General features: G+C 46.5%; 3 protein-coding genes and 1 pseudogene across 3 annotated transcripts; all 4 read right to left on the bottom strand.

Moving 5' to 3' along the window:
- Positions 1-19,021: 19,021 nt before the first annotated feature.
- LOC147982458 (uncharacterized) lies at positions 19,022-21,038 on the bottom strand (annotated as a pseudogene).
- A 2,134-nt stretch (positions 21,039-23,172) lies between these two features.
- Positions 23,173-27,748, bottom strand: LOC125546337 (uncharacterized). Its single transcript, XM_087516309.1, has 7 exons — positions 27,529-27,748; positions 26,132-26,271; positions 25,711-25,965; positions 25,018-25,118; positions 24,456-24,560; positions 23,562-23,687; positions 23,173-23,457 (listed from the first exon to the last, which is right to left on the bottom strand). Exons 1-7 carry the CDS (start codon positions 27,746-27,748, stop codon positions 23,352-23,354), a joined length of 1,053 nt encoding a protein of 350 aa, XP_087372435.1. The 3' UTR covers positions 23,173-23,351.
- Positions 27,749-45,699: 17,951 nt separating this feature from the next.
- On the bottom strand, positions 45,700-60,718 carry LOC147982457 (uncharacterized). The gene is made up of 2 exons (XM_087516308.1): positions 59,765-60,718; positions 45,700-45,858 (listed from the first exon to the last, which is right to left on the bottom strand). The coding sequence occupies exons 1-2, from the start codon at positions 60,716-60,718 to the stop codon at positions 45,700-45,702; spliced, it is 1,113 nt and encodes a 370-aa protein (XP_087372434.1).
- A 202-nt stretch (positions 60,719-60,920) lies between these two features.
- LOC125547380 (uncharacterized) lies at positions 60,921-62,165 on the bottom strand. Its single transcript, XM_087516307.1, has one exon. The coding sequence runs from the start codon at positions 62,163-62,165 to the stop codon at positions 60,921-60,923; it is 1,245 nt and encodes a 414-aa protein (XP_087372433.1).
- Positions 62,166-72,089: the final 9,924 nt, after the last annotated feature.

The following is a 72,089-nucleotide window of genomic DNA, read 5'->3' as shown; positions in this document are numbered from 1 at the left end:
ATTATTCTTGGTAGACCTTTCCTTAGAACGGTTGGTGCAATTATTGATATGAAGGAAGGGAATATTAGATTTCAATTTCCATTAAAAAAGGGCATGGAACGCTTTCCAAGAAAGAAAATAAAATTACCATATGAAACTATCATGAGAGCCACTTATGGATTGCCTATCAAATATGGCAATACCTAGATCTATCCTCGCTTTTATGCCTAGCTAGGGGCGTTAAACGATAGCGCTTGTTGGGAGGCAACCAAATTTTATTTTTATTCCTTGGTTTTTGCTCCTGCTTAGTAATAAATAAATTATTTAGCCTCTGTATTGGTTGTGTTTTTTGTGTTTAATTAGTGTTTGTGCCAAGTAGAACCGTTGGGAAGACTTGGGGAAAGTCTTGTTGAACTTGCTGTAAACAAACAGAAACTTTAGCGCTCACAAGAATTGCTGTCATTTTTATTTGAAGAGTTCTATTTAGTTAATTCTTTTTGCATATTATTAATAGATAAATTCCTCTCGTCCAGCAATTTATTTTAGAATTTTTGGGGTTCCAGATCTTGCGCTAGCTACAGATTACTACAGACTGTTTTGTTTTTGACAGATTATTTTTTTCGTGTGTTGTTTGCTTATTTTGATGAATCTATGGCTAGTAAAATAGTTTATAATCCATAGAGAAGTTGGAATACAGTAGGTTTAACACCAACATAAATAAAGAATGAGTTCATTACAGTACCTTGAAGTGGTCTTTTGTTTTCTTTCGCTAACGGAGCTCACGAGTTTTCTATTTTGAGTTTTGTGTTGTGAAGTTTTCAAGTTTTGGGTGAATTCTTTTGATGGATCATGGAACAAGGAGTGGCAAGAGCCTAAGCTTGGGGATTCCCATGGCACCCCCAAGATAATCCAAGGAAACCAAAAAGTCAAAGCTTGGGGATGCCCCGGAAGGCATCCCCTCTTTCGTCTACTTCCATCGGTAATTTACTTGGAGCTATATTTTTATTCACCAACATGATATGTGTTTTGCTTGGAGCGTCTTGTAATATTTGTGTCTTTTTGTCTTAGTATGCCACAATCATCCTTGCTGTACACAACTTTTGAGAGAGCCATACATGAATTAAAATTTGATAGAACACTCTATGTGCTTCACTTATATCTTTTGAGCTAAGTAGTTTTGCTCTATGTGCTTCACTTATATCTTCTGAGCTAAGTAGTTTTGCTCTATGTGCTTCACTTATATCTTTTGATTGTAGTAATTTTTCTCTATGTGCTTCACTTAGATCTTTTAGAGCACGGTGGTGGATTCGTTTTAAAGAAACTATTGATCTCTCATGCTTCACTTAAATTATTTTGAGAGTCTCTTAATAGCATGGTAATTTTCTTAATAATAATATGCTTGGTATTCAAGATTTGTGAAACTTTCTTTTGAGTGCGTTGAATACTAAGAAAAGATTGAAGCATGATAATTGTTTTGAGATATGGAGGTGATAATATTAAAGTCATGCTAGTTGAGTAGTTGTGAATTTAAAGAATACTTGTGTTAAAGTTTATGATTCCCGTAGCATGCACGTATGGTGAACCTTATGTAACAAAGTCGGAGCATGATTTGTTTATTGATTGTCTTCCTTATGAGTGGCGGTCGGGGACGAGCGATGGTCTTTTCCTACCTATCTATCCCCCTAGGAGCATGCGCGTAATACTTTGTTTTGATAACTTCTAGATTTTTGCAGTAAGTATATGAGTTCTTTATGAATAATGTTGAGTCCATGGATTATACGCACTCTCACCCTTCCACCTTTGCTAGCCTCTCTAATACCGCGCACTTTTCGCCGGTATCATACACCTACCATATACCTTCCTCAAAACAGCCACCATACCTACCTATTATGGCATTTCCATAGTCATTCCGAGATATATTGCCATGCAACTTTCCACCATCTAGTTCATCATGACACATTCATCATTGTCATATTGCTTAGCATGATCATGTAGTTGACATAGTATTTGTGGCAAAGCCACCGTTCATAATTTCTTCATACTTGTCACTCTTGATTCATTGCATATCCCAGTACACCGCCGGAGGCATCCATATAGAGTCATACTTTGTTTTAGAATCGAGTTGTAATCATTGAGTTGTAAATAAACAGAAGTGTGATGATCATCATTCAATAGAGCATTGTCCCAATAAAAAAATAAAAAAAGAGAGAAAGGCCAAAGAAAAAAAAGGCCCAAAAAAAGAAAATAAATAAAAAGGGCAATGCTACTATCCTTTTTCCACACATGTGCTTCAAAGTAGCACCATGATATAGCAAGTCTCATATATTGTGCTTCAAAGTAGCACCATGTTCTTCATATAGATAGTCTCATATGTTGTCACTTTCATATACTAGTGGGAATTTTACATTATAGAACTTGGCTTGTATATTCCAATGATGGGCTTCCTCAAAATTGCCCTAGGTCTTCGTGAGCAAGCAAGTTGGATGCACACCCACTAGTTTCTTTCGTTGAGCTTTCATACATTTATAGCTCTAGTGCATCCGTTGCATGACAATCCCTACTCACTCACATTGATATCTATTGATGGGCATCTCCATAGCCCGTTGATACGCCTAGTTGATGTGAGACCATCTTCCCCTCCTTTTTGTCTTCTCCACAACCACCATTCTATTCCACCTATAGTGCTATTTCCATGACTCACGCTCATGTATTGTGTGAAGATTGAAAAAGTTTTGAAAAAGTTAGAGTATGAAACTATTGCTTGGCTTGTCATCGGGGTTGTGCATGATTTAAATACTTTGTGTGGTGAAGATGGAGCATAGCCAGACTATATGATTTTGTAGGGATAACTTTCTTTGGCCATGTTATTTTGAGAAGACATAATTGCTTTGTTAGTATGCTTGAAGTATTATTATTTTTATGTCAATATAAACTTTTGTCTTGAATCTTTCTAATCTGAATATTTATACCACAATTAAGAAGATTTGCATTGAAATTATGCCAAGTAGCACTCCGCATCAAAAAATCTCTTTTTATCATTTATCTACTCGAGGACGAGCAGAAATTAAGCTTGGGGATGCCTGATACATCTCCAACGTATCTATAATTTTTGGGTAGGTACATCATATATAGACTTAAGGGGACTTTGATGGTAGGGAGTGATATGGAAATGGTTGTAGACCAGTCTATCCCGCTCGAAGGTAGTATTGCCAAGGCTGAATGGTCGGCGGGTCAGTTTTTTGATGCTACTATATGCATCACGTCAAGTTCTTACTACTACTACTACTACTAGTCTACACGCTTCACATCAGGTAAGAGGACATGCATGTTTGTTGTACTTTTAATGTTTATAGTTTTTCGTTTAGTAAGACTGTTGCTGGATTCAATTGCATTGTCATGTACCGGGTGTGTCCAACTGTTGAATTGTGCATGTTCATCTTTGATTAATTTTGGTAATACGAAACAATTGATGGATGCCATTTTTCTTCAAGATTGCAGATTTGGGTGGATGCATCCTAGAAGTGAGCTTGGTAAAGATGATGCGGCAGCCAGGACAACATGTGTTTCTGTCGGATGGAAGCAGTATGGTCTTGGCCATCGTATAAATCTTGGGTTGATGCTATTACTAATTTGTTTAGTGGTGTTGTGGATGATTGTTTAACTATATGAATTGTACTCTTAGAACACACTGTCGGGAACGACTGTACGAGAGTACCCAAAGCCTCAACTTCGCCTTCCTTTGAGATATCCCTTATGTCTCACCCTCCATGTCCCCTGGATCTTATCACAGACGACAAGGAAAACAATTTCTCATTGTTTGAGCCATCTGTTATGACGGTTTATTTAGTAGTCCTTCCGATCCATAATAATTAAGTGTCGCTGTTTTGAATTGAGGTTGAACTAATCTTTAGTTCAAAACTGCAGCACTTATTTTGGATCAGAGGGAGTAGTAGTCAGGAAAGACCATGTTATAAGTTTTGGGCTAGGAGTTTGAGTTGAATTTGAGCACTTTTGGGGGAAAAGTCAAACTTTTACTACAAATGGAAATTAGATTCAATTTTTTTTCTGATAAGGAAGGATAAACATCTCGGACCCTACATCTTCAGATGCACGGAATCATATTTTATGGAAGTTGATGCAAAGCAACGAGGCCAAAGTCATGATGACGCAGAGTACATCCCGGGCCCTACATCTTCATATGCAAGGAACCATATTTTACAATATACTAGCAAAAATGCCCGTGCGTTGCAACGGAAGAATTTTTTTACATAGCCTAACCCAATAAACATAACTCAAGAACCCCCTCACCCCCATTAGTGTCTTATTTCAACACAACACCTCATACATGTCGTTGCTTATGTCTCTTCCCACCCTCGCCAATGGTGGCCGCACTGTGAACGCCCGTGCGTCACTATGGACCAAACACCAGCTGCTACCCCTAGCAAGGTAGAAAAAAATAATACATGATCATTTTCATATATGTCTATGTATATATTGTACATTAAGAAATTAAACAACAACAAAATTAGGAGGGAAAGAAATATAAGCAATCATTGCCTACATGATACATACATATGTTTTTCAACATCAGACATTGCCGAATCAATAATGAATGGTAGGTAGAGAGAGAATTCTGCCACACAAAAGTTGCATCCATCACTCAGTGGTCCATCCATCATCCAAGGCAGATCCTCCAGATACTTGGCTTTACAATTGAGACGGTTCGTCACTTTTGTCTCACAGGACATGTGCATCCACGGATCAATCATTGTTAATGTTCCACGACTGGAAAAAATTCAGAGTAAATACACATGGATGCATGCATGGATCGATGAGAGAAGATCATCAATTGTCATATTATCCTTGTAGCATAGCTAATCCTTCTGCCCCTGTATTAAGCCTGTAATCTGAATATTTTATACGTTTGACAGCTTAGCATGTACCATCTTCTTTGATTTCTTCTAGTAATATTAATAAAGTTCATAATTGTTTCCTAATCGGAATTAAGACAAGTTCCTGCCCAAAATATTTAAGTCTATATATGATGTACTTGAGTTGTACAAGAACGGAATTGCATTATTTCTCCTCTTTTAAACCCTTTTCTCCCAAACAAAATAAATTGCATCTGCAATCAGAAAATCGCTCTGTACTTTCTCCTCACACATAGGAGTAAAGGGAAACCATAAAGCTGGCTCAAGTGTTGTGCCTCGTGAGCTACACTGCAGTCTGAATGTGAACATGGATAACAGCAAGTTTCCCTGCACTTCCGACCTCGTCGTAGTCCTAGAGCATGTCACCATGCCGATTCTGTGAGACCTTGGCATGTCGAGTGTCGCCACGCCGGCCAACAGGGAGCCGGGGCTGTCCTAGGCGCACGTTGCCCAGGCCGACTTCCTCTCCTCTCACCACCGCCGTCTACTGGTTTACCGACGTAGTAGCTATCGCACTGAATGTTGGAGCAAGCAATTTGTAGAGCAAGTCAAGCAGGTTCATGTGAAACAACCTCTCTCCGCTAGTCGCTGGGGCGACGAGTTGGGCCAGCCGACGGGGCAGAGGCTGCATGACTGATGAATTGGGCACGCATGCCTCCGTATCATGCATCTGCAGGGCACCGATCGTTGTCTTCCATGCACCACCGCCCCTGCCCCCTGGCACCCGGTGTTGCGTCACCGGAGGCCCTCCGCACGGTGCCACACAAGGACCTGAGCCTCCGTCCGACGTGGGCCATCCCCTTGCCCAGCTCAGCCGCTTATCTTCTTCCTCATGCACGGGAAGGGGCGACAGGCCTCCCTGAGGATTCCATCATGTATAAGCTGTGTGGGTGGGTCGATTGATGCCAACTCGGTCTCGTGTGAATTCGAGTTGTGCTTGCTCCCGTAATTCCATTGTGGCTGTCCTGTTCGTGTCTGTGCGGGGAGGCCGATCTTGCCGATGCCCTTGGAGGGGGCTCGAGGGCGTACTGGCAGCATCGTCCCAAAATCACGATCCCCAAACAAAAAATCAGATTGATATGCATGGAGCACTCCTTCTGTCGCTGCTCAGTACCACTCCAGCCTCTCCATTGCCGGCACCACAGTCGTCTCCTCATCACCCGACCCCCCCGGTGCCGCCATCTCAGCCTCCACCGTGTTGCCTTGGCCGTTGCCATCGAGCACACCACGGCCGGAGTGCCGGATGCAGTCGCTGGCGGTATCTGCCAGGTGCGGAAGCACATTGCCATACAACATTGTGACCTGGTCCGAAGGACGGCCTCCTGTTTGAGCACCACCAGGGCAGCGGCCGATGACGTTCATGGAGGACCGGGTCGCCGGCACGTCTCGATGGCGTTCCGGCTGCTGGTGAGGCGGAGATTGAGCATGAAAATCCTGTACATCCCTGTTCAACACGAAGCCGTTGGGTTTTTCCCCTTCCAGGTCGCGACCTCCTTCTCCTTGTTACCCTGACCCGCTGCCGCCTCCACAAGATATACCCTTCCAGGTCCCTGGCGTGATGACGTGCCAGAGGCTTTTCTCCATGGTGACCAGTATCTTGTTGTGGTGATACACGGCACAGAACTCGCCATACTCCGTGGATTCAAAGTTCCTCTCGACGAGTGTCCATCGCGTGTCGCCGGGACGTAGGAGTGCGCCCTGAACCGATCCATGTGGAGATTATTGCGGGGGTGGGACTTGATGTTGGAGGCACTGTACAGGAGGGTTGTGCCGTCGCTATACGTAATGCCAGTTGGGCTCTGCTTCCAAATCCAATTGAAGCGAGGCAGGTCGGTGACGCCTCCGGTGAGAGCGTCGTGGAGGCCAGGGCGAGGGAGATTTGTATAGTAGCAGACGGAGATGCCCTCGGCGCTGGCAACCCAGTCCTCGACGTCTGATAATGGCAGCGGCGGCGGCGGCGGCGCCCGGTAATTGCACTTGGAGAAAATGCATCTTAGGTTGAGGGAGTAGTGTTCGTGGCCCTTTTTGCTCGGCACTTCCAGGAGGCACAGCACGAAGGACTGTTTCTTCGTCGTCCTCGTGTCGTGTGAGTCACGCCATGGCTTGCACACGGCATGAAAGCGGGCGAAGTCCACGGCGTGGGGCAATCTGCCAGAGATTTCCCGGAGCAGGTCCGGTTGTTACATGGCGGCGGCGCCGCGGCCGCGATCGAGATGGAGCCCGAATGCGCTGGGTGTTGATGTCTATTTTTTTTCCTTTTGATGAGATGTGTTTGATATCTCTGAGATAGCGTTTAGCCAGATCACGTCTCGTACCTAGTACTCTAGGATGTGTTTTCTCTTTATTTCTCTTTTCTCATGAAATTTCTTTTCTCAAATCCCATGGTACAATCTCTCCATACAATTTTTTTTTGGAAAATATCCTATTTATTATCTTCACTCATAGTAGTACAACGAACATCAGAAATAATAAAAACTACGTCCAGATCTGTACACCACCAAGCGACGACTACAAGCACTTCAATGAGCTGAAGGCGCGCCGTCATCATCGCCCCTTCCTCATAGGAGCCGTATGTTGCAAAGAACAGCAGTACGGATTGGTACGTATTGCTCACATATATGCCAGTGAAAATAGCCAACAAAAGTCATGTAAAAGAAGTGGACCCTCGTGAGAAGTTTTTGTATTTTTTGACCTCAAAATAACCTCTTTATTCCTTAGAAAATAATGTTACATCATTCAGCATAAGAGGTACTACTCTGTCTCATAATGTAAGACGTTTTTGCAATTCAATTGAACTGCAAAAACGTGGGACGGAGGGAGTACAATAGAAGGGGGAAGATTACAAAGGCAGACACTATAGACTTGGAACTTTACTAACTGGGCCAGTTCATGAGCTAGAGAATTTTTCCTAAATAGCATGGTCGTATTTAACCATAAAAAATTCATACTCTATGGAAAAACAATCATGGAAGATCGCTGCAGAAATACCCGTAGGTGGCCTCTCATTCTTCATAGCTTCTATTTATTCTAGATTGTCAGGGCTCCCAACAACTCTATTACAACCTATTGATTCCGCTAAGAACAAACCATTCTTGAGAGCCAAAGCTTTAGCAGAAAGAACATCTTGAACCAGATCCGATAGTACATTACTCGCAGCGATATACTTCCCTTGTTTATCTTGAATGATAGTGCCAGTAGTTCCCCACAAATAATCTGGATCGAATGAAGCATCCACGTTTATCCCAAGTAGCACCTCCAAGATGGAATGCGACGCCAACGCCGCTGCTGCCCAGACATGTCCTATGGTTTCCGCCGGCATACCAAGCAGATTTTGTTTTCTCTTGTATAGAGCTCCTCAAATGGCATTTCATTATTGAAACTACAGATTTTTTGGGATTAGTTTGATATTTTTTTCAGCTTCATTATTCGGAGGGGTGCAGTACACCACAAAGTCCTAGAAAAGCCAGTCTTGTCCCCACCAACATGAAAATGAATAACACAATTTTTATATTGTTGGATTATATGTTATTGTTTTATTTGAAGTAGTTTTTTGGATCCTTTATGATATGAAATTGAAAAGGTTCTTGCTAAAGGGAGAGATCTATGGTTCCAAAGAATAGTAAAATAGGTAGACTCTTGATCATCATGAATTTGATGGAATGTGGAAATGAAAAATATAAGATTTATGTTCCTAGCGATATGACGCAGTATAATATCACAATACACCGGCGTCTAAATAGGATTATTTAAATGCATATTCTAGACCAAATGAATGTACTACAACTAACCTTTTCTTCTCTTTTTGTTTGGTCACAATGAAATCAATCTGCTACGGCCAAGAAGGTCGAGCTACTTATGTCCAAGCTGATGCCGTTGTTGCCGTATTTTTTGGGGGGGCGAAAAATCTTCCGATCTATTCAGTTTCAGCCATGGCAGTACAACGAATTCCAAAAATAATAAAAATTCCAGATCTGTAGACCACCTAGCGACGACTACAAGCATTGAAGCGAGCCGAAGGCGCGCCGCCATCATTGCCCCTCTATCGTCGGAATCAGGCACAACTTGTTGTAGTAGACAGTCGTAAAGTCGTCGTGCTAAGGCCCTATAGGACCAACGCACCAGAACAACAACCGCCGCAGATGAAGAATAACGTAGATCGGAAGGATCCAATCCGAAGACACACAAACGTAGACGAACACCAACGAGATCCGAGCAAATCCACCAAAGAGAGATCCACCGGAGACACACCTCCACACGCCCACCAACGATGCTAGACGCACCACTGGAACGGGGGCTAGGGGGGGAGACCTTTATTACATCTTCAGGAAGTCGCCGCAGTTTTGCCTTCCTGAGCAGAACACAAATCCTAACAAAACTGAAAGGAACGACTAAAAACGAAGCCCTCCCGCTGGCCCTTGGCAGGATCCACCGCGCCTCCATGGCCCTAGGGCCACCGGAGACGGGGCGGACCTACGTCGGAGCCGGCGAGAGGCAGAAACCCTAGCTGCTTTTTGTTTAGGAGGACAAAGAGGCGGCGGCTCCATTGTTGTCGTATTTGATATCACTTCTCTTTGAACAAACTGATCTTGAGGCGGCACACATTGAAAAGAAACTCGTACTTGATTGCACAGTTTCTATAAGCATAATGCACACTATGCCACACAATTGATAGTCTTCAAGGTGTACCACTAATTCGTACTAGCATATGTATGAAATCAAGAAAATTTTAGCATTCTAGGAATACTTTGTGCGAGAAATATACATATTCTATTCAATTTTGCAATCTAAATAAATATTCAGAATCATATTCCTAGTCAAAGTTTTAAATGTTTGACTGAAGTCATGTAAAAAAAAGCACTACGGACCTAGTTGGGTAAAGACCTGGCTAAACCTGGTGAGAAGTACACCATCATGAACAGTACATTTGAACAAAATACTACAAACAAATCAGAAAATCTGGACATTTTCAGCATCAAAGATGGTCATATGTTTTAGGTGCTTACAAAATTTCCTCCATAATTGATATCCTAGGTTTTCTTTTTCGTTCTTCCTGTGGAAGAAAGAGGACCCTTTGGCTAGGGTTTCTCATGTCTCCCGCCGGTTCCGCCGCCGGTCTACCATGTATTATGTGCTTTTAGGGCCATGGTGGCGTGGCGGATCCTGGCCTTTACCGGCGGGAGGGCTCAGTTTTTCATGCTTTTATGAGTTTTTTTAGGATTTGTGTCCTGCTAAGAGAGGTGAGGTAGTGGTGGCTCTCTGAAGATGGAATAAGATTCTCCTGGCCTAGTCGCCGACCCGCTGGTGTTTTTAGCATCGTCGGAGGGCGTGTGGAGGTTTGTATCTGGTGGATGTCACGAAATTCGTTCGGCGTTTATCTTTGGTGGATCCACACGGATCCTGATCTTCATTCATCTGTGTTCGTATGTCTACAGGGCGGATCCTTCCAATCTATGTTTTTTTTCATCGGCGGCGCTTGCTGCTCTGGTGCATTGGTCCTATGAGGCCTTAACACAATAACTTCCCGACTGTCTACTACAACAAGGTTTTCCCGGCTCCGATAGGGGAGGGGGCCAAAGATAGCGGCGCGCCTTTGGCTCACTCCATTGCTTGTAGTCGTCACTAGGTGGTCTACGGAGTTGAATATATTTTTAGTTTTGGTGTCTTTTTTACTATCTTCACAATTCATGTATAGATTGAAATTGTTTCCTCGTGAATTTTTTTTTTGAAATCCTAGGAGCTCCACATAAGAGAAACAAAATTAATGCTCCAAAACATTGAGTAATGATTTTGTTTTCTCTTGTGTACAGCTCCTCCAATGGCATTTCACCATTAAAATTACAGATTTTTGGGGAATTTATTTATATTTTTTTCAAATTTATTGTTTGGAGGGGTGCAGTAAACCCAGTCCTAGAAAAGCCAGTCTCGTCCTGACCAACATGGACAATGAATAACACAATGTTTATACCGTTGGCTTTATATGTCACGATTGTATTTGAAACAGTTTTCTGAATCCTTGATGATACGAAATTGAAAAGATTCTTACTAGAGGGTTAGATCTATGCAAGTTTGTGGGAATACACACCTACCAAGCCCTGCCCGGCCACACGATTGCCTCGCAATACACAAAGTAGTTGAATCCCACATGATGCCATGGTATGCTTTATAATTTTAATTGTTGAAACTTACAATTTTATATTAAGTTTCAAGAGTTGAAACTTAATATATATTTTCAAAATTCGTCAAAACGTATTCAAAATGAATCTTACTTTGAAAGCCATCGCACGACAAACACGAATATGAAAACATAACTTGATTTGGACTTTTTATTCAAAATATATGATAGTTCAAAAATTGAAAGCCCAAACAAAAAGCATGTGCGAGAGACTCGGTGCACCGCATCTGCGTGCCACGAATCCTCGAGAGAGAGATCTATGTTTGCAAAGACTAGTAAAATCGGTAGATTCTTGAACATCAACGAGTTGATGATATATGGTTATGGAAAATATGAGATTTATGATCCTTGCGATATGAGGCAATATAACGTGAAAATACATCAGCTTCTAACTACGTGTAGTTAATTGCATAGTCTAGACCACATGAATGTACTGCAAATTCCCTTTTCTTCCCTTTTGCTTTGGTCTCTATGAAATCAGTCTGCTACAGCCAAGAAGATCAAGCTACTTATATCCAAGCTGACGCCGTCTTCGTCGTATCCGATATCGCTTCTCCTTGACTACACTAACCTTGAGACGAGAGCCATCGAAGAGAAGACCATCAAGAGCAGCGAGAGCATCGTCTTGATGGCCATGCCCCGTCACCATAGTGACAAGGCCCATACCTTGCGACCTCTTGGTCTCTTTGTAGAAGATCACCTCGGCGCTGGAAACTTTGCCGTGCTCACTGAAGAAGAGTCCCAACTGAGTACTATCCATTGTTAGTGGCAGCTTGCGCACCACCAACCTCAAACTAGGCTCGTGCTCCCTCACCATGTGAATGAGGTGTGTTGGACAAACGGGAGTAACGATGGACCGGGGGACAAACCATGTGCATGTCTGGTCATCCCAACTTGGAGGCAGCCGCTCGACAAATTCAGCCTTGCCGGCAACGAGGTTATACCGGAACATCGCATTCTGGTCACGGGGTGAGGCCCCACTCTCGTGGTAGATGAAATAGACACACCCACCTTGGCCGCCCCCCACAAGTGAGGCGTCCATAGCGAAGCAGCTTGGTGACCCAAGGAACAGTACACGGTCGGACAAACTACGACTGTCTTTGCTTACCCACTGCATCTTCTTCGACGTCCGCGCCTGCTCTAGCTTGTGCACCGACACCGACATTACGTGGAGGAGGTCGCGTCCGTCAACCACTTCCTCACAATTGTAATTTCTCCGGACGACCTGTACCGACACCCATAGAAGCTCGCCACGAGACTCGAGGACATAGCTGGACTGGTATGTGTAGGCTTCGTCCCTCCTTGAAGTCCACTAGAGGCTGGATGAAGCTCAAAATAGGGTAAAGCTCTGACAGGCGGCAGTGGCAGTCGCGGATGATCTATCTAAATCCGGTGAATGACGGCTTCTCAAAATAAAACAGACATTGCTGATGGCTCGACGACGCACTCCATGACAAGCTTGGCAAGGAAGAGGTTGTCAACAAGGAGGCGCTCCCTAAGCCCTTGAAACTGCAGTAAACCAGTGGAGCATCGACGAGCAAGCCTCCATCTTAAGTATCTGAAAAAAACATGAGCGGAAGCCAAATGAGTCCACACTATTTGATGGTTTACAAATGTTAGCAAAAACCAAAAGAAAAATTGGCCCACAACTTAACTATACATCTACAAAGAAGCATTTCATCCGCATCTGAAACTTAAGAAAGATCTACTGACCAACGACCAATAGTTTCTGATCCTTTCATTAACAAAAATAATAGGCGTTTTTATACAATATATAAGTGCTGGTTGCTGCTAAGTAATATGCATCTTTTTTAAGATGCACACTCCAACATGTTGGACTATACTTAATGGTTACCGAGATAGAACAATGCAGGCTGATCATGAACAAACAAAAGATAGGTAACTAAGAAGATGCCAAGGTCGTGAGCTAGTTGTGTGTACATATGATAGAGAGAGATGGTACATTCATGAGCAAGCTGAGCGACCTTTGCCTCTCCTGAGGACGGAGCCGAGCTTCTCTACTGCCCGCGCACACTAATCCATCTAGGTAATACACAAAGCCAGGTTTGGGAGCGGCATGCCTTGCGTCCTTCGGTGGTGCACCTCTTGAGTGTTTATACGTGTGCACCTATCTTGCTTATGAACATTCATGTATAGGGAACATAAACAAGAGCCATACATTGGTAAATTTAAACCTTCTGCTCCATAGAGATACAAAGGAAGATAAAAAGAGCTCCCTACACGAGGTTGGTGGCAGCGGATCTCGACTGGAGGAGGTGTTGGGCGACAAGCGACCTTGTCGTGCTCCGATCTAGGTAGAGTGGTCGCCAGGCACGCCAGCTGACATTTCTTCGTCCGCCGAACGTAACATAACAAATGACAATAAACTGAAACTAAGGAGCTGTTCGGGATCTCTCTGCTCTGCAACTCCGCTGCGGAGCGGAGCGGCATGCAGTTATATTTCGGTGAGCTGCTAATAGGGTGCTCCGTGAGCTCCGCTCCCTAGCGAAGGAGTAGAGGGTTGCCGAACACAGCTTGAAACATAGAATTGTAACTAAGTAGCTTAAATAGAGTGAACAACAGATGGGAAATCAAATGCATAAAATGATTGCACACGGAGAGAATTGGTTGATTTAAATATGTCATCAGTATATTAGTTGGTTGTCAATCTTCTGAGGGAAAAGATGTTGGCAGAGGTTGGTCTTGCTTTCATTCGTCATCAAGATTTTTCTCAAGGAAAATTTTGAGACCCCCCACATTCTAGTTGTTTAAGCTGAACTACTTGCACTTGTTTTGTATTTAATTGCCTAATGCTATCTCTACTGCAGCAACTTCGCTTAAAAATTGATTCTCAACATAAATTACATGTTATAATGCTAGCCACTACATCACTAAACAAAGTACGCTTGTGCAGGGTTTAATTTTTGCATGTACCTTGTAGTTACGAAGGAAGTAGCTGAAGCAGATAATGTTGAGTATCTTCATCGGCTCGTTCACATGGCTTGGGTGGTAGATGTACACGGGAAGCTTGATGATCCTGAAATGAACTTGAGCCAGCCGTGGAAAGATGAGTTTGTCATATGTATACATATGGGCACTATCTCTGATTCAGAATAAAGATCAAAGATAGCAGACGTCAACATGGATATGCATGCATTTCCAAAGGAGCAGACGAGTAAAGGCACCTCATCTGATCTACCACTATCTGCTACACTAATTTGTAGTACCGTGTAAACCCAGCGATTCAGGCAACTAAGACCGTGAGAGACTGAGAACCGCGACAAATGAAGCCACGCTGTTTTGTCAAGTTAGCACAACCATGTCCAATGTAATCCGAAGTATCAAATAAATTCCGGGATGCCACTTTCACAACCGATCTAGGGAAAGTAATTAAGCTTCAGTATATTGAAAAACAATTCAGGCAACCACAACATGCGGCCCATTGCTTGCCTCTGATCTCCATGTTCTGGAGAGCCCACCTGGGGCTACTGCTCTGCCCATCCGGTCGGTGCCACAAGGGGATAAGGTCGAGCTCTTCCTCAACAATTGCTCATCCCCGATCACTCCCCCTCTGATACCCAGCCCCCTCGCCATGGCTCCGGCGGCAAAGGTTTCAGCCACGGGCGGCCGCCCAAAAGCTGATGGCGGGGCTGCACCAAGGTGCAGCGGCAGGCTGGCGGCAAAGCCTTCCAGTCAGCTCTCCAGCTTGGACAAGGCGCTGTTCGTCCTGATGAAGAAAGAAGCGGCGACCCCTGATCTGGCGGCTGCTATGCCTGAAGGGATCGAGCGCATCAAGAACATTTGCCAAAAGCCGCTCCCCTCGGCGTTTGTGGCTGCAATCTCCTCCCTCATGGCCGCCTCCAGCCCTGCTAAGAAGGCCAAGGCCCAAGCTATGGCGCCAGGGCTCGCGGCATCCTAGTTTGGTTCTGCTATGTTGGGTGTGTCATGGTTTCCAAATGTTAGTCCCCCTTTTTTTCTTAGAGGCTGGATGTCCCAGTCGATGTATCCCCATGTGGTGGTTGGTTTGATGAGTTCTGTTGTTCTACCGTTAGTGAGCCAGATTCAGATGGCTCGACTCTGCTTGGGTCGGTCTGTTTGTCAGTTAACGCTGCCCGCTACTGTTTTGTTGTCGCCCCAAGCTGCTGTTTTCCTGATTTCCCTATGGATTACAAAATTCTGAACTGGAATATCAGGGGTTTAAACAACCCAGCTAGGAGAAGAGCAACGCTAATTTTTGTGGCTCAAATTGGTTGCAACATAGTCTGTCTGCAAGAAGTAAAACTAGCAGCGATTACCCCTGCTATCGTGACTGAAATTTTGGGCGCTCGGTTTCGAGAAAATTTCATCTTTAAGCCAGCTGTGGGCACAAGAGGAGGAATTCTTATCGCTTGCTCAACCGATTTTGAGATCACCCATGAGCCGCTTGCTGATGGGTCAAATTCAATCATTGGGACTGTGAGAGACAGAACTAATAATGATGCTTGGACCCTTTCAGCAGTCTACGGACCTCAAGAAGTCTCCGACAAGATCTCGTTCATTGAAGAAATCAAGAACATTAAGCAGTTTGCCTTGGACCGCTGGATGGTGACTGGTGATTTCAACCTAATCAAGAAGGCTGATGAAAAGAGCAATGGTAATATCAATTTGCAAATGATGGGCCGATTCAGATCTGCTTTGGATCAACTTGAGCTGCTGGAATTCCCCTTGCTCGGGAGAAAGTTCACTTGGTCAAACGAAAGGGAAAACGTCACTTTAACCAAGATTGATAGAGTGCTGGTTACTGAAGCCCGGGAACTGAAATTTCCAAATTATCAGCTCACTCCAGCCTCGACATCCATCTCTGACCACTGCCCGCTGGTTCTCAAGCCAATGGATCTGCGACACTTCAAAGGTTTCCGCTTTGAATCCTTTTGGCTTGCAAAGCCTGATTTCCTTGAGGTGGTGACCAAGGCTTGGGAGAAACCTGTTCAATCTGCAGACCCTTGCAGAAAGCTCCACACCAAACTATCCAGAACTGCCAAAGCACTAACCAAATGGAATAGAAAGGCTTCCAAAAGATCTCGGTTGATGTACAACATTGCAACTGAATTGATCTTCCACTTTGATCTTGCCCAAGAAGAAAGAGCACTAACCAAAGAAGAAAGGAATTTAAGAGATCTGCTGAAAAAGAAACTGTTGGGTTTTGCAGCTATTGAGAGGATCAAGGTTCGGCAAAGGTCTAGGCTAACTTGGATTAAAGTTGGAGATGCCAATTCAAAACTCTTCTAGCTCAAAGCGAACGGGCGCAGATGCAAGAATCACATCCCTTCTCTGATTGGGCCGGAAGGCGCTGTAGTTGATAAGGTGCAGAAGGCCCGGATCCTGTGGGACCACTTCAACAACCTGCTGGGAACTGTTGGACATCGCAAATTTAAGCTGAATTGGGAGTATCTGCAGCTTCCTTCATTCAACCTTGAGCACCTGGATGCCATTTTCACCATAGAGGAATTAAAGAAGGCGGTTTTCGACTTACATGCTGAGAAATCCCCTGGCCCTGATGGTTTCATTGGGGGCTCTTTCAAAAAATGTTGGGGACTCATCAAGAACGATCTTCTGGAGGCCATCAACCAGTTTTTTCATCTGAGAGGCAATACATGGAAGCTACTAAACAATGCCTTTATAGTGCTGCTGCCAAAGAAAGGGAATGTCGATCGAGCATCTGATTTTCGGCCAATTAGCCTCATGCACGGTGTGGCAAAAATTCTTTGCAAAATCATGGCCAATAGGCTGGCTCGGGAGTTGCAACACATGATTTCTGCTAGCCAAAGTGCTTTCCTCAAGGGGCGTAGCATCCAAGATAACTTCCTCTTTGTCCAGAATGTCATTAGGAGGGCCTTCACAAGAAACTCACCGCTCATTTTTCTTAAGCTGGATATTGCCAAAGCGTTTGACTCCGTGCATTGGAGCTACATGTTGGAAGTTTCGAAAGGTTTTGGCTTCGGGCAGAGGTGGACTGACATGATCGCGTTGCTGCTCTCCACGTCCTCTTCCAGGGTCCTTCTCAATGGATGTCCGGGCATGCCGTTTCTGCACCGAAGAGGGTTGCGGCAGGGTGACCCCCTTTCACCCATGTTGTTCATTCTTGCAATGGAGCCGCTGCAAAAGCTTGCAAAAGCTGATAGCCTTGGCAACGGTGGAAGGGCTGCTCACCCCTATAAGCTAGCAGCCGGCATCATTGAGAACCAGCCTGTATGCCGATGACGTAGCTCTGTTTGTTAACCCCATCAGAGATGAGATTGCTGCTATTCAAAAAATTCTGATCCGTTTTGGAGAGATTTCCGGCTTGATGATCAACTTTGGAAAGTGCACAACATACAAGATTCGGTGCAATGTCGAGGAACATGGTGAAGTTCTGCAAGATTTTGGAGGAAAAGAGGACTCGCTCCCTTGCAAATACCTGGGCCTTCCTTTGCACATGAGGAAGCCAAAACGTGCTGAATTGCAACCACTCGTAGACATGGCTGCTGGGAGAGTGAAACCGTGGAAAGGAAAGCTTCTAAACAGAACGGGGCGCCTAACTCTAATTAACTCGGTCCTCACGGCAATCACAACTTTCTTCCTCACTTGTTTTGCAGTGGATAAGTGGGCCATCAAAAAGCTAGACAAATATAGAAGAAACTTTCTTTGGGCTGGGGATGAGGAGGCAAGCGGAAGTAAATGCTTGGTAAATTGGAAACAATGTTGCTCCCTGAAAAGTCTCGGTGGCCTCGGAATCAAAGAGCTAACCTATTATAGCAGAGCTTTGAGACTCAGATGGTGTTGGTTCGAATGGGATGACACTGACAGACCTTGGAGAGGTTCCCAAATTCCGTGCGATGCAATAGACAGAGACCTTTTCTCCGCCTGCACCAAGATCATTTTGGGGAACGGACAAAAGGCAAATTTCTGGAAAGACAAGTGGCTGCATGGGGTTGCACCCATTGAAGTGGCTCCAGAGGTTGCAAAGCTGGCCTGGAGGAAAAATCTCAAGGTGGCAGATGCTTTGACCGAAAACAAATGGATGAAGGGTCTCCAAAGGATGAGCAACGAAGAACAAGTTCTGCAATTTGTCAACTTGTGGGAGCTGATCCAGGAAGTGCAGCTGTCTCAGGACAGGGATAGCCTTGTCTGGGTTTTTAACTCCAAAGGAATTTACACGGCCCATGATGCTTATGATGCCCAATTCATAGGGCGAATCAAACAACCACTTCTGGAGCAAGCTTGAAAGGTCAAAGCTGACAACAAGATAAAATTCTATCTTTGGTTGATCCAGAACCGAAACTGGGCGGCGGACAGATTATCCACCAGAGGATGGCCACGCAACCCGACATGCGCCTTCTGTGATCAGGCCCCGGAGACTGCGAGGCACATCCTCCTCGGCTGCCCCTACTCTAAAGAAGTCTGGACAGAGGCTGGCTCCATTCATCCTCAGCTGTTGGACGCGGCCTTCTCCTCCAATTCAGTAAAAGGTTGGTGGCGTAAGCTGCATTTGATCAACCCCAAGAACATCAGGAAGGAGCAGATCATTTTTGCTGCATATGTTGCCTGGCATTTATGGAATGAAAGAAACAGGAGGGTGTTCCAACACAAGCTGTTGTTGCCTCATCAAATTTACATGCTGGTGATTGATGACATTAGTCTATTCAGGGAGGCTTTCAGAGTGTAATCTGCCGCTGTTTTTTCTTGCCTACTGTCTCTCGTTGTTAGTGGGTTACCTTCTGCTCCCCTTGTAAGCTCTAAAATGTACAGTTTTTCCCTCTCCTTTAATGCAATGACAGAGCTCCTGTCGGTTCGGGTCAAAGAAACAACATCTCATATAAGAACAATAAAATTAATTGGTCAGCAGACCTTAATGAATACATCTTGTGTAATATCTAGCAGGCACGTAACAAGTAGCGCTTGCCCAATCTCTCTGCAAAAGAATAATTATCTGGGAAGGTATTTTTTAAAATAGTCTTTGAAGGAAAGTATCTTTGATGGCTAATATAATCTGGGCATTGTTTGTTGCGCTACATTACAATTTTTCTTAGACAATATGAAGATGTTCAACAATATCCGATGAACTATATATAGATCTGTTACGGCGCTGCTAGAAGGAGGGCGCAAGAAGGCCGGCCGGGGGCCTTTTGCCCACGGTCGGGCAAGATGGAAGGATTTCCTTCTTAATTCTTGCTTGATCAGATTGATACATCTCCTCTCTTTATATAGAGAGGTTTACTTGACTCCCAAGCAAGGCTTACTTGACCCCTAAGAAAGCGACTCTTATCTCTAATTAACCCTAAGACTAACGGGCCCATTAGGCCCATTACGTACTCTAACACTACACCCCACCTGGACATGCAGCTTGTCCTCAAGCTGCAGCCTAACCAACTTATAACCATGACTCGACGCAACCCAAACCTAACACCTAAAAACAAGCCTTTTACATCTCGGCTTGTTTTATTATTCTCAACCTGAAATGGACTGGGACGATTTATTTTGGACCTCTTAACAAAAAGTGGATACCATCCGCACGTCGGGCGTGCACGTGTACAGCCACCTGGATCCCATGGACACCATCTGGACAAAAGGAGTGCATGTGTATGGCCACCTGGAAGTGGTCGCAAGAGTGACCAGCAGAGGCGCCCTTGCGGCGCCCGGTGACGGAATGCAGTGGTGCTACGTGGAGCGTTGTTGTCGGTGACACCATGCCTTCTTCCTGCCGGACGGCTGTTGGTCTGCACCGCACAGGGAAGAGTGGGGGGCTTGCGATGGAGAATGACGAGGAGGGGTGTGCCCCCCCAACCGCCAATGTCGCAGACTTGGAGGTCGCTGCCCGTGGGGAAAACAGCATGCCCGCTGCCCGTGGGGGAAACCGCATGCCCAAGATCCCCGGCGCAGCGGATGAGATCGAGGTCCTTTGCGCAGCGAAGGGCAACTTGGAGGAGCGGCAGCTGCAGACCACGCATCTCCCGCACACGCCGACGCGCTAGGAGGCCGCGCGCAGTAGCCTGCAGCCTCACCGCCGCCGACACGTGGCGGGTAGCGATCCAAGACGGAAGCGGTGACGACGACGGCGGGGACTGGACTTGGTGGAGCGGGACTCCCGCCGGCGCGGTCGATGCGGGGCCGGAGCTAACCGGCGGTGGCTGCGGCAGCGGCTGCGGCGGCAGAGCGCCGGGCGCGGCGGAGGCCGGCAGGAGCGGCGGCTGCCAGTGCAGGCAGGGCTGGGCGGTGGTGGCGATGGATGGCAGCTGCAGTGGCCCGGCGAGCGCGGCGAAGGCCACTTGGTGCGGCGGCTGCCACGACAGCCAGGATGGGGCGATGGATGGCAGCTGCAGCGGCTGCTGCAGCAGCCCGGCGAGCGCGGCGGGGGCCGCTTGGTGCGGCGGCTGCCACGGCGGCGCAGTGGCGGTGATGGGCGGCGCAGCCGGGTGCGGCCCATAGGACCCGGCCAAGAACAGGTGGATCTCCTGGACCGCCTATGTTAGGTCCCGCAGCGCCCCGGACACCTCCGGGGTGAGGACGACGGGGGCGGGCGCGACGGAGGATCCCGGCGCGGGCAGGAGCGGGGCGACGGTCGTGACCGGCAGCGGAAGAGACGGGTTGCGCGGCGGTGAAGACATGATCGAACCGAAGCTAGCTGATACCAAATTGTTACGGCGCTGCTAGAAGGAGGGCGCAAGAAGGCCGGCCGGGGGCCTTTTGCCCACGGCCGGGCAAGATGGAAGGATTTCCTTCTTAATTCTTGCTTGATTAGATTGATACATCTCCTCTCTTTATATAGAGAGGTTTACTTGACTCCCAAGCAAGGCTTACTTGACCCCTAAGAAAGCGACTCTTATCTCTAATTAACCCTAAGACTAACGGGCCCATTAGGCCCATTACGTACTCTAACAAGATCATTTTGTTAAGTCAACCTTTCGATACAACAACAGCAAGGGCCTAAGCGGGGAAGTATTCACCTGGGCTTGCAACACCGGTGGAGCAGAGCGTGCCAAGGCATCCAGGACGCTAGTCCCTGGTCCAAGTCTGACCAGGACTGCTAGCAAACTCCCAAAGACCTGGAGATTATTGATGAGGATCAAAAGTAAGAAATATATCCATCAGTAAAAGGCCCAAACAACTTCCTCCTATGCAGTATTGCACCATTATTATTATCTGCAGGGAAAGAGCTAGAGTTATTGTAAATATCACATGTCTTATGTTCTCATGTAAATGGAGACCTCACAGATCACAATTGACACCTCACAGATCACAATTGCATACATACACATCTTGATTAAACAGTGAGCCAATGCGATGACCTGTTTGATTGGTAGGGTAAGTTCTTTGATTAATAGGATATGATTAGGTAGAAGTCAACATATGGTCTAATTTTTGTAGTTACCAGTAACTTGGAAGATATCTCAGAAGCACCTAATCTGTTGGCATTAATTTAGAAGCAATAAAGACATAATTACATAGACATGGGCGAGCACCTAAAGAACGGCGTCACAGATGTTCCCCTTCACAACCTCCTCGAGGTTCATGTTGTCCAGCTAATCATGGACGAGGAGCCCATTGACGACGGGCGCCAGGTGCTTGAGCGTGTGCAGCGCGAGGTTGACGTATGCCGCCTGCGCGAGCTCGTAGCAGCTCTCCACGCCCATCGCCTCATCGTCCAGGACCTTAATCTTAGACATGGCTGCTTCTCCCTCCTTTACTCCATGTATGATGATCTGAATGGGAAGTAACAATCAAAATGGCATCTAATATTTATGTATTCAGGAGGTAAATGCAGAGTTAAAGACAAAGTCCATCCATGATGATCTGAATGTTCTTTCAAAAAAATGATGATCTGAATGGGAAGTAACAATTAAAATGGCATCTAATATTTATGTATTAAGGAGGTGAATGTAGAGTTAAAGACAAAGTCCATCCATGATGATCTGATCAAAATGGCATCTAATTTATGTATTCAGGAGCTAAATGCAGAATTAAAGACAAAGTCCATCCATGATGATCTGAATGGGAAGTAACAATCAAAATGGCATCTAATATTTATGTATTCAGGAGGTAATGCACAATTAAAGCCAGTCGTAGCATGGATACTTACTTTCACCTGATCCTGTATGGCATCTCTCTCAACCACTATATCTTCCATTTTAGCTTGCTTAGCAGCATTGGAACTGACCCTCGGTCTGGTTTTTTCAAGGGTCTTAATTTCTTTGACCAGTCACCTCTCCTCGTCTAAAGATATGCTCTCATGACTTATGTGTTAATTCAATCTCTTGATCCAGGAAGAATGAAAGGAGAAAATGCAAAAAAAAAAAAAATCAGAATTCCAAATGAGAAGAGGTAGAGTTATCAAAGGGCTGATCATACCTCATGCTCAAGCTCTTCAACAGAAGAGCACAAGCCTGCACTCTCTGCTCACATAACATTATTTTCGGCATGGAACTCGCCTAAACACTTCCTGAAAGTTTTTATCTCCTCCAACTTCTCGTTAAAAGCCTAATTATATTGCCTGTTCTCAGCACTCAACGACCTTAGAGAACAGCGGCACGCTGAGTCTGCAGGGAAGTGTGAAGTTTCATCACTATACTTAAAGCAGGCACATTGATCCACTGGTTGTCTACTTCAACGGAACACGTGCATGGAGGGTGAAAAGAACAATATAGTCAGACAATTGCTCATAAATCAAATATAAGAAAGAGCTAGATGGACAGACTGTGTCCAGAATACATATATCCTCCTGTTAAAAAAAGAATGCAGACCCTACCTCATCTAAGAAGAATACCAACAAATCTTGAAATAAAATCAAGCGTACAAGCCTGCACAAAAACAATCAATATGCAATACGAGTAACATTTGATTACAGATTTCACGCGATGTACCAATGTGCAGTGAATTCAATATATCCTATGAATAAGGAATTGCCCTTTTTAGGGAAAAATGCTTAACAATACCCATCTAGGCCACAAGGTCAAGCAAACTTAACATTTAACTTGGGATGCAAAGCCATGTATAGCTGCCAATAAAATTGTGCTATACTAAATGAATATTGACTTTTGCAGGAGCTTCACTAAATAAATGTAAGCAAAATGAATCTTAAAAAATAGCTGTGCAAATTATAACAACTCCCAAGAGAGCAAACAATCAGTGCTTTGTCTATGGATTTAGATCTGGAAGAACCTGCAACAACTATATGAAAGAAGAATACAACAGCTCATCTTCTCTGAACACAAAACCACACCGACGTCAGGTGATACCAGTTACTGAAGGAAGCTTCAGGGCATCATCAACTGCAGTAGCATCGACTGAGATATGCCTCTGCTTGTGCTGCGGTATGCCCAAAACCTGCCTCTGAACCAAAGCTGATCCTCCAACGGAGCCCTCGGAATCACAACACCATCATTACATAGCTTGGTTAACTAATCTGAGAAGATCTTTGACAGGGTAAAACGAAAATGAATAATCTGAAAGCTAGCACAATTTACCTAGATGAAGTATGCAAATCACGGCAGCCCCTAAAGTCGTTGCCGTCGGCCAGGCCTTGCATGAACCCGCTACTTCGCTGAGATACACTGAGCTGGGACAATTCGGTCTGAAATAAAATATGATGGCTACGGAGGATTCAGAAGGCAAGAAATTTGCTTTCTTCCAACATACATGGTCTGCTGAACTAAACTTCGTTTCAGCGGGCTTTGACAAAAATCTGTAACTGCAAACATCAAACTTGTGTGCTCATCCTACATCAAACTTTAAACCTGCCGGATTAAATATTTCAGGTTAGGCTCAGATCAGTGTAGTTTATGAGTGTTAAGTGTAATTTCTAAATAGCAGAGAAACCATAACATCTAAGCACAACCCAGCAGCTTGTACAAGCTAACATCAAATCTGAAAGAGGAAATGTCGACAACAGTTGATGGTACCATGATCCACGACTCAGCAAAGTTATCTATAATCCTCGGTGAAGATCATAAATTAGGATCAACAAAGCTGACAAACTAAGAGTAACTTTATAATCTATAATCCACACCAAAATTCCTGCATATAATCCGAACAATAAAGTAAATAAAATGGTGTAACTTGGTTCTTAATTTATCTAAAAGCAGAAAATGCTAGAGAATTTGGCAGTCAGGTTATATAGCAGCAATCATCTAAATTAAATAACTCAACAGCAAAACTGTGCTACTGTCAGATCACTAATATTTTGTTTGTGTTACAACATGAAGGATACTTTTCTACTCTAGAGGGCATGTTAATTGTGTACTGGTGTGCTCTCAAAATTACTTATAAGAATTAGAAGAAATTTGCACAGGAAATATATTCTCATTAATGGTGTTTTCCCAGGAACGACAAAGTAAATAGACGAACAGAAGAGAGCTCACCCTGCATAAACGTGAACGGCACAGCCATGGGAACGACAACCACAAGGCCTGTAAATCAGTAGCAGATAACACCATAATGTACCATGGATCTGTAAAGTATAATACCTATTAAAAAGGTAAGAAATTCCAGGAAATGGTAACAGACAAATTAATACAAATAAACTGTCAGCTTTCTAATTTTCAGGTCTCAGCAGCTAAAGGCCCGTCCTAAATATATCAATGAGTAATTTCTAGGATGTTTCACACACAAATTGAGCTAAAATTATACCTACCCTACCTTTACTACATGCTCTCACTTCACCGCTTCATATACTGGACACTAAACTATTCAAACATCTAGCATAATATTGGCATCCATTTGTATGCAAATCAGATTTGATTGCAAATAATTTTATCTTCCATCTCCTTAATGGATTTTCAACAACAAAGCTTTCTCCTGTTATATGCCTCAAAAAGTAACAACAAAAAAATAATTTTCTGAACGCGAACACATTCAGATAAGAAAAAAATGAGGCATCATATAACAGTATAAATGTGCTTCAGTGTCACTGAAAAATATTACCTTCCATCGCTTGATTTTGCCCAGCAGTGAAAGCCATTGAAGATACAATATGTCTGAATCAACCGAATATAGCAATAATTCAGTTCAATGTGGGAATATACCTGCAGAAAAGAATTTAGCAGCCAAATATAAATGGCAATCTCAAATTAGTTTATAAATATGCAAGGCACCTCCCTATCTATCGGTTTTTTTTTTCTGAATCTGCGCCTATCAAGTGTGTCCTCTGAATAAACAGACATCTCAGGGCTCTCTGAACTATATTGTACGGTGCTAATGAATCTAATGCTTACAGGTAGGGTCAATTAATGAAACAAGTAAAACCATGTTTGCATAAACAGGTATAACCCACGAAACAGTTCCTCTCGAAGCTTATTGTTCTCTTGAAAAACAAAATTCTTCTTCCAGCACCGAGCAGAGCAGAGCACATCAGATCTCGGTTGCTCGACAGAAACCAAAACGAAATTGTGCCCACGCAAGAGCGCAGCTCGAATCGTAGACCAGAGGATAAGGAGGCCCCCGATCAGATCGAAACCGAATGGACTGCCCTGCCGTTCGTCAGTGCATCAACTCAGGGAGAGAGAGGCCGAATCCCCTCAACATATTATCCAACTATCCAGGAAGCAGAGAGGATGGACGGGTGGATGGATGAATGGACGAGTGGATTCGAGAAGTGGGAGGAAGGTGCAGGGGTACCTTCTTGTAGGTCAACGGGGAGGCGAGGCAGTAGACGCAGTTGGTGCGCCGGCGACAGTGCAGCTCCTCCTCGCCGGCCGGCGCGTGCAGTGTTCTGCCTCCAGTCTCCGCCGCCAGTGGGTCTGAGAGAGAGAGGGAGAGGGAGGAGAAAGGAGGTGCCGTACGTGAGGAGGAGAAGAGGGTTGGAGCGGGGCAGGCGTATCTGGCGAAGGAAACGACCAGTGCGGTGGGGCAGCGACGAAGCCAATCGCACGCCTGTTCTCACCTCCTCGCGCAACCGTCCAAATCCTACGTGGACATCGCGAGCCGGCGCCTCTGATGCACACCTTATTGTTTTGGATGGCTTCGGAACTAGAACGTCCGTGACGACATCGTCCGAGTTGCCATTCAGCATGATGACGCGTCAGAAGGCAGGCTTAACAGTGACAAGGATCTTGCCGGCTTGGTACGCAGCGCAGAACTCGCCACGGTGCGTGGGAGGCGGCGCGAGGGTCCTCTCGATGAGCGTCCACGCGATATCGCCCGGGCGCAGAAGTGCGGCCCTGAACTTGGCCGCCGAGCCTGACCCGACACAGGAGATGCCATAGAGAAGGATTGCACCATCGTCGTACATGATGCCGCGGGGACTCTGCCCTTCCCAGTGCTGCCACGTGAAGGGAGGCATGCTTTCTGTGGCAGCGGCGCCGGTCAGGGGGTCGCGTAGGCTAGGGCAGCGGCGTTCATCTACGGTCAGGTACCGGACGGTGGTGCCGTCAGGGGTGGACACCCAGTTCCTGCAGGGCGGCGTCGACGACGGAGGCGATGCGTGGTAGCTTCTCCGGAAGCAACTAGTTAACGAGAGCGCTTCTTCAGGAGACTCGCAACGATCAGCGCCACTTGGCGCGCTCTCAGCCATTCGCCACATGTCGCGCTCTGGACGCTTCCTTCGAATTTTGTTTTTTTATTTTTCCGCACGCGTTTTCGGCTTTTTAAACGGTTTTTCCTGGTTTTTTCGACGTTTTTGTTTCCCCCCGGTCTTTCTTAGCTTTTCGATAAAAAAACCGCGAAAAAACGCGTTTTTTTCCTTTCGCGAAAGTCATGGTTTTTCTTTCGCGAGAGGCACGGTTGTGCTTTAACGAGAGTCACGGCCGTGCCTTTCGGAAACGAAAAAAAAACACGTTTTTTGTGTTTTTTTCTTTCGTGAGAGTCACGGTTTTGCTTCGGCGAGAGGTATGGTTGTGCTTACGCGAAAGTCACGGCCGTGCCTCTCGGAAAGGGAAAAAAATACACGTTTTCTTTTTTTTTCTTTTGCGAGAGTCACGGTTTTGATTTTGCGAGAGGCACTGTTGTGCTTTCGCGAGAGTCACGGCCGTGCCACTCGGAAATGGAAAAAAAACACATTTTCTGTTTTTTTCCTTCCACGAGAGTCACGGTTTTGCTTCCACGAGAGGCACGGTTGTGATTTCGAAAGAGACACGGGCACCTCTTTCGGAAAAGGAAAAAACCGTGCTCCCGGTTCGGTTTTTTCGTCCGGCTTTTTTCGTCCGGTTTTTTCATGAAAAAAAAGTTCGTCAAAATCTATCAACATGGGATTTAATTTTGAAGATCTCGACGCGAGGAATCTAATGATGAAAACGGTTCGAGATTTGAACGCACGGTTTAAAAGATAAAATGTTTTGAATAAACGGATCTACGAAAAAAGAGAAAACTCCCAGGTTGCGACAAGTGACCCGCTGCACGTGCGCCACTTGTCATGACCTGGAAAAATAGGATATCCTTTGCAAGGAGTACTCCTTAATTAATGATTTCAAGCTTCTCGTGGAGAAGACGCATCTAAACCTGAGCGGGGCGTCGGGTCTCTGCTGGACGGCGCCAGAAGCCACGGCAAGAACTGGGCCCTCGACACCGGCGTCTGAGACCGTGACTCGCGCCATGATCTGCAGACAGCGAGGCGGATGAAGTCGGCGGCATCGTGAACGCGGCCAGCAATGTCATGGAGCAGGTCCGGCGCGAGGTCAGGCCAGCGAGACGAGGCCGAGATCGCCGCGTCCTCGTCCATAGCAACCGGCGGTATCGATCTGATGTGTTGCGGATCAGGCAGGTGTTAAACGATCCGCGTGCCATATACTCATTAGGAGTACATAACCAAACCAGGTTTGGCCATCGGACTCGGTCGGACATCCGATATTTTGAAACATTGCTATCATGGCGTTTTTGTTTTTGCATCGAATATCATGGGGTTGATAATTACTCCATAACCTCCACGGCCCATCTAACGCGATCCTATGCCACACGTATACAGTTCAAACTTCAAACGGGTACCTTCTTTGTTGAAAGCCTTCAAACGGGTACTTGATATGATGCAGTATGTCACACAATTATACTACTACCACCATTACGACGTTTGAGCAGTTTAATTAAACTGGCAAAACGTCTTATATTTAGGAATTGAGGTAGTAGTTTGTACGGAGAAGCGATCGCACTTGAAGAAAGTTTTACTTCGGTTCTCGACTTCATTGCAAGTTTAGTTTTCATCCCAAATCTTTGTTTGCTGCAAGAAACCTTAACTTTATCAATCGAGCTCTTAGGTGGTTTTCCGGTTTTCATGCTCACTTCGACAATCCTTTATTTTTTCTATATAACCACATATATGTCATTATACAATTGTATTAGAAAGAGCACACATATGGTCATCATACGAGACATACATAGATGTCTTGCAATGTTGCATCAAAGACTCCGCAAGAAGTAAAACTAAAATTTCACTTTCATAGAATCTTGTGCCACCCCAAAACGTCGACCACCATCGTCCACCTCCGCCGTTGAGGCAACATCAAAGAAAGAGGGGAATTGCCTTCATACCAAGAACTAGAGGAACACCTTTGCATACAAGGATACTTTTTGAGCCGATGAAACAGACCACCTCGAGCGATGAGACCGTGACTTTGTGGCACGCCGGCCAGGGTTCTTACCCATGTCCGCTAGATCCCAGTTTAGGATTTACCTGATATCAAGCCCGGCAAGAAGACCGATCAACCTGCTCCCCATCACCACCCGTTAGAGCGCGAATGAGATGGAGCATGTGACGCCCGGATAATTAAGCTACAGTGATCCCCCGCTAATGATGCCACGTCACCTCGGTTACTGTTGATAAACCCTAGATAATTCAAAACCGAAACAAGTTCAAAATTTAATTACAAGAAAACAATAAAAGTTTTCAAACATTGAAATAAAAATGTTCGGTTTGTACTAAATATTACATAGATAATTGAGGTGTAGAAGACACAGTTTTATAAAATGCATAAATATTTTAAATTGAATTAAAACAGAAGAGAAAATAAATAAAAGAAAGGAAATACAAAAAAAAGACAAAACAACAAAAAAAAGGAGAAACCCCCTGCCCCCTGGGCTTCGGCCCGGCAGGCCGCACGCCCCCCTCCTTGGGCCTCAGCCCAACCTGGCAAAGGCCGCCAGGCCGGCCCACCTCACTCCCCTTGTCCACCCCACCGAAACCCTAGCCACCACTGACCGCACCCACTCCCCCCCCACTCGTCCCACTTCTCCCCTTCTACGGTGCCTCCCCGATCCAGATCGGGATCGGAGGCACCCGGCCCCGCGCCCCGGTCGGTCACCGCAGCGCCACCCTCCCGCTCTCCTTCCTCCCCCTCCAACACCGCGCCATCCTCCCCGACGCCGCTGCTCGACCACCGCGCGACCCGCCGCCGTCGCGCCCGACCCCGACGCAAGCGCCCATCCCCGACGCCACTGGCGCCGCCACCCATCGCCCGAAGCCGTCCCCCGCACCACCGGACCTCGTCACCACGCCGGAGCGTCGTCCCCGTCCTCCTCCCCACGGGTCGCCCCCGAGCCGCTGCCATGCCCCTCCCGCTCCCATGTGAGCCGCTGCCTCCCTCTTCCTCCATCTCCTCCTCTGTGCGCGCGCGCCACCGTCACCGCGCACTCCCGCTGCATCCCGTGGCCGCCGTCGCGCCGCACTTGTGCGCCGCCCCGCTCCCTACAGGCGCTGCCGCCTGCGGCTGCTGCGCACTGCTCTACGTCGCTTGCCGCCTCTGCCTTGGTCGAGGCCGATGCCAACGACCCAGTGCACCCCCCCCGTTGCGCTTTTGCCAGCGCCGACGAGCCCTTGCTCGGGTCGTCCTGGTCCGGCCGCACCCTCCACGGCCCCGGCGTCCCCCTTCGGCGACTACCCGCTTCGCCACGGCCCCATCTCGGCGTGGCCTCGCCGACGTCGCGCCGGCGCCCGTCCACGCACGCTGGCCATCGCCCGGGTCCACCCCATGGCGCCTGGCGTCGCACGCCCGTCGCCCGTTCGGGTTACGCTCCAGGCGCCCGCTAAGGCCCCTGGCCAATGACACGCGGGGTCCACCCGAAAATGAAAAATAATTAAATGAAAAGATATAATGATTAAAATAGTTAGTTGATTAATTAACCAAATGAATTAATTAACCTAATTAATCATGTTAATTAACCTGTTAACTGCTTAATTAGTCTAACTAAAATTGTTAGTTTACTAGTGAGTCAATGACAGGGGGCCCTACCCCCTGTTGACCAGTCAAACCTTGACTGGTCAACTGGGTCCCCCTTGGCCCACTTGTCATCCCCTGGGTACACTTTTGTGTACCCTGTGCTGGGTGCACATAGCATTTATTCAATTAATTTCAAATTAATAATAATTTCAGAATATCATTAAAACTTTGAAAAATTATATAAAATAATCCGTAAGTCAGATGAAAATACTTTGTACATGAAAGTTGCTCAGAACGACGAGACGAACCCGGATACGCAGTCCGTTCGTCCGCTACACATCCATAGCATAGCAAACACGCAACTTTCCCCCTCTGGTTCATCTGTCCGAAAACGCGAAACACCGGGAATACTTTCCCGGATGTTTCCCCCCCTTCGCCGGTATCACCTATCCCTACGTTAGATCACCTCTAGCACCACGTTTGTCATGTTATGATTTGATTGCTTTGTTATTTATTGTGTTCCCCCTCTGTTACTTCTTTCCGGTAGACTACGAGACCGACGCCGTTGATGCCCCGGTCGATTACGGTGTTGACGACCCCTCTCTCTTGCCAGAGCAACCAGGCAAGCCCCCCCCCCCCCTTGATCACCAGATATCGCCTACTCTCCTCTATACTGCTTGCATTAGAGTAGTGTAGCATGTTACTGCTTTCCGTTATTCCTATCCTGATGCATAGCCTGTCCTTGCTACTACTGTTGTTACCATTACCTGCTATCCTACTGCTTAGTATAGGATGCTAGTGTTCCATCAGTGGCCCTACACTCTTGTCCGTCTGCCATGCTATACTATTGGGTCGTGATCACTTCGGGAGGTGATCACGGGCATATACGATATACTTTACACAGTTACATTACCTGTGATACTGTTCGGAGATGGGGGCTGAAGGGGCAGGTGGCTCCATCCCGGTAGAGGTGGTCCTGGGTTCCCGACGGCCCCCGACTGTTACTTGAGGCGGAGCGACAGGGCAGGTTGAGACCACCTAGGAGAGAGGTGGGCCTGGCCCTAGTCGGCGTTCGCGGATACTTAACACGTTTAACGAGATCTTGGTATTTAATCTGAGTCTGGCTACTGGCCTATACGCACTAACCATCTACGCGGGGACAGTTATGGGCACTCGACGTCGTGGTATCAGCCGAAGCCTTCGTGACGTCAGCAACGGAGCGGCGCGCGCTGGATTGGACTGGAACGCCTACTAGGCTAGGTCTGCTTCCGGCCGCCCACGCAACGTGCAGGTGTGCTAAGGGCGATGGGCCCAGACCCCTGGGCGCTTAGGTTTAGACCGGCGTGCTGACCTCTCTGTTGGTCTAGGTGGGGCTGCGACGTGTTGATCTTCCAAGGCCGGGCATGACCCAGAAAAGTGTGTCCGGCCAAATGGGATCGAGCGTGTTGGGTTATGTGGTGCACCCCTGCAGGGAAGTTAATCTATTCGAATAGCCGTGATCTTCGGTAACAGGACGACTTGGAGTTGTACCTTGACCTTATGACAACTAGAACTGGATACTTAATAAAACACACCCTTCTAAGTGCCAGATACAACCGGTGGTCGCTCTCTCACAGGGCGACGAGGGGAGGATCATCGGTTAGGATTATGCTATACGATGCTACTTGGAGGTCTTCAGTTTACTCTCTTCTACATGCTGCAAGACGGAGGCTGCCAGAAGCGTAGACTTCGACAGGATTAGTTATCCCCCTCTTATTCTGGCATTCTGCAGTTCAGTTCACATATGATACCCTTACTCCATTTGATACCCATGCATATGTAGTGTAGCTCCTTGCTTGCGAGTACTTTGGATGAGTACTCACGGTTGCTTTCTCCCTCTTTTCCCCCTATCCCTTTTATCTGGTTGTCGCAACCAGATGTTGGAGCCCAGGAGCCAGACGCCATCTTCGACGACGACTCCTACTACACCGGAGGTGCCTACTACTACGTGATGCCCGCTGACGACGACCAGGAGTAGTTAGGAGGATCCCAGGCAGGAGGCCTGCGCCTCTTTCGATCTATATCCTAGTTTTTGCTAGCCTTCTTCAGGCAAACTTGTTTATCTTATGTCTGTACTCAGATATTGTTGCTTCCGCTGACTCGTCTATGATCGGGCTCTTGTATTCGAGCCTTCGAGGCCCCTGGCTTGTAATATGATGCTTGTATGACTTATTTTATTTGTAGAGTTGTGTTGTGATATCTTCCCGTGAGTCCCTGATCTTGATCGTACACGTTTGCGTGTATGATTAGTGTACGATTAAATCGGGGGCGTCACAAGTTGGTATCAGAGCCGACTACCTGTAGGAATCCCCCCTTCCACACTCTTTGGTCGAAGTTGAGTCTAGACATTACAAAAACTTTTACTAACATGGCCGTGTGCCTTACGGGCCCACGTTGCCATTTGGGTGGTATTAGAATCTTTTACTCCTCGATCTTTACTCCGGGATTATGAACTCTCTTCTATTCGGGTTAAACGATTTTTACTAAAATCTAACTTTAGGTTCTCGAAATTACTTTCTCCCGGAGAGCCCCTACAGTCCAGATGATCGCCGGCTGCACCAGAAGATTTCAAAGATACTCTCCGATATTCTCTCGAGACCTTGTGCCGTTGCTTTTGCAATTCCCTTCCACCGAAATATCCCTATGGATAAATACTTACACCTGTCGTGCTTACTTTTATTCCCAGTCGATCTTGTTATTACAAGATACCCCGAGAATATTTTGTGCCTACTGCCTTGCAGTTCTTTGCCACCTGATTACCCCTAAGAATAATTTCTCGCACTTTCCGAGTATCCGCTCATCCCCAGTTGTTCATGTGTTTCTCAATGGTCTTCGAAATACTATTCGATCCTCCAAAAATCCTTAGTAGCTTATTGCTCTGCAATACTTGTCTGCTTGCATGATGGATGCTTTCCATATGTCTGGCAATATTCGTTAGTATCCTTAGGCACCATCATTTTGATCCCTTTGATTCAACATGAGTGCGAATGCACGCAATCATCAGTTGATCCTTTTAATTATCTTTCCGGCTCAGACGTCATTTTAAACATGAGTTGGTTCTCAATAAATCCAATTGTCGTCGATTGTACCCCTAAGGATATTCAACTTATCCATCCCTAATCAGAACATTGCTTCTGATCCCTTGATTTGAAAATCATAATTCCTTTGCATTTGAGCTCTGAATTAGTCAGTTGTTTCTAAAGTCTGATCTCCTTGCATTGTTTCTCCCTCTGGTTGAGTACCGATGCTCACACCAGATCCCTTGAGGACCACCAGATCCTTTGTTGGATTTTATCCGACAACGTCCTTCATATTCAAAAAGTCTGTGAGCCTTTTCCTCGGATACATAATGCCTTTGGTAAATTGTATCCTCTGCTTTCTCAAGCATGCTCTACTATCGAGCTTGTGTTATTATTCTTGAAATTTGTGGTATATACTCCTAAGATGCCCCGATGGGTTGAACCTATGCCTTCCCCAAATGGTATGAACCCGAAAGTTTTCGCGAGTCATACTCTTCTGTTGTTTCCCCAGATAAAATTTCTACACTACAGCCTCATCAAATGCGAGAAGTAAAATGAAAGGTTATGCATTGAAGAAGTGGGAGTCGACCTTGAGCCTTTGCGTTCGTGCCCATGGACCCGATGTGGAACTTTTCATCGAAGCTTCTTGTAAATGATAATAATCCCCTTGTTATAAGTTCGTCCTGTATCTATGTTTGGTCCTTTGCAATCATGGTTCCGACCATATTTTCTCCTTAATACCATTTCTCGGACAAGTTTAAGCACTTGTCTTCTGCAGAGCAATACCCCAGTCCAACCTCTACTTTGATCTGTCGTCGAGTATTACCCCCTGGTATCTCGAGGATACCACGGGATACATAACTTCTTATGAGTTCTTCATCAACTAATATTCTTGCCGATTCCATTTTTCCAACGGGTTCTCAATTGTTAGAACCCCTCAAGGACACCGACAACTGAATTGAGTCCGCACTACGATTCAACAACTCTTAGTAACCTTCATTACTTACGAGTCTGAACTCGATCACGTCATTCCGAGCCTACTCGGCTATATCACTATCGTGCCAAATTTTAACTATGCTACCTGGTCCTTCTTTCCGGAGCACAATTTCGACGATGGGCTAAGCTTACGTCGATCTTCCTTGTCTTATTGTTTCACCTCAAACAACAAACTTGATTTCAGGTTTGTGTTGTACCCATGGTTCCAATAACCTTTCGCTTCATCATTCGATTGACTTGATGTCATCGCCGACCGATTACATCTCCATGAAACCTCTCGACAGAAATTGTCATGATCATCATCAACATTTCAAGCTCCTCAAGGATATCAATTGAATTCCTGATGAGAAATACCATCCTTTCCCTCGATGATTTGTGTTGTCATCGACCACTCGATTGCCTTCCGTTCAACACAAACTTGTTCGTGTTTTGTGTTATACCTTGAGATCCTTGCTATCCGGCATTTGTTCTCCTTTACCTTGGAGTATTACCATCTTTTATGTCAAGAGTGTTGTGAGAATTTCACCACCTCTTAAGAATTCTTGATATAGGTGATACTTCTTGCCATATCCGTTCATTCCTTGGCCGTGAGTTCAAAAGTTCTAGCAACCCTTTTGCTTTGAAGTTAATGGTCGATATTTCATTCTTAGACCATTGGTTGTCGAATCACCATTCTAACTTTGATCATGCTACCTAAACCCATATTTCGGGTGGACCTTTAAACCACTGTTTAATTGTGTATGTTCTCCTCGAGCATATTTCACTATATCATTTGATCCGACAAATGTTATCTCCTTATCCACATAACTGTGGAGACCCATCTTTTGGGATACCATCGTTGAATTATCACTGAGTCCATCAGCCACCTCCTCATCCTCTCCTTGGCTTAAATGATGAACTCATGATTCAGAACTTGCTTCCATAGATCATTTCCCGAGAATCTTGCAAATCATCTCGTCAATTTGTGTCTCACCTTTTCTTCTCAGGCACCCTAAGTCTGAGGTATCCTGACACCAATCAGATCTGAATCTCGGTCAGATATGATGGTTGGAACATATTTTCAAGAATTATAACATTGATCCTCATATGACCCGGTAAGGTGATGTCATGCCTAGCATGCCTGACCAGAGGACCTAGTGTTATAGTTTCCTCTTCAGCAAGGTTATCGATTCTTCCATGAGGAAATTGTAAAACTTATTCTACAAGTTGTTCTTGATGGATCCTTCGTGCATCCAAACTTTGAACCTTAATTGTTGACCATGTCAATGCTATCTCGAAGCATGTCTGTGGTAGTCCGATTTTCAAAAAAGTGCACTTGAAGCACAATGCTAAATTTTCTTTATCATTTATCCTAACACCATTGTATGGGTAATATCTTGAGATTCCTCCCCCCTTACCTAAATGGTTTTCTACTTTCTATCCTGTCATGGATATCATGCTCAGCTTGTCCTTGGGAAGGATATACCCTTGAAATATGTGTTTAAACACATTTTCCTTTCCATTGTCCTATTTAATCTGATGACCACCTTTTCCTTTCCATTGGTTTGTTTAAACCCTTTCTATGGTCTATACGATCTAAGCAGTGATAGTTCCATGCTTAGGTAAGCACCTCATTGTACCACTCTTTTAGTAAGACCCTGTTACCATTGTTGATGACATTTCGGTAACCACCGATGGACGAGAACCTTGCCTATTGGTCCGCCTCGTTCAACGAGCAGGAAAATGGTTCTCTTCGTCCCTCGACCTTGGTATCGATATTATTGCCGACATAACTGACAGGCTACCCTCTGACATGTCTTGCTATCATGGCCGTGCCAGATGTTGACGCCCTTCCTACTTTAACCACATGGTGGGCCCATAACCCACAGTTCCACAGCATCGAAACCTGACTCTCCTGTACAACCTATTGTCAAAGTTATTCCTCGCGCTTGACTTCATATGTAATTCACGTGCCACCTGTCTGTTGATCTATTCTGGTATCAGATGCACTACTTATTCACATTGCTCTAAACCCCTTCAACACATCGTTTCAGGGAACGACGATTGTCTATCCGCTTCAAACTCCTTATTGTACCTTCTTACCTTACTCTCGATTTGTTCAACTCTAGAGATACTCATCTGTTCATTCACGGGAAAACCCCAGACGATTACCCCTTAAGCATTCTGTCGTAGCCGAGCTACCCCTTACCTTTTCGTAAGTACGATGAAGATCCCGAAGACAGGATGACGACTTCATCATTTTGACCTGAAGCAGAAGTATGAAGGCATCAATATATATTGGATTGACCTCTTCGAGAAGAGCAACCAACACCGAGAAGATCCGTTAGAATTTCGTAACCAATCTCTGCCCCTTACCCTCCTAAATCTCGGGACGAGATTTCTTGTAGTGGAGGAGAATTGTGACGCCCGGATAATTAAGCTACAGTGATCCCCCGCTAATGATGCCACGTCACCTCGGTTACTGTTGATAAACCCTAGATAATTCAAAACCGAAACAAGTTCAAAATTTAATTACAAGAAAACAATAAAAGTTTTCAAACATTGAAATACAAATGTTCGGTTTGTACTAAATATTACATAGATAATTGAGGTGTAGAAGACACCGTTTTATAAAATGCATAAATATTTTAAATTGAATTAAAACAGAAGAGAAAATAAATAAAAGAAAGGAAATACAAAAAAAAGACAAAACAACAAAAAAAAAAGGAGAAACCCCCTGCCCCCTGGGCTTCGGCCCGGCAGGCCGCACGCCCCCCTCCTTGGGCCTCAGCCCAACCTGGCAAAGGCCGCCAGGCCGGCCCACCTCACTCCCCTTGTCCACCCCACCGAAACCCTAGCCACCACTGACCGCACCTACTTCCCCCCCACTCGTCCCACTTCTCCCCTTCTACGGTGCCTCCCTGATCCAGATCGGGATCGGAGGCACCCGGCCCCGCGCCCCGGTCGGTCACCGCAACGCCACCCTCCCGGTCTCCTTCCTCCCCCTCCAACACCGCGCCATCCTCCCCGACGCCGCTGCTCGACCACCTCGCGACCCGCCGCCGTCGCGCCCGACCCCGACGCAAGCGCCCATCCCCGACGCCCCTGGCGCCGCCACCCGTCGCCCGAAGCCATCCCCCGCACCACCGGACCTCGTCACCACGCCGGATCGTCGTCCCCGTCCTCCTCCCCACGGGTCGCCCCCGAGCCGCTGCCATGCCCCTCCCGCTCCCATGTGAGCCGCTGCCTCCCTCTTCCTCCATCTCCTCCTCTATGCGCGCGCGCCACCGTCACCGCGCACTCCGGCTGCATCTCGTGGCCGCCGTCGCGCCGCACTTGCGCGCCGCCCCGCTCCCTGCTGGCGCTGCCGCCTGCGGCTGCTGCGCGCTGCTCTATGTCGCTTGCCGCCTCTGCCTTGGTCGAGGTCGATGCCAACGACCCAGTGCACCCCCCCCGTTGCGCTTTTGCCAGCGCCGACGAGCCCTTGCTCGGGTCGTCCTGGTCCGGCCGCACCCTCCACGGCCCCGGCGTCCCCCTTCGGCGACTACCCGCTTCGCCACGGCCCCGCCTCAGCGTGGCCTCGCCGACGTCGCGCCGGCGCCCGTCCACGCAAGCTGGCCATCGCCCGGGTCCACCCCATGGCGCCTGGCGTCGCACGCCCGTCGCCCGTTCGGGTTACGCTCCAGGCGCCCGCTAAGGCCCCTGGCCAATGACACGCGGGGTCCACCCGAAAACGAAAAATAATCAAATGAAAAGATATAATGATTAAAATAGTTAGTTGATTAATTAACCAAATGAATTAATTAACCTAATTAATCATGTTAATTAACCTGTTAACTGCTTAATTAGTCTAACTAAAATTGTTAGTTTACTAGTGAGTCAATGACAGGGGGCCCTACCCCCTGTTGACCAGTCAAACCTTGACTGGTCAACTGGGTCCCCCTTGGCCCACTTGTCATCCCCTGGGTACACTTTTGTGTACCCTGTGCTGGGTGCACATAGCATTTATTCAATTAATTTCGAATTAATAATAATTTTAGAATATCATTAAAACTTTGAAAAATTATATAAAATAATCCGTAAGTCAGATGAAAATACTTTGTACATGAAAGTTGCTCAGAACGACGAGACGAACCCGGATACGCAGTCCGTTCGTCCGCTACACATCCATAGCATAGCAAACACGCAACTTTCCCCCTCTGGTTCATCTGTCCGAAAACGCGAAACACCGGGAATACTTTCCCGGATGTTTCCCCCCCTTCGCCGGTATCACCTATCCCTGCGTTAGATCACCTCTAGCACCACGTTTGTCATGTTATGATTTGATTGCTTTGTTATTTATTGTGTTCCCCCTCCGTTACTTCTTTCCGGTAGACTACGAGACCGACGCCGTTGATGCCCCGGCCGACTACGGTGTTGACGACCCCTCTCTCTTGCCAGAGCAACCAGGCAAGCCCCCCCCCTTGATCACCAGATATCGCCTACTCTCCTCTATACTGCTTGCATTAGAGTAGTGTAGCATGTTACTGCTTTCCGTTATTCCTATCCTGATGCATAGCCTGTCCTTGCTACTACTGTTGTTACCATTTCCTGCTATCCTACTGCTTAGTATAGGATGCTAGTGTTCCATCAGTGGCCCTACACTCTTGTCCGTCTGCCATGCTATACTATTGGGTCGTGATCACTTCGGGAGGTGATCACGGGCATATACGATATACTTTACACAGTTACATTACCTGTGATACTGTTCGGAGATGGGGGCTGAAGGGGCAGGTGGCTCCATCCCGGTAGAGGTGGTCCTGGGTTCCCGACGGCCCTCGACTGTTACTTGAGGCGGAGCGACAGGGCAGGTTGAGACCACCTAGGAGAGAGGTGGGCCTGGCCCTAGTCGGCGTTCGCGGATACTTAACACGTTTAACGGGATCTTGGTATTTGATCTGAGTCTGGCTACTGGCCTATACGCACTAACCATCTACGCGGGGACAGTTATGGGCACTCGACGTCGTGGTATCAGCCGAAGCCTTCGTGACGTCAGCAACGGAGCGGCGCGCGCTGGATTGGACTGGAACGCCTACTAGGCTAGGTCTGCTTCCGGCCGCCCACGCAACGTGCAGGTGTGCTAAGGGCGACGGGCCCAGACCCCTGGGCGCTTAGGTTTAGACCGGCGTGCTGACCTCTCTGTTGGTCTAGGTGGGGCTACGACGTGTTGATCTTCCAAGGCCGGGCATGACCCAGAAAAGTGTGTCCGGCCAAATGGGATCGAGCGTGTTGGGTTATGTGGTGCACCCCTGCAGGGAAGTTAATCTATTCGAATAGCCGTGATCTTCGGTAACAGGACGACTTGGAGTTGTACCTTGACCTTATGACAACTAGAACCGGATACTTAATAAAACACACCCTTCCAAGTGCCAGATACAACCGGTGGTCGCTCTCTCACAGGGCGACGAGGGGAGGATCATCGGTTAGGATTATGCTATACGATGCTACTTGGAGGTCTTCAGTTTACTCTCTTCTACATGCTGCAAGACAGAGGCTGCCAGAAGCGTAGACTTCGACAGGATTAGTTATCCCCCTCTTATTCTGGCATTCTGCAGTTCAGTTCACATATGATACCCTTACTCCATTTGATACCCATGCATATGTAGTGTAGCTCCTTGCTTGCGAGTACTTTGGATGAGTACTCACGGTTGCTTTCTCCCTCTTTTCCCCCTATCCCTTTTATCTGGTTGTCGCAACCAGATGTTGGAGCCCAGGAGCCAGACGCCATCTTCGACGACGACTCCTACTACACCGGAGGTGCCTACTACTACGTGATGCCCGCTGACGACGACCAGGAGTAGTTAGGAGGATCCCAGGCAGGAGGCCTGCGCCTCTTTCGATCTGTATCCCAGTTTGTGCTAGCCTTCTTAAGGCAAACTTGTTTATCTTATCTCTGTACTCAGATATTGTTGCTTCCGCTGACTCGTCTATGATCGAGCTCTTGTATTCGAGCCTTCGAGGCCCCTGGCTTGCAATATGATGCTTGTATGACTTATTTTATTTGTAGAGTTGTGTTGTGATATCTTCCCGTGAGTCCCTGATCTTGATCGTACACGTTTGCGTGTATGATTAGTGTACGATTAAATCGGGGGCGTCATAGAGCAAGAGCATACACAAATTATTTTGATGCCGCGCCGTCTCCACCATTGATGCAACACTTCTGAAAACAAACTATGTATATTCTACACCTCTACCGGACAGAGCCTGCCGGGGTCCCCGCCCGCTCCCGTCGCTAGAGAGGCAGACGGAGAAAGACAAGGACCCAGAGTTGCCGGCGGTGTTGCTGTGTTGAGGACAGACCTTTACTTGTGGGAATGTGTGACAATCTCTACTCCTAATGGAGGAGTCCGTACGTTGTTTCGTTCGTTCGCTCACCCCCCACACATCAAACCAAGGAAAAAAACCCACGCTATCGTAATCAAATCCGATTTTTTTATCTCCACTGAAAAACGGTAGGCATCACCCCAGGGAGAAAAAACCCACGTTTTCCTAATCAGATCAATATATACTTCCACGCTTTTCCTATAATCAAATCAAATCTGATTCATTTCATTTGTTTCGTTCGCCTCCCCTTCGTCCGTCCATGTAGCGATAAAAGGAAACAAACTCAAAAAAACCCGAGAAACAATGTTTGGCAGTGATTACATCCTAGAACAGCAGGCACAAGATATGGAAGCAATCACATCCTAACAACCCCACAAAAAAGCAATAATCAGCCTGATTTACTTCCTAAAATAGCAGACACAAGGTATGGACAAGAATCACCTATTATCATAGAGTATATCATTGCCAAAGAAACAGGATAATCTCCTCAAATATCTCCGTCATATTGAGACTGTTATTTAAGTACGTACTATTTGTTACGGGCTTGGTCATTCAAGGACACTCCTGGATCAAGCGCTCCCCATCAAGCACAGCACAACGACAGATCATTGGGAGATCACACGAGGTCACCTGTTGTGGCAATCACGAGTTTATTGTCACCTACGCCCGTTGTGGTCTATCTTCACCTGGAGGACACATGTGCTTACAATCAACCAACTGTGCAGTCTCGCTTTCATTGCCTCGAGTGAGTTCAACTTTGACACCGGCTCTGCTATTCCCTTTTTGTCAAAGCAATCTAATTCGATGGTTCCATGGTGTTGTTCCCCCGTGATCTTCATAGTCCTGATACATGCAAGTGAATTATAAGCTTAGATGATGGCATTATTCATTTATATTTTTCACAAAAGACAATGCATACCACTACGAAAATAGCCTCATAGTTTCTGCAATTCATGGTCAGATAGCTCTTATATCAAGTAATGGAAGCAATAACATTTGCTTATAAGATGTCACATGATAAGGGACAAGGAGTTGTCTACTTTCTAACAAACTGTGTATGTTTTGATTGGCAATCTGTATCCGAGCATGAAATAATCTTTACAGTTGTTAGGTATGTTCCTATGTGAAACACCCACATACCAATGGATACAATGCTTCCCACAGCCAAGAGAGCATGTGGAAACATCAAACGGTATCACCCCTTCACACTGACATATTTTTATTTGTAGTATAGTTATCGGTATATCTAGATTTATTAAATCCAACTATGTGCTGCGTATATTGATTCAAATCCAGACCTTGCAGCTAAGCAGAAGACCCCGTGTGCTGAATCCATCGCCATGCCTCGCCCAGATGCACATCTCTTATGAATCACCATGTTATGTTACTGAGGTTTCCATATGTCCTGTCTATATTTCTTAGTTACTTGTTAATCATGCTCTGTAGGATTCAGTTGTACTATATTCTTGGTTACATGTTAATCATGCTCTGTATGAAAATGAAAATATTCCGAACAGGGTTCACAGCTAATGCAAACTTCAATTCGACACAGTTTCGATGAAAATGAAAATATTCAGAATAGGGTTCCAATGTTATGTTCGAACATCCATAATGTTAGCCTCTAACAAGGCTTCATAAGGATCTATGTTACATTAACTGATTTTCTTTGTATGGACGTGTTGTCAACATGATTTATTTTCCCAACTGTATTAAAGAAAATCAATGACGAATGATATTCTGTCCAGGATCAACTGTGATACCTATGTTCTATCCGTTTTATTTCCTTCCTAATTTGAGTTTTTCCTTCCTAATAATGCCCACTAACTCTGCAATTATTGTTACAGGATCACCTTTCTATCCAATATCGACCTAATCCCACGCACAAAGGAGATCCGTATCCATTTTTGCAGTGAGAGTTGATTTCCATACGGCACACACTATTGGTTTCAGATCGTAGCCCCGTTCTCCAGTTGATCTTTCCCCACCTCTGATACAGTCAGCCCAATGCCACACCGCTCAAGATTAACCGCACACAGACACCTACCGAAATGGGTTACAGTAAGTTGATTTATTTACTCATGTTTACCATTTATCATTACCATCATCATGTTTATCTGCATCCATTATTTCCAAAACACACCATGTTTACTATTCCAAAGCACTGAATATTTGAGCCACGATGAAGAAACTGGAAGATAATATCCGGCTGGAAACCAATAGTACAAGAAGGAATGAATCATACCCATATAGAGAGCATTGATCGGCATGCTCGACGACCACTCCATGGCCTTTGCGCTGCACGACTGTCGCTCCTCTCCACTCCATGTGCGTTTCCCTTTGGACGGCGGAAGAGCAGCCTCCATCACCCAGCGACCGCACAGCATCCGTCTCCTGGCCACCGTCTCCGCACAGACCCCGTCTCCCGGCCACCACGCCGTCACCGTATCGTGTGCAGCCTCTGTTTGCCGGCCACCGCGTCGTCACCGTATCGCGTGCAGCCTCCGTTTGCCGGCCACCGCACCTACCATTAATGGGCGGCAGCCCACACATTCAGGGACGGCTGCCCGCGCATCCTCAACGAGCGGGGCGTGCAGAGCTCCGAGGAGCCGGCCGCAACGTCACATCGACCCAAACGTCGAGCGTGCCGACCACGCCGGCATATAAATCGTCGCCGATGCCGACCACTATCTCCTTCCTTCCGTGAAAAGCGGCGAGATTGGAAGGACGTTCTGCGTAGGGTTTCCATTAGAACTTTTTGTGCTCATCCGACGACCGATCTGGGTCGTCCAGAAGGTCGAACATTGTGCACCGTGGGGTAATAGCGGCGGCGGGCCCAAGTTTGGCCAAATTGAATGGATGGCGGCCAACGTTATTTTAGCCCTTGGAACTTTTTTTGCGTGAGGTCTTACGGCTGGGACAAATGTTAGGCTGTGTGTTTTCTCTTGTTGAACTGGGCATTTTCGCCTATTCTTGTTTGTTTGCTAATTTAGTCTTTCAATGTTGGCTTACACTAATATGGAAATAATGTTTACATTATCTGAAAATATTAACAGCAAGAAATTTGTATTGCCATATGCTATTAATTTTATGGCAATTACTATGTATCATTTTAATATATCAGAGATTAAAATCATTATTGATGTCACTGTACCAGAATTAATTTGGTACAACTGTGACTTATCTGAGATTAAAATGTAAATCATTTTTACAGTCTGCTACGAATTGTTTCAATTATAAAATTAATGATGTTGGGGTATATTAATAGCAAGTGCATTTCACTATTGTTGAAGGCTTTGTAAAATAGCATACTGCCAATGATATGGAATGATTGTATAATGTGGTGCTTACTTATATTTTCAAAATAAGAGAAACATTTTTTCACACAATCTTCCTTGCAGATGAAGTCTCCGGCATGATCCAGTGAACATACTCCCTTCAAAGACACGTCAAACTCTATGAACACGAGTAATATTTATTGATCAAATGATGTGTAAGTGTACTACATTCTGATGGGTGTCATCGATATTATACTAATGGAGGGAACCTATAGATGTGAAAGAACGTAAGCGGCACCATGCTACAGAACGATACACGCAAATGGATAATTTGTTTGCCAGTTCAAAACAAAGAAACGACAGTTTCCTACTAGGCTCAACTTCGCCATGACATTGAACGCCGATATTTACTTGCCCGAGCCAGTGTTTTCTCATGGGCAGTTGTGTGTTGCACTATCTACATCCATCGCTAGACAAAATGTCAGGATTCTTGCCATCCTGGATTTTGGTAATAAGAAAAAGAACTCAGATGCAAAAAAAGTTCAAATTGCAGCAAAAACAAGAGATCCGATCGTCATGTTGGTACGTACATGAAGAACATCATCTATAGAGAGATCCTTAATTACATCATAAGGGAGAAATTGGCACTTATACTACTTTCTCTTTTTTTTATTATGTACAACTATGTTTTTAGAATAAAAATAGATAATTGTATGTTTTTTAATTTAGAGAGATGTATTTTGTGGTCACCTCCGTCATGGGGGGCCATTTGTGTTTAATATGCAACTTCAGGTGTTATTGAGAGAAACCGAATCAGTTGTGATATCAAATAATTGTGCAATCATTTATCTTTTTTAGAATCTAAAGCTTTTTTTATAATCATTAAAATGAGATTATTCAGTGATATGTCCATGATTTATACATGTACCATTGCCCGTGGCAACGCACGGGCATTTTACTAGTAACGTAATAGTGTCCGTGATCACAACAAAACAATCAAGTCGTTACCTTTGCTGAAATTGACAACAACCCTTGTGAAGAAAGCAAGAAAACAGGGATGAAGATGTGATGTTGGTCCGTACAATATATCCAACTGAAGATCTAAACATGCTTTTAGGATATAGCAGAAAATAAAGTGAGTGACATTCTATTGAATCTTTGCTACCGTGGGCACCTTTCGTCGCAGATACTTCCTCTGTAAACTAATATAAGATCGTTGAGATTACTACTTAAGTGATAAATAAATCTTATACTATTAGTTTACACGGGGAGTACTTGAAAACTCCAAAATGCAACAGGATTCCATTGCACGATCTCTAGTTTCTGCTCCATGCACAAAACAACAATTTGCGATCTACAAATCCTCTTTATTTCTCAACTGATATATAGAAACCATCAAATGGAAGCAAACATCTGCAGCTCTCTGACATCTATTGTCATATTCAGATCACATTGAGAGGGAGGTCACATACCAACAACTTTTTTAAAAGGGAACAAGCACCATTATTTTAGAACGGGATTGTTAAATCTCAGTCAACTGGGACTTAACCAAGTCTAAGCCAATTCTATATTTGTGAGATCATATGTGAAGATCCATGAAAAAAATATTTCTAGTTTTGCCTTTCTTCTTTTTATATGTTTTCTCACTTAACTTTTTTTTTCGAAAAGGGGGGACTCCCCGGCCTCTGCATCAGAATGATGCATACGACCACATTTATTAGAAAGTAATAAAGTTCAACAAAGTCTTCAAGTCTGCGAACAAAAAGCTGGGCTAGCTCACACAGAGCATCAACGCCAAAACAGAAGAAAATAACAAGCCACAACCGGCTGGCAAAAGAACATATAGGTAAACTAATCGCCTATCCTATTACATGACCGCCATCCAAACCGGTTGAATATATCCCGCGCTACCATCTCCCACTGGACAGATCCAGTAACCAAACGCTCCCTGGCCACCGTCGGAGTGAGTGAGGACCACATACAGATCAGCGCAGTAGTCCGGAATAAAACCTGCAAAAAATGAATAGTTGTTGTTCTGTTAAATGCCAAATCATTTCTGCAGTTCCAAATTGCCCATAACAACGCACAAACTCCTACACGAATGTGTCTAGCTGTTTCGGGCTCTATCCCAGCAAGCCACGTCCCAAATAACGTGTTGACCGAAGTCGGAGGAGTAATGTTAAAGGCAATTTGCACCGAGCCCCACAACCCTCGTGCCAACGGGCAGTCAAAGAAGAGGTGCTTGATAGTCTCTTCCCGATCACAGAAACTACACCTAGTAGAACCTGTCCAGTTACGCTTAACTAGATTGTCCTTTGTTAAAATTACTTTTTTATGAACAAACCACATAAACACTTTAATCTTCAAAGGGACCTTAACTTTCCAAACCTCTTTGGAACTAGGAATCACACTAGAGTTAATAATATCGATATACATCGATTTAACTGTGAACTCCCCAGATCTAGTAAGCTTCCACCACAACTGACCGGGCTGAGGGGTTAACTGAACCTCCATCAGTCTACGAACCAAGTGAAGCCATGCTTCCCATCGATCACCCACAAGCACCCTCCTAAACTGAATGTTGAGTGGAATGGACTGCAAAACCATGGCAACAAGAGCCTCATGACGCTGAACAATACGATAAAGAGACGGATACTGGGTCGCCAATGGCGCGTCGCCAAGCCACGTATCTTCCCAGAATCGAGTATTGATACCATTGCCGACAATAAACCTGGTTCTGTTAAAGAAGGTAGCTTTGATTATCATAAGCCCCTTCCAGAACGGTGAATCATTTGGTCTGACAGTGACCTGGGATAGGGTCTTGGAATGCAGATATTTATTGCGTAAAATCTGCACCCATGTTGCCTCCGTCTCAAGTGACAACTTATATAGCCATTTACTAAGCAGGCATCTGTTCTTGACCTCAAGATTTTCAATACCAAGGCCCCCTGGTCCTTTGGTCGACAGATAATATCCCATTTGGCCAGCCGGTATTTTCTCTTAAGTTCATCACTCTGCCAAAAGAATCTGGATCGATAGAAATCCAGCCGTTTCCTAACCCCAACTGGGACCTCAAAGAAGGATAATAGGAACATAGGTAAACTCGTGAGCACCGAGTTAATAAGAATCAACCGGCCTCCATACGACATGAGTTTTCCTTTCCAGCAACTTAGTTTCTTCTCAAACCGATCCTCTATGCACTTCCACTCGCTGTTTGTTAGCTTACGATGGTGAATGGGAATACCTAGATACGTAAAAGGTAAAGCTCCCACTTCACAACCAAACAATTGTCTATATGCCTCTTTTCGTCTTTGGCTCTACCAAAGCAGAACAACTCGCTTTTATGGAAATTAATCTTAAGCCCCGTCAATTGTTCAAATAAGCATAACACTAACTTCATGTTTCTCGCTTTAGCCAAATCATGTTCCATGAAGAGGATAGTATCATCGGCGTATTGCAGGATGGACACACCACCATCGACCAGATGAGGCACCAAGCCACCCACCTGACCGGCTTCTTTCGCCCTCCCAATCAGGAGTGCCAACATGTCAACCACTATATTGAAAAGTATCGGGGACATCGGATCGCCTTGCCTCAGACCCTTATGCGTTTGGAAATAATGGCATATATCATCATTCACTTTGATTCCAACACTCCCTTTTTGCGTGAATGCTTCCACGTGGCGTCGCCAAGCTTCATCAAAGCCCTTCATGCGTAAGGCTTGTTGAAGGAACGGCCATTTGACTTTATCATATGCCTTCTCGAAATCCACTTTGAAAATAACTCCATCAAGTTTTTTCGTCTGGATCTCATGGAGCGTTTCATGAAGGACCACAACCCCTTCCAGGATGTTCCTGTCCGGCATGAAAGCCGTCTGAGTAGGCTGCACCACTGCATGCGCAATCTGTGTTAGCCTAATCGTCCCAACCTTGGTAAAAATTTTGAAACTCACATTCAGAAGACAGATAGGCTGAAATTGCTTGATTCTTACGGCCTCTGTTTTCTTAGGGAGCAGCGTTATTGTTCCAAAATTTAGTTGGAAAAGTTGCAAATGTCCCGAGAACAGATCATGGAACATCGGCAACAGGCCCCCTTTAATAATATGCCAGCACTTCTTATAAAACTCAGCCGGAAAGCCATCCGGACCGGGTGCCTTATTATTTTTCATCTGGGATACCGCCTCGAAAACCTCATTTTCCGAAAAAGGGGCGGTTAATATATCGTTCTCCTCAGCCGTAAGTTGAGGTACATCTTCGACTCTAGACTCATCCAGAGACACACAGTTCTCCTCTGGTGGACCAAACAATCGTTTGTAATATTCAGTAATGTAAAGCTTCAAATTTTCCTGCCCGATAATAGTACCCTCATCTTGTTCTAGCTGGAATATTCTCTTCTTCCTATGTTTGCCATTGGCAATCATGTGGAAGAATTGAGTGTTCGCGTCCCCCTGGACCACTCTTCGAACCTTGGCCCGCAGAGCCCACTTCAATTCTTCTTCACGAAGGAGTTCTTTGAGCCTCATCTCAGCATCAAGTTTGGTATGAAGCTCGGTGGCAGGCAACACCATGGTTTCTGCTTTTACATCTAAAGACTGAATAAGGGCAATGAGCCGTTCCTTTTCAACCTTATAGATCCCACTGAGATGTTTAGCCCACCCACGTAGGAAACTTCTCAGATGCCTAATCTTATTCTGCCAGCGCTCAAGCGCATTCCTACCGCATGCATCCTTGGCCCACTCTCTAGCTACGAGCTCCAGGAACCCTTCTCTTTCGAACCACGCAAGCTCGAACGAGAACAAATTCTTGTTGCCCGAGTAGGTAGCCCCACCAGAGTCAAGAAAAAGAGGTGTGTGATCAGAGATCCCGCGAGAGAGAGCCTGGACTGTTACCAAGGGAAACTTTTGTTCCCATTCGACACTTGCGAGTACCCGATCCAACTTCTCAAACATTGGATTTGGCATGGCATTAGCCCAAGTGAACTTCCTACCTGAAAGCTCAATCTCTCTCAGATCCAAGCTTTCAGTGATAGTGTTGAACATGAACGACCATCTCCCGTCAAAATTATCATTGTTCTTCTCATCTCGTCTCCTAATAATGTTAAAGTCTCCCCCAACGAGAATGGGGAGCTGCTCAGAACCACAAACTCTAACTAGGTCGGCCAAGAAATCCCGTTTGAATTCTGCCTGCGCGGCACCATACACCGCCACCAGAGCCCAATCAAAACTGTCAACCTTGGACCGCGCCCTGAACTTCACCGCAAAATCTCCTATGACCACACTTCGAACTTCGAGAGAATCGCATCGAACACCAAGTAAGATCCCTCCCGATCTCCCTCTCGGTGGCAGACAATGCCAGTCAAACTCAATACCCCCCAAAAGAGTGTTGAGAAATTGTGGTGAAAAATTCGATCTACCCGTTTCCGACAACGCAATTAAATCGAGTCGATGTTCGATGGATGCATCTGCAAGAAACCTTATTTTAGCCAAGTCCTTAAGACCTCTGCTATTCCAAAAGATTCCTCTCATATCTCGTCATGGAATTTTTTAGCCGTGCGGATCCTAGCACTCCTACGCACTGCGGATGTTGGGTAAATCTTGCGCTTCCATTTGCGCTTAGGGCTGGTCCTCGCGCCTGCCAGGTCCTCTCTCCCCGTTTCAGGGGGTCTAGCAACTTCCATCTCGACACTCTCATCCTCCTCCTCCGGCTCTGGGAGGGGAGGCGCGAGATCGGCACAAAAATCATCAAGCACCCGGACTCCCAAAGCATCAATCTCGGAATCATTCATGGGTTTGACGGCAGCTAAGTTTCGAATCATATCTAAAGCCCTCTCGGCTTCTAGATCGAGCAAATCATTGATGGAATTAGAAATTTCAGCCTTGTTACTACCTAGTGAAATTCCTAGTTGGTTTGCATTATCAACAATCTCATCGTTCGAAAAATGCAAGATGGAATTAGAAGTATTAACTGACATACCCGTAGTGACCTGAACGTCACGAAGCTTGGCCGCCCTCACGGCGCACCGCTGCTGCATGTCGTCCACCTCCGGACGGCCCTGAAGACGACAGCTCAACCGTCGGCCCTCAGCCGCCTGGTCCGGAATCCCGCCGAACCGGATAACCTCCTCCCGAGTGAAGTTGCCAGGGGACTGACCTCCTGTCATCCCCCGAACACTCAACCGGTCTCCACGACCGGGTGAGGGCGCCGATTCATCTGATGGGAAACAAGGGTCACCTGCCCCCGCTCCCCATCCACCCAAGACTGTAGGCCAGGAGTGGTCGCCGGTGCCATCTGCGGGGAGGTCCCCCAAGGCGCGGAAGATGGAGAGGACCCCGAGGCCACCCGCCCCAAGCCCCCTCCAAAGACTGGGCCTGCGTCCTGCAACATTGGCCCAGCGATAGGAGAGGAGGGCGCCGAGGCCACCTGCCCCGCCCCCCTCCCGACGGTGATCCCTCACTCACGGTAGCACCGACCAGAGCACAAGGAGAAGGGGGCGCCGAGGCCACCTGCCTCGACCCCCTCCCGAAGGTGACCCCTCCGTGACGGTAGCACACACCGGAACGAGAGGAGAAGGGGGCGCCGAGGCCACCTGCCTCGACCACCCTGCACAGCTCGGAGCCACCACCTGCAGGTCTGTCGTCTTACCAAAAACCGAGGGGGGCGAGAACACTATCTCCAAACCCTCCTCCTTGCAAGAGCCCTCCACACCCGGACCCTCAAAGTCCAACGCGGGTAAAGAGTGCTCAAAATCCGCCAAAGACTCCACCCGCTCGCTCCAAAGCCTCGGAGGTGCAGTAGCAGGCTCAATAGATCCAAATCTCAGAGTGGTCGACGGCAGTGAAGAAGGCGGCGCCGTCCCACCTCCGGTCGTCTGAGCAACTGACCCCGGTCCCTCGGACATCTCTCGTCCAGGATCAGCGGTCGGAGTCACCTTAACCCCCGCACCCTCATCATCCTCGTGCATATCAACATGAGTGGCAGCAGGTGCCTCAGCAAACAGGCTGTCATCCTCAAACTCAATCTGAAGGTTGTAAACCTGCCCTTGATACGCCCACTTAACCACATCAGGCACAAACTCGATGTCCAAAATACCGACCAGTAAGCGAGCAACCCCATCAGCTCTAGTAAATGCCATATCCACTCTCTCAGGCTTTCCGACCATGATGCCTAAACTAGCAACGAACCTAGCATCTTGCAAAGGTTTGGAAGGAGCTCCCGAAAAACATAACCAAGCCTGGGTAAGAGGTTTACCCCGAGGCTCAATCAACTTCCACTCGTGAAACTCAAGGATGCCCTCAGTACCTGGCACTTTGCACATCCCGAAACTCAACAACCTCTATAAATCCTCCACTGACGGGAACTCAACCCGGAACAAGTTTGCCTCTAGACTGACAAGCTCCCAGTGGAAGTCCCCTCTGGCCAGCTCCCGGACCCGCTGCACAATCTGGGACTCAGAGACTTCTCCTTTAGTCACTTTAACAACCCCAGTTGTCATACTCCGAACCTCATCAGGAACCTCCCTCTCGGTCGGAGACTCAAAAAACGTGAGCTCAGCACAGTATACTCCATACATCATAAGAGTCGCTATCTGCTCCCTCAAAAGCGGACAAATCCCTGACTCATGGGCAGGCTTGCCACACGTATCGATTAAAACGGCCACACACTCAGCAATAAAATGGCCCTTATCGCCACAGCGGTAACATAACATTCTTTCTTTCTTGCGCGCATACCTGGCCACCCTGTCCAGCTCAGTCCTGTCAGAACCCTCCACCGACATAGACCCAGTCTCACCATTAGCAGGAACCACCACGTCAGCCAGTGCCGTCACCACCTCCATAGCCCGGCAAGACAACCCAGGCTCCTTAGTAGCCTTGCCAACAGCTGTCTGGTCCACAACAACATGATGCTGCCGTGGGCGATATCGGCCACCCTGGCCACCTCGGCCACCACGGTTACCACGGAAACCACCGCGGTTACGATGAGCTGGTCCAGACGCCCCTTCGACGAAGCGGCCCGTTGGCCCCATGAAGGGCTTCTCGGCCGAGCCATCGCTCTGCCAGGCATACCCTTGATACGTCTCCAACGTATCTATAATTTTTGATTGCTCCATGCTACTTTATCTACTGTTTTGGACTATATTGGGCTTTATTTTCCACTTTTATATTATTTTTGGGACTAACCTATTAACCGGAGGCCCAGCCCAGAATTGTTGTTTTTTGCCTATTTCAGTATTTCGAGGAAACAGAATATCAAACGGAGTCCAAACGGAATGAAACCTTCGGGAACGTGATCTTCTCACCGAACGTTGATCCCGGAGCCAAAAACCTAATTCCACCGCCGCAACTTCCTGTATCCACGAGATCCCATCTTGGGGCCTGTTCCGAAGCTCTGCCAGAGGGGGCAATCCTTCTCCGGTGGCCATCTTCATCATCCCGATGCTCTCCGTGACGAGGAGGGAGTAGTTCTCCCTCGGGGCTGAGGGTATGTACCAGTAGCTATGTGTTTGATCTCTCTCTCTCTCTCTCTCGTGTTCTTGAGATGATACGATCTTGATGTATCGCGAGCTTTGCTATTATAGTTGGATCTTATGTTTCTCCTCCCCCTCTTCTCTCTTGTAATAAATTGAGTTTCCCCTTTGGAGTTATCTCATCGGATTGAGTCTTCAAAGATTTGAGAACACTTGATGTATGTCTTGCCGTGGATATCTGTGGTGACAATGGGATATCACGTGATTCACTTGATGTATGTTTTGGTGACCAACTTGCGGGTTCCGCCCATAAACCTATGCATAGGGGTTGGCACACGTTTTCATCGTGATTCTCCGGTAGGAACTTTGGGGCACTCTTTGAGGTCCTTTGTGTTGGTTGAATAGATGAATCTGAGATTGTGTGATGCATATCGTATAATCATGCCCACGGATACTTGAGGTGACATTGGAGTATCTAGGTGACATTAGGGTTTTGGTTGATTTGTGTCTTAAGGTGTTATTCTAGTACGAACTCTAGGGCTGTTTGTGACAATTATAGGAATAGCCCAACGGATTGATTGGAAAGAATAACTTTGAGGTGGTTTCGTACCCTACCATAATCTCTTCGTTTGTTCTCCGCTATTAGTGACTTTGGAGTGACTCTTTGTTGCATGTTGAGGGATAGTTATGTGATCCAATTATGATATTATTGTTGAGAGGACTTGCACTAGCGAAAGTATGAACCCTAGGCCTTGTTTCAACGCATTGCAATACCGTTTACGCTCACTTTTATCATTAGTTATCTTGCTGTTTTTATATTTTTCAGATTACAAATACCTTTATGTACCATCCATATACCACTTGTATCACCATCTCTTCGCCGAACTAGTGCACCTATAGAATTTACCATTGTATTGGGTGTGTTGGGGACACAAGAGACTCTTTGTTTTTTGGTTGTAGGGTTGCTTGAGAGAGACCATCTTCATCCTACGCCTCCTACGGATTGATAAACCTTAGGTCATCCACTTGAGGGAAATTTGCTACTGTCCTACAAACCTCTGCACTTGGAGGCCCAACAACGTCTACAAGAAGAAGTTTGTGTAGTAGACATCAAGCTCTTTTCTGGCGCCGTTGCCGGGGAGGTGAGTGCTTGAAGGTATATCTTTAGATCTTGTAATCGAGTCTTTTAGTTTCTTGTTTTATCACTAGTTTAGTTTATAAAAGAAAACTACATAAAAAATGGAATTGAGTTTGTCTCATACGCTTCACCTTTTTAATATCTTTCGTGAGTATGATGGAAAGGATAATTGTGCTCAAGTGCTAGAAGAAGAAATCTATAAAATGTTTGGCACTAAATATTTGAATGATGAGCATGATTGCAATGTTGTTAGTATGAATTCCTTGAATATCCATGATGCTAATGATATGCAAAGCCACAAGCTTGGTGAAGCTATTTTTGATGAAGATGATATTTTTTGTCCCCCAAGTTTTGATGAGCAAATTTATTATGATGAAAGCATGCCTCCTATCTATGATGATTATTGTGATGACACGTATGCTTTAAAGAATAATGATAACCATGAAACTTGTCATCTTGATCTTAATTTTCAATCACATGATAGTTATTTTGTTGAGTTTGCTCCCACTATCATTCTTGAGAAGAATTTTGCTTATGTGGAGAGTAATAATTTTTCTATGCTTGTAGATCATGAAAAGAATGCTTTAGGTGCTGGTTATATTGTTGAATTCATTCATGATGCTACTGAAAATTATTATGAAGGAGGAATATATGCTTGTAGGAATTGCAATAATATCAAGTTTACTCTCTATGTGCTTAAAGTTTCGAAGTTATGCTTGTTTTGCCCTCCTATGCTAGTTGATTATTGTTCACATAAGTTGTTTTCTCACAAAATCCCTATGCATAGGAAGTGGGTTACACTTAAATGTGCTAGTCATATTCTTCATGATGCTCTCTTTATGTTTCAATTCTTATCTTTTATGTGAGCATCATTGAAATCATCATGCCTAGCTAGGGGCGTTAAACGATAGCGCTTGTTGGGAGACAACCCAATTTTATTTTGTTTTTCTTGTTTTTGGTTCTGTTTAGGAATAAATAATCCATCTAGATTCTGTTTAGATGTGGTTTTATCTTTTAATTAGTGTTTGTGCCAAGTTAAACCTATTAGATCTTCTTGGAAGATAGTTATTTGATCTTGCTGTAATTTCCAGAATCTTTGCGCTCAGTGCCCGAATTGTCAAAAATTACCAGAACGTGATAAAATAGTGATTCCAATTGATGCTGATCAATAAACAAATTTCCCAGGTCTTCTAATTTTGGTAGAATTTTTTGGGTTCTAGAAGTTTGCGTTAGTAACAGATTACTACAGACTGTTCTGTTTTTGACAAATTCTGTTTTGCGTGTGTTGTTTGCTTATTTTGATGAATCTATGGCTAGTAAAATCGTTTATAAACCATAGAGAAGTTGGAATACAGTAGGTTTAACACCAATACAAATAAAGAACAAGTTCACTACAGTACCTTAAAGTAGTCTTTTGTTTTCTTTCTCTAACGGAGCTCACGAGATTTCTATTGAGTTTTGTGTTGTGAAGTTTTCAAGTTTTGGGTGAATTCTTTTGATGGATTATGGAACAAGGAGTGGCAAGAGCCTAAGCTTGGGGATGCCCATGGCACCCCCAAGATAATCCAAGGACACCAAAAAGTCAAAGCTTGGGGATGCCCCGGAAGGCATCCCCTCTTTCGTCCACTTCCATCGGTAATTTACTTGGAGCTATATTTTTATTCACCACATGATATGTGTTTTGCTTGGAGCGTCTTGTATTATTTGTGTCTTTGCTTGTTAGTCTACCACAATCATCCTTGCTGTACACACCTTTTGAGAGAGCCATGTATGAATTGAAATTTGTTACAATACTCTATGTGCTTCACTTATATCTTTTTGAGCATGATAATTTTGCTCTAGTGCTTCACTTAGATCTTTTAGAGCATGGTGGTGGTTTGTTTTAAAGAAACTTGATCTCTCATGCTTCACTTAGATTATTTTGAGAGTCGTTAATAGCATGGTAATTTGCTTAATGTTAATATACTTGGTGTTCAAGATATGTGAAACTTTCTTTTTAGTGGGTTGAATACTAAGATAAGTTTGATGCTTGGTAATTGTTTTGAGATATGGAGGTGATAATATCATAGTCGTGCTAGTTGAGTAGTTGTGAATTTGAGAAGTACTTGTGTTGAAGTTAGCAAGTCCCATAGCATGCACGTATGGTTAAAATTGTGTAACAAATTTGAAGCATGAAGTGTACCTGGCTTGTGCATCCTTATGAGTGGCGGTCGGGGACGAGCGATGGTCTTTTCCTACCAATCCATCCCCCTAGGAGCATGCGCATAGTACTTTATTTTTGATGACTTCTAAATTTTTGCAATAAGTATATGAGTTCTTTTGACTAATGTTGAGTCCATGGATTATACGCACTTTTACCTTTCCGCCATTTGCTAGCCTCTTCGGTACCGTGCATTGCCCTTTCTCACATTGAGAGTTGGTGCAAACTTCGCCGGTGCATCCAAACCCCGTGATATGATACGCTCTTTCACACATAAACCTCCCTATATCTTCCTCAAAACAGCCACCATACCTACCTATCATGGCATTTCCATAGCAATTCCGAGATATATTGCCATGCAACTTCCATCATCATCATCATCATGACATGCTTTATTTTTGTCATATTGCCATTGCATGATCTTGTAGTTGACATCGTATTTGTGGCAAAGCCACCATGCATTATTTTTCATACATGTCACTCTTGATTCATTGCACCATCCCGGTACACCGCCGGAGGCATTCATATAGAGTCATATCTTGTTCTAGTATCGAGTTGTAATCATTATGTTGTAATCAATAGAAGTGTGATGATCATCATTATTAGAGCATTGCCCAATCAAAAAAAAGAGAGAAATGCCAAAAGGAAAAAAAGAAAGGCCCAAAAAAGAGAGAAAATAAAAAGGGCAATGCTACTATCTCTTTTTTTCACACTTGTGCTTCAAAGTAGCACCTTGTTCTTCATGTAGTGAGTCTCATATATTGTGCTTCAAAGTAGCACCATGATTTTCATATAGTGAGTCTCATAAGTTGTCTTGTTCATACTAGTGGGAATTTTTCATTATAGAACTTGGCTTGTATATTGCAACGATGGGCTTCCTCAAAATGCCCTAGGTATTCATGAGCAAGCAAGTTGGATGCACACCCACTAGTTTTCTTTTGTTGAGCATTCTTAGCTCTAGTGCATCCGTTGCATGGCAATCCCTACTCCTTGCATTAACATCAATTGATGGGCATCTCCATAGCTCATTGATTAGCCTTGTTGATGTGAGACTTTCTCCTTTTTTGTCTTCTCCACACAATCCCCATCATCATATTTTATACCACCCATAGTGCTATGTCCATGGCTCGCGCTCATGTACTGCGTGAAGGTTGAAAAAGTTTGAGATTATTTGAGTATGAAACAATTGCTTGGCTTGTCATCGGGGGTATAGAAGTTGGGAACATCTTTGTGTGACGAAAATGAAGCATAGCCTAACTATATGATTTTGTAGGGATGAACTTCCTTTGGCCATGTTATTTTGAGATGACATAATTGTTTGATTAGTATGCTTGAAGTATTATCATTTTTTATGTCAATATGAACTTTTGTCTTGAACCTTTCGGATCTGAATATTCATACCATGATTAAGAAGATTTACATTGAAATTATGCCAAAGTATCACTCCGCATCAAAAATTCTCTTTTTATCATTTACCTACTCGAGGACGAGCAGGAATTAAGCTTGGGGATGCCTGATACGTCTCCAACGTATCTATAATTTTTTATTGCTCCATGCTACTTTATCTATTGTTTTGGACTATATTGGGCTTTATTTTCCACTTTTATATTATTTTTGGGACTAACCTATTAACCGGAGGCCCAGCCCAGAATTGATGTTTTTTGCCTATTTCAGTATTTCGAGGAAACAGAATATCAAACGGAGTCCAAACGGAATGAAACCTTCGGGAACGTGATCTTCTCACCGAACGTGATCCCGGAGCCAAAAACCTAATTCCACCGCCGCAACTTCCTGTATCCACGAGATCCCATCTTGGGGCCTGTTACGGAGCTCTGCCGGAGGGGGCAATCCTTCTCCGGTGGCCATCTTCATAATCCCGGTGCTCTCCATGACGAGGAGGGAGTAGTTCTCCCTCGGGGCTGAGGGTATGTACCAGTAGCTATGTGTTTGATCTCTCTCTCTCTCTCTCTCGTGTTCTTGAGATGATACGATCTTGATGTATCGCGAGCTTTCCTATTATAGTTGGATCTTATGTTTCCCCTCCCCCTCTTCTCTCTTTTTAATAAATTGAGTTTCCCCTTTGGAGTTATCTCATCGGATTGAGTCTTCAAAGATTTGAGAACACTTGATGTATGTCTTGCCGTGGATGTCTGTGGTGACAATGGGATATCACGTGATTCACTTGATGTATGTTTTGGTGACCAACTTGCGGGTTCCGCCCATGAACCTATGCATAGGGGTTGGCACACGTTTTTGTCGTGATTCTCCGGTAGGAACTTTGGGGCACTCTTTGAGGTCCTTTGTGTTGGTTGAATAGATGAATCTGAGATTGTGTGATGCATATCGTATAATCATGCCCACGGATACTTGAGGTAACATTGGAGTATCTTGGTGACATTAGGGTTTTGGTTGATTTGTGTCTTAAGGTGTTATTCTAGTACGAATTCTAGGGCTTTTTGTGACAATTATAGGAATAGCCCAACGGATTGATTGGAAAGAATAACTTTGAGGTGGTTTCGTACCCTACCATAATCTCTTCGTTTGTTCTCCGCTATTAGTGACTTTGGAGTGACTCTTTGTTGCATGTTGAGGGATAGTTATGTGATCCAATTATGATATTATTGTTGAGAGGACTTGCACTAGCGAAAGTATGAACCATAGGCCTTGTTTCAACGCATTGCAATACCGTTTACGCTCACTTTTATCATTAGTTATCTTGCTGTTTTTATATTTTCAGATTACAAATACCTTTATCTACCATCCATATACCACTTGTATCACCATCTCTTCGCCGAACTAGTGCACCTATACAATTTACCATTGTATTGGGTGTGTTGGGGACACAAGAGACTCTTTGTTATTTGGTTGTAGGGTTGCTTGAGAGAGACCATCTTCATCCTACGCCTCCTACGGATTGATAAACCTTAGGTCATCCACTTGAGGGAAATTTGCTACTGTCCTACAAACCTCTGCACTTGGAGGCCCAACAACGTCTACAAGAAGAAGGTTTTGTAGTAGACATCAACCCTCGACCACCACCCGTGGACGAGGATCCCCGGTGCAGACCCTCTCCATACATGTTATGCCCATCATCACCCCACTGACCACGAGGCACTGATGAACCTCCCCCACTAGCCGAAACCTGCGGCAACTGGGCCTGCTTCAACACCGGTGCCGCCGAGTTCTGCGTCTGCCTTGCCACGAAATGTGGCGGTCTGGCCCCGGACTGAAACGCCACCGGTCGTAGCTGGCCACTAGAGGCTGGAGGCGGCGGCCTTGGAGTCGGGACGCCCCGGCCCGCGACGGCAGCAGTGCTCGGAACCGGCGGGCGGGGGCCACCCCTTCCCGCAGCAGGCAACGGCACAGTCGCCGGCGTGGGGGTCCGCGCACCCACAAAGCAAGACCCGCGGCCGCCTGCGGTCGACCCGAGTGCGCCTCCTGGTGGCGGCGGCCTAGGGCCATTGGTGTCCGGCGCCGCCCGGCCGATCCCAGCAGCCGAGGGGACAACACCACGGCCAGCCCCGAGCGGCCCTCCAGCGCCACTGCGCCCCGTTCTTGGTGGCACAACACCGCCGCCGCGGCCACCTCCTGCCGGCAGCACTGGCCCTCCACGACCCACTCCACCCGAGGCGCCATTCATGCCAGGGGGCACCCCTCGACCGGCCATGACGCGGAGGGAGGGGATGCGCCTAGCACGCCCCGCACCCCGATCAGCAAAGCTTGGCCGGCGCAGACCACCAGAAATCCTAGAACGCTCGAAGCGAAACCTCCCAGGAGGAACGTCGATCGTGCATGGGGGTGTAGATGGGATCATCGAACGTGGCTGGTTACACTGGGCCTCATACCCGGTTAACACAAGCCCAACATCGCATGGGCCCGGTTCACTCAGAACCGGCCCACCCCCCTGGCCATCCGAGATCGCAGCCCAGGAGCGCATTCAAACGCGCCTCCCGCATGCGAGCGATCCCGACCGGCCGCTCCGCCGGCGACGGCGCCACAGCCGCCGTCGGCCGCCGGGAATCGGCAACAGAACGGACCGATCTCTTCTTCCTCTTAACTTGAGTCCACGAATCCGGCCGAATCAAATCAAAAAGGGTGAGATTTGGAAGACTAACCTTTGGAAGGGGTCCCTTCCAAGGCCTGACAGCCGTCGCCGCCGTTCGCCGGTGCACGACGCGCCTCACCATCTCCTTCTTCTCGCCCGCGTGCACCCCAATCCGCGCCGGATCGTCCACCGGCAAAATCCTGTCCACCGTTGAGGCCACCTCATACTCATCATAGCGTGAATTGAAAAACTCACAAAAAAGATCAGATGGAGTTGGCGTTGGCGGAGATGATGCCGGATCCTCCCCGTCCTCGTCCGCCTCGTCGTCTTCAGATCCGGCAAGCGCCCAAAACCGGCCACCAGCCCTCGGTCGAGCCACCGCCCCCAAGGGCCGAGACCCGGCGCTCGCCGCGCGGCGACCCGCGGAGTCGCCCGCCGAGTCGCCCCCCCTATCGCCCGACATCCCTTGTGTCGCAGGCTTCGCCGGGCACTCCTCCTTCGCTTCGGGCTCATCCACGAGCGTCACCTCATCAGCCAATACCCAAAAGCGCCCCCCGAACCGCGGCTTCGAGGGCTTTGGATCCTCCGTGAGATCGATCAAGTCAATGTGATAAAGTATCTCCGGTTCCTCCTGCACACGCGAATGAACGGTAACATCAAAAATATCAATGAGCAACCGCGTACCTTCGTTAATCTTCTCATCAGCTTTTAGGTAATCCCCTCCGAGAATGTCACCATCCAGACCACGCACCACGGTCCACCTCGATGGGTAGTACGTGTAGAGAACTCCCTCCGATCTACGCCCGACAGCCCGGGCATGTTGGAAGAAAATTTTCCATTTGGCCGGATAAAGAAACCCCCCGATCTCCGCCGCAGTCTGCGGAGCCGGCGATCCGCCGGCCTCTGGTGACCGCCCCGACAGCGGCGACTCCTCCCGAGCAGGCCGCGGCGGCGCCGTTCGCCCCGCCGACGGCGGATCAGGTGGGGGCGGTAGCAGCGGAAGGATCGCCGCCCCGTCGCCCATGTCCGAGTGAGTTTTGTCACTTAACTGAGACTTAGACTAAGATCAAGCCACACCCTTTTTATAAACATATTACAAACACAGATGCTCATGTTACAAAACTCACCCCTATAAACATACACACACATCCTACACCTATGAGCATTTACAAAAGATTAAGCCAGCAAATCTTGAGATTGACAAAGTCACCCACCAACACCCTAAATCAAGGGCAAAGTGTTTTGATGTGAATCATGTTATTACTTCTTGGAGTAGTAACTAGAACCTGATGAATTGGAGCAATGGTGGGCTGGGGTATGAGCCACGTGCACTTTTCCTCGTCCCATCCTTGGGGTAGCCACTCGATGAACTCTGTCATGTTGTCGATGAGGTTGTACTTAAACACACCACACCACTCATGGGGCTGGCGGTGGCCCAGGTCATCGCAGTACAAGAAGTAGGCGAACCCGCCGCTCACGCCAAACCGCGACGCGTCCATGGTGAAACTGTTGGGCCACCCCAGGAAAAACAAGCGATCGTTCAAGCTCTTGCCATCCTTCCTCGCCCACTGTAGCTTCTTCGACCCCTCGGTAACCTCCTCAAGCACATGCATGGACATCCACAGTGCGCGAACCAGGCGGCAGACACCCTTTCCATCGCCGTCCTGGTACGGATAGTCCATCTTGATGTGCACCGATGCCCAGAGAAGCTCGCCGCGAGACTCGAGCACATAGGTGTACTCGCAGAAATAGCCGTCACACTTGCGCGGTGTACAGAGTGGCGTGGGGACCAGCACATCATCCTTGTTCGTTGCTGCTGTGGATGGTGTCATCACCACGAGCCAGAGGTTGTTGTACATTGTCACAATGATCTTGCCGGCATGATACATGGCATAGAACTCGCCATGGCAGGGCGTTTCCAAAGTCCTCTGGACAAACGTCCACTCATCGTTGCCGGGATGCAGGAGCGACGCGCTGAACTCGGTCGTGTAGAGGTCGCTACTGCTGCATTTGCTGTATTTGCTGTATAGAAGTAGGGTACCGTCATTGTGGATGATGCCACTAGGGTTCTTCCCCAACCGGTCGATGTGTGGGGAGAGAGGCGGGTTAGCGAAGGCCCCTCCGGCGACAGGTTCGTGAAGAGTCGGGCTCAGGGGAGAAACCGTGAAATAGCGGATGTTGGTGCTGTCGGCGCTTGTCACCCCGTTCATCATGGTGGCAGATATTGGCGGCGGCACGCGGTAGCTTCGGCCGAAGAAGACGGATCTAAGCTTGAGAGACTCATCACCAGGCTTGCTTGGCGCGAGGAGCCATGGCAGGAACTGATAATCAGTCGTTGTCGGCTCGTGTGAGCTGCGCCATGGCTTGCAGACCGCGTGGAAACGGACGAAGTCGGCCGGGTCGTGCAGGCGGCAAGAGATCTCGCGGAGCAATTCTGGCGGGAGGCCCATTGGCGACGACGTCCCGTGCATGACGGCAGGTTCGTCTCGTTGAGAGAGATTAACCACGCGAAGTGCACGATGAAGGTGGAGTACTTTCCGTACGTGCACGACGAAGCAAGAGATGGTGGGACTGGGATACGTACGTAGACACCACGGCGACACGCTTGATTTAATCCATTGATATACTAGTGTGCCTCGTTATGTTTATTGCGTTGACTGATTGACCTCACTGGATTTATTACAGGGGCAAAGCAGGGCAAATATAAAACTAGACGGCGATTAATTTGTCTACTACTCGGATAGGACACAATACGTGATGGAACCGAGCACAAGACGTGCTTAATTCTAGGGAAGCATATAAGTCGGCCAGCCGAACTGGTATCGGTCGTCTGTGTGAGAGATATACATATATTAGGTAGTCTAGACTAGAATTTGTAATTTGTCTCCTATCTTATCTTCAGACATGGCGTCTTGTCCTTCAAGTCTTGTACTCATTATATACTCGCCCTCGAGACTCAATAATACATCCATCATATTCCGCAACAATCCGTCTCTCTCCCTTCTAATATGGTATCAGGCTTACCTCCATGACCGCCGCCAGGGGCCGTGTTGCCCGTACCTAGGGTCCGTCCGCCGGTCGTGTTGGCCAGTTGTCCTAGAGAGTCTTTTTCCCGAGCTCTTGATCTAGGTTTCTTTTTGGTTTTCCAATCTAAGCTTGATCGGTTTGCGTCGCCCGTCGCCGCTGTCGAGCCCCGTCGCGCGTCTCTACTCCAACACCGGCACGACCGGCATGCCTCTCCTCCGACCCTACGGGCACACGCGCCGAGGCGGCCCGTCAGGGCCAGCCGGCGTCCGCGCGTCGGGCCGTCGCCGCCCTGCTCCGACAATATATGCCACCATCTCTCTTCTATCTATATATACAAGAAGTAATTTTTCATCCGCGTGCGCGGTGCGTGTGCGACTTGGACTTGGGGCATGGGCGAGAGGCCATGCTTTCGTTCCATGCGATGAGTTTGGGCATGCCCGTGTGCATGGGTGGTCTGCTTCTTCTCCTTAATTTTGTTGTTGCAGGATCGGAGGAGCATAGACAAAGGGGTTTCAGTTTATTGATCTATCCTGCTAATAGCTAGGTAGAGCCTCCTTTCAAGCGTGAGCCGACCCAGGCGTCGCCGGACCAGCAGCCCTAGCACCTCTTGGAGGAGGAGTAGGTCACACACGAACCCAACCCAGTCCAATTCTGGTCTGAAGAGGCCAGTTTTGTCATTGATTCACATATATAGATGGGTACAGTATAGTATAGGTGGCGTTGGTGCAGTCGCGGTTGAAGAGGGCGGACGAGAAGCTCGCGCATCCATTGGTTCGTTTGGTGTTCGTCAGATTCCAATCGGGTGTTTGGTTTGGTTTGGGTCGGACGTCTTTTTTCTTTCTCTTTCTCTTTCTCTTTTTGATTCGATTTGATTGATGATGAGATGCTTTGCTGTTCGGAGGTTCGCGATCGAGTGCGGACAAAAACGAGCTACCGGGCCGGCTGATACGCAACAAACCAGAAAGAAATCCTTCCTTGTTTCCTTTCCATACGCGCGCGTCTGATCTGCCGCCGGATCTGCACCGAAGGTCCTCTCCATGAACGTCTACTCGATGTTGCCAGGGCACCCAAGGGCGGCCCTGAACTTGGTCGCGTCCCTGACCGACCCTACACAAGAGATGCCATGGAGAAGATTTGCACCATCGTCGTACGTCATGCCGCGGGGGCTCTGCTCTTTCCTGCGCTGCCAGGTGAAGGGAGGCGGATGACGCCGTTCGGAACCGTCAGTCACGCCATGAGCTGCAGATGGCATAGAGGAGGATGAGATCGTCCGCATCGTGCAGGTGGCCAGCAAGGCATGGAGCAGGTCCGGCGCAAGGTCAGCCCAGCGAGACGTATCCGAGGTCGCTTTGTCAGCAGCCGGCGGGATCGATCACGAAGGAATCGATGTGTTTGCGCGGTGGTCTTCCAGATTAGCAACTTTAGTCGACCATTCAGCGTGATGGGATTGATGTGTTCTGGCCATGTATACTAGTACATAATTAAACGCGGCTAGAGAGACCAGGTTTTGCCATGAGATTCAGGCAATGGTTCTATCGGCGGATTGCTCTTGCATTACCTTTAGCTACCTGTGCTCCTGGATTCTGCCGGAACACTACCGGAATCCTTCGGGCGATTCGGATTCCATCTTCAGGCATCAATCTTGTTTTCAATTCCCCTCGCCGTGCATTGGGAAGGATCTGAAGCGGGCGTTCACAAGTACAGCCTCTACTCTGGACTGTTGTTACTCTCCAACCATGAAGCGACGCTGTCAAGGAAAATTTAGGAGGTCTTGCTCCCATCTATTTGGGGATGAATTGCTGCTCTGTTAATCCTTTTGCTTGCCTGCGTGCAGCATTTTCTGTGGTGTTTGGTCGAAGATTAGTCTAGCTGAGCACATCTTTGTAGATCTTTTCTTTCGATAAAGGGTGATTTTATTAACTCAAAATGTAGCATCAAATGGATACAAAGCATTATGAGCAACACCCGATCTCTGCATAATTAAGATACACACAGCCAAACACCAAAAGCCCGACAACCATAAAAAAACAAAAACCGACAAATCGGCAATACTAGAGTCATATAGATCGACACTGTGCCGATGTCGAAAGGTGAGATGGACCGATCCGGGGGTTATGCTGCCACCCATGTTGGGTAAAAAACCCCGTAGCCACCTGCTCCAACCGCGTACACACCGCCTTGAACAGCGGTTGGACCTCCGCTCGTTGTAGCATAGACCACATACGAAGCGAGTCCGTACAATGGAAAATAGCCTGCAAAGGAGAAGCATTTTTGTCATTAAAAACAAAATCATTTCTACATAGCCAAAGCGACCATAGTAAGGCATACGCTCCCATCCTTAATAGTGTTTTGAACCTATTTGAAATACCGTCCAACCAATGACCAAAAATATTGGTAACACTTGTGGGTGGATATAAACTTGATGCTATTTGGATGACTGACCAGATAGAACGTGCAAAGTTGCATTGGAAAAAGAGGTGTCTGATTGTCTCATCATGAGTACAAAAAGAACACTTCTTACTCCCTTCCAATTGCGCTGTGCGAGGTTGTCTTTGATTAGAACAACTCCCCTACGAAGATATCACATGAAGAGTTTAACTTTTAGTGGTATCTTCGACCTCCAAATTTTCTTATTATTACTCCCGGTACCTCAGAATGCGTGAGCGCACAATACATAGAGTCTACGGTGAAAGACCATGATGTAGTAAGGTTCCAGCGAAACACATCCCGGCCTTCTGTCAGGCTAATCGCATCCAGACGGGACAAAAGATTATGCCATGACATAATTCAGGGGCCAGTCAAATCCCGCCTGAACGAAATATTCGGGGGGGGGGGGGGGATGAACTGAGCACCTGCGCAATAATATTATTTTTATCGCGAGCAATGTTGTACAAGGCTGGATATTGTTCTCGGAGAGTGGCACCGCGTAGCCAGATGTCTTCCCAAAAACAAATCTCCGACCCGTCCTTTATCGCGAAAGGTCCAAAGCGAAAGAGATGTTTCTTTGCCGCAATTAGGCCAGCCCAAAAGTGCGAGTCGCCAGGTTTCCAATATGCCTTGAGACACCGCCTTGTGGCCTAGATACTTATTGCGCAGTATAGTTTGCCAAACACCATCCTCAGTAAGAAGTTAGAACAAACATTTACTAAGGAAAGCCTCATTCTTGACCTGCAGGTCATGATCGCCGTTTGAGATGACCGAACAACATGGTCAGCTATCGAGTGTAACCTATTCGTAGCTACTTTGGTGAAAATTTTGAAGCTGACATTAAGTAGGCATATGGGTCTATATTGTTGGGTCCGTTCAGCCTCCTTAATCTTCGGCAACAAAACAATCTTGCCAAAATTCAGCCTGAATAGGTCAAGTCGATTGGCATGAAGACAATTGAACAACTTCAAAAGGTCAGACTTGATGATATCCCAGAAATTCTGATAGAATTCTGCGGGGAAGCCATCTGGTCTTGGAGCTTTGTAGATCCTAGATTTTAGTTTTTTCTGTTTTCAAGTCTCGAAAGACTCGACAGCCTTAGGCTGAGACCTTTGTATCAAGCTGGTTTCGTTTTTCTATGAGAAATGGAGCCGGGGAGGTTGCCTCCCTGTTCATCTAAAAAAATGTATCCTCAATCTTAATTAGAATGATATGCCTACTGAAAGTTTTAAATGCTTGACAGAAGTCATGTCAAAAACATTGCTTATTTCCGACATAAAAGGAGTACTACCGAGCTAGGTTGAACTACCACTCCAAAAAATACAGCTGGATCTGCAAGGCACGATGGTCTAGGAGCAGCAACACATACAACATGCGGAATAATTATATATTTGCTTTATAACATGCAAAATGAAAATTCAGATTTCTAGATATATCTACGCTGACGCCGGTGCCGACGCTGTCGTGGCTGCCCTTCCTTCACCAAGCTAACCTCAAGACGGCATCCACCTAAAACCAGTTCACTCAGAGCAGCAAGGGCATCTTCCTCATGGGCATGTGTCATTTGTATAGCTACATTCCCAATGCCCTGTGACGCACCAGTTTTCTTATAGCAGATCACCTCGGCACTGGACACTTTGCCGTGCTGGCTGAAGAAGAGTCGTAGCTGAGTGCTCTTCACTGTGAGAGGCAGTCCGCGCACCAGTAACCTAAAACTTGGCACATGATGTCTCTCGATGTGAAGTGTGTGTGTTGGGCGACTAGAAATTGTTGGAGCTATCTTTGGCTGCTGTTCCAGTGACCACTCGCTGATTTCCTGGCGGTGCAAAATCAACTCTATGTTTTTTTTGAAAAGGGGTGATTCCCCGGCCTCTGCATCAGAAAGATGCATACGGCCCTCTTATTAACCAAATAAAGTAGTGTCAACATGGTTCCAAAGGTCTCCACAAATAATAAAAAAGCACAGACAGCTCACACAGAGCCAAAAAGGGGCTAGAAACACCAACTAGCCGAGAAAAGACGCCACAACCGGCTGGCTAAAAAGTAGATAGGGAATCTAAATGCCTATCCTATTACATGACCGCCATCCAAACCGGTTGAAAATATTCCGAGCTACCATCTCCCAGCAGAAAGACCCAGTAACCAAATGCTCCCTGGCCTCCGTATGGGTGAGTAGCGACCACGAAGGGATCAGTGCCGTAGTTCGGAATATGACCTGCGAAAAGTGTATACATGATATTCTGTTAAAAACCAAATCATTTCTGCAAGTCCAGATAGTCCATAGCAAAGCACAAACTGCAACCCGAATATGTCTCGCTAAGTTAGGCTCAATCCCATTAAGTCATGTCCCAAATAACGCATAAACATAATTCGGTGGATTGATGCTAAAAGCAATGTGGACCGTCTGCCAAAGTACCTTGGCTAACGGGCAATCAAAAAAGAGATGTTTGATAGTCTCATCCCGATCACAGAAACTACACCTAGTAGGTCCTGTCCAATTACGCTTTATGAGGTTGTCCTTAGTCAAAATAACTTGTTTATGGACAAACCACATAAACACTTTTATTTTCAAAGGAACTTTGACATCCCAAACATGCTTGGACGTAGGAATGGAGTTTGAATTAATAACATCAATATACATTGATTTAACCGTAAATACTCCAGATTTAGTCAGTTTCCAGCGTAATTTATCGGGTTGTTGTGAAAGCTGGACTTCCATCAGTCTCCTAACTAGATGGAGCCATTCTTCCCAACGATTGCCCGCTAGCGTTCGTCGGAACTGAATATTAAGGGGGATCGATTGAAAGACCGATGCAACGAACACCTCACGTCGTTGAGCAATACGGTATAAAGACGGATATTGGATGGCCAAGGGTGTCTCGCCAAGCCAAGTATCCTCCCAGAAACGTGTACTCGTGCCGTTTCCAATAACAAACTTCGTCCTATTAAACAACGACTGTTTGACTTTCATCAAGCCTTTCCAGAAAGGCGAATCGGTCGGCCTGACAGTAACCTGGGACAAAGTTTTTGTCTGGAGGTACTTGCTGCGAAGGATTTGAGCCCACATAGCATCATTCTCCAATGAGAGCTTCCACAGCCACTTGCTAAGAAGGCATTTATTCTTAACTTCTAGATTCTCAATACCTAGACCCCCCTGGTCTTTCGGTCTACAGATGATGTCCCATTTAGCAAGCCGATATTTTCTTTTAAGCTCATCACCCTGCCAAAAGAAACGCGATCGATAGAAGTCCAGTCTCTTCCTAACACCAACTGGGACCTCAAAGAACGATAGGAGAAACATTGGCATACTCGTGAGCACCGAGTTAATCAGGATTAATCGGCCTCCGTATGACATGAGCTTACCCTTTCAAGAACTCATTTTTTTCTCAAACCGATCCTCGATGCACTTCCACTCTCTGTTAGTCAGCCTACGATGGTGGATTGGAATCCCCAGGTAAGAGAAGGGTAACTCTCCCAACTCACACCCAAACAATTGCCTATAAGCCTTCTGTTCATCTTTGGCCCTACCAAAGCAGAACAGCTCGCTCTTATGAAAATTAATCTTTAACCCGGTCAATTGTTCAAATAGGCATAACACCAGCTTCATATTTCTCGCCTTGGCCAAGTCATGCTCCATAAAGATGATTGTATCATCAGCGTACTGAAGGATGGATACACCTCCATCAATTAGATGAGGTACCAATCCACCTACTTGACCATTTTCCTTAGCCCTTCCTATCAAAATTGCTAACATATCCACCACAATGTTAAACAAGATAGGGGACATCGGATCTCCTTGTCTTAGGCCTTTATGTGTCTGGAAGTAATGACCTATGTCATCATTAACTTTAATTCCCACACTACCTTTTTGCGTAAATGATTCAACCTGTCGGCGCCAGGCTTCATCAAAACCTTTCATACGCAATGACTGTTGGAGGAATGGCCATTTGACCTTATCGTACGCTTTCTTGAAATCCACCTTAAAAATTACTCCATCTAATTTTTTGGAATGGATTTCATGGAGTGTTTCATGCAGGACGACCACCCCTTCAAGGATATTTCTGTCCGGCATGAAAGCAGTTTGAGACTGTTGCACCACAGAATGCGCAATCTGTGTGAGTCTGTTTGTCCCGACCTTGTGAAAATTTTGAAACTAACATTGAGGAGACAGATCGGCCTGAATTGCTCAATTCTCACCGCATCCGTCTTCTTGGGAAGCAGTGTGATAGTCCCGAAATTCAAGTGAAATAATTGAAGCTGGCCACAGAACAGATCATGGAACATAGGTAGTAAATCCCCCTTAATAATGTGCCAGCACTTTTTATAGAACTCTGCCGGGAATCCATCCGGTCCGGGAGCCTTATTGTTTTTCATCTGTGCAATAGCATCAAACACCTCCTTCTTCGAGAACGGGGCAACCAGAATATCATTATCGGCAGCCGATAGCTGAGGCACATCCTCAGTCCTGGACTCATCGAGGGACACACAATTATTCTCCGGAGGTCCAAACAACTGCTTATAATAGTCGGTAATATATGTTTTTAGGTTGTCCTGGCCTAAAATAGTACCCTCGTCTTGCTCAAGCTGAAAGATACGCTTCTTTCTGTGCTTGCCATTGGCTATCAAATGGAAGAACTGAGTATTCGCGTCCCCTTGGACCACTTTGCGGACTTTAGCACGCAAAGCCCACTTCAATTCTTCTTCGCGGAGCAGTTCTTTCAACCTCTTCTCCGCCTCATTTTTAGCCTGAAGCAGTTGACGTTAAGATAGTGGATTCGGCCTGTATGTCCAGGGCCTGTATAAGAGCAAGGAGTCTATCCTTTTCCATCTTATACACACCACTGAGGTGCTTAGCCCAGCCCCGTAAGAAACTCCTTAAATGCCTAATCTTATTCTGCCAACGCTCTAACGCAGTCTTGCCTCCAACACCTCTATCCCATTCCCTGGCCATCAAGTCCAAAAACCCCTCACGTTCAAACCATGACATCTCGAAGGAGAAGGTGTTCTTGTTACCCACATGGTTCGGCTCACCTGAGTCCACGAACAATGGGGTATGATCAGATATTCCCCTTGAAAGAGCTTGCACCGTCACCAGAGGGAACTTTTGTTCCAAAATCAACTCTATGTTAGAACATTTACGGTTTTATAAGCTTGATGTGATGATAATTTTTGTTATTGAAAAACGAATTTGAGTAGGCTTATGAAGAGTTTAGGTTAAACTCTTGTACGGTGTATTAGCTTGATGCAAACATTAGATCACTAACTATATAGGATTTTATTATGAGAAAAATAGAACTTGAAAAATTTGAGCTGTTTTTGTTGGTGTATAGGTACCTGAGGAGGATTAATGTCGGACGCAGGGTTGAACCATGTGCATATCTTCTCGTCCCAACATTGAGGCAGCCGCTGTACTAGCTCGGTCTTGCCATCAATGAGGTTGCACCTGAACACGCCACGCTTCCCGAATGTAAAGGTTCTATTATTTTGATAGACAAAGTAGGCACACCCGCCTTGGCCGTTGGGCACCCGCGACGCCTCCACAACGAAGCTATGGCGCGCACCCAGGAACAACACATGGTCGGCTAGACTATGTCCGTCCCTCCTCAACCATGTCATCTTCTCCGGTGCCTGCAATGTTGACAATGCCGGCTCATGGAGTGCCTGCACTGAAACCGTGACATCTAGAAGGTCTGGCCCCGGCTGATACCTGTAATATTCCCCGGTCTGAATCGACACCCATAGAATTTCGCCACGGGACTTAAAGACGTAGTTGTACGCGTAGGTGGATTCACCGAAAAACGCTTCCAGCATGCAGCAACACCCTCTCGTCCCTGACAAGCACGTCACTTGTGACATCGGTGTTTGGTGTGACGACGTGGCATGTACCAGCCTCCATGATGACCAGGATCTTGCCGCCTTGGTATGCGACACACGTCAAATCATGTTCGGATGACCAGGTGGGGCACTCGAGGGTCCTCTCGACTATCGTCCACTCTGCGTCTCCGGGGCGAAGTAGAGCCACCCTGAAACTGGCCGTGGGCCTAATCCCAACCATGTTGCTGATGTAGGAGATGCTGTAGAGAAGGGTTGTGCCGTCGTCGTTGATAATGACGTACGGATTGATCGTCTTCCCCCACAGGCCGAGTTCGCGCGGGAGCGGAGGCAGGTGTGCAGTGGCTCTGGTGAGAGGGTCATGGAGGCTAGGGCGGAGGCTATCAATGGTCAGGCAGCAGCGGGCGGTGCCGCCGGTGCTGATTCCCCACATCCCCCAGGGCTCGGACAGCAGCGGCTGCGAGCGGTAGTTTGACCCGGAGAGGACGCATCTCAACTCGAGGCGCGTCGAGTCTTCCTTCACCGCTGCGAGGAGCCATGGCAGGAATTGGACCGTCGTCGTCGCCGTTGGGTACCACGAGGCACGCCATGATTTGCAAACGGCGTGGAAGTGGACGAAGTCGGTGACATCGTGCAGTCGGCGTGAGATCTCGCTGGCTAGATCCGGCGGTAGGTCAAGCCACCGTCTTCTCTCCATGGCGGCGTGGAAACCAGATCGATGGAGTGCACGTTAGTTGCGGAATCAGCCGGTTTTATATGCCTAAGTTCTTTCGCGTACTGTCACAAAAAAAAAGCTCTTTCACGTACGTACTCCACCCGGCTCTAGTTGCCACGTAGTACTGTATATATACCATCTTTTTTACAGCCTACAACTGACGTACAAATTAACTTTTTTATTGTTGATGATTGTTGGTTTTATGATAGCTAACAAGTCTTGCCGGCTGGTTACATACACATTTTCTTGTGCTAAACATTGTATGAGATATCATAAATTTAAATTATATAGTTAAGTGATTATTTTTTTTGAGCATCAGTACAGACACAAGCGCTCATATACACGTGCATACACTCACCCCTATGAACGCACACACGCACACCCTACCCCTATG

Source organism: Triticum urartu, chromosome 3A (assembly GCF_056163025.1).
Source record: "Triticum urartu cultivar PI428250 chromosome 3A, HENAU_Tu73, whole genome shotgun sequence".
Classification (NCBI taxonomy): Eukaryota; Viridiplantae; Streptophyta; class Magnoliopsida; order Poales; family Poaceae; genus Triticum; species Triticum urartu.
Note: the sequence above shows the minus strand (reverse complement) of the source record. Positions and strands in the feature narration are given on the sequence as shown.

Excerpts from the sequence above, each read along its gene's own strand:
- LOC125546337 (XM_087516309.1), bottom strand. The coding sequence starts at position 27,748 with ATGGACGAGGACGCGGCGATCTCGGCCTCGTCTCGCTGGCCTGACCTC. Across the intron at positions 25,966-26,131 it reads CCGGCAAGATCCTTGTCACT|GCGTGCGATTGGCTTCGTCG; the intron begins GTTAAGCCTGCC and ends AGGTGAGAACAG. Across the intron at positions 24,561-25,017 it reads GCAAAATCAAGCGATGGAAG|GTATTATACTTTACAGATCC; the intron begins GTAATATTTTTC and ends CCTTTTTAATAG.
- LOC147982457 (XM_087516308.1), bottom strand. The coding sequence starts at position 60,718 with ATGGGCGACGGGGCGGCGATCCTTCCGCTGCTACCGCCCCCACCTGAT. Across the intron at positions 45,859-59,764 it reads GGAAGGGACCCCTTCCAAAG|GTTTTATTCCGGACTACTGC; the intron begins GTTAGTCTTCCA and ends CATTTTTTGCAG.
- LOC125547380 (XM_087516307.1), bottom strand. The coding sequence starts at position 62,165 with ATGCACGGGACGTCGTCGCCAATGGGCCTCCCGCCAGAATTGCTCCGC.